The sequence below is a fragment of the Rhododendron vialii genome, chromosome 2a (assembly GCF_030253575.1).
Source record: "Rhododendron vialii isolate Sample 1 chromosome 2a, ASM3025357v1".
Lineage (NCBI taxonomy): Eukaryota > Viridiplantae > Streptophyta > Magnoliopsida > Ericales > Ericaceae > Rhododendron > Rhododendron vialii.
This window is the reverse complement of record NC_080558.1, coordinates 31,197,808-31,268,322: the sequence shown is the minus strand read 5'-3', so window position 1 is coordinate 31,268,322 and position 70,515 is coordinate 31,197,808. Positions and strand designations below refer to the sequence as shown.

General features: G+C 39.4%; 5 protein-coding genes, 2 long non-coding RNA genes and 1 other non-coding gene across 22 annotated transcripts in view; 3 read left to right on the top strand and 5 right to left on the bottom strand.

Annotated features, from left to right (window-relative positions):
* The window catches only part of LOC131315879 (uncharacterized), a 9,834-nt gene extending 6,843 nt beyond the window's left edge, over positions 1–2,991 (bottom strand). The window contains exon 1 of the long non-coding RNA XR_009196929.1: positions 2,847–2,991. This is a non-coding gene — a long non-coding RNA (uncharacterized LOC131315879). The remainder of the gene's footprint in view (positions 1–2,846) is intronic.
* A 2,923-nt stretch (positions 2,992–5,914) lies between these two features.
* Positions 5,915–11,490, bottom strand: LOC131316112 (uncharacterized). Its single transcript, XR_009197007.1, has 6 exons — positions 11,385–11,490; positions 11,095–11,174; positions 10,867–10,927; positions 10,498–10,544; positions 7,429–7,519; positions 5,915–6,688 (listed from the first exon to the last, which is right to left on the bottom strand). It is a non-coding gene; the product is annotated as an uncharacterized LOC131316112 (long non-coding RNA).
* Positions 11,491–14,786: 3,296 nt separating this feature from the next.
* LOC131316487 (large ribosomal subunit protein uL1-like) lies at positions 14,787–28,124 on the bottom strand. Of its 9 annotated transcripts, none has more exons than XR_009197139.1 (7): positions 27,266–28,124; positions 27,045–27,137; positions 26,746–26,855; positions 25,556–25,598; positions 24,226–24,289; positions 23,963–24,139; positions 22,702–23,642 (listed from the first exon to the last, which is right to left on the bottom strand). XR_009197139.1 is itself a non-coding variant. In XM_058345874.1 (4 exons), exons 2-4 carry the CDS (start codon positions 26,819–26,821, stop codon positions 16,976–16,978), a joined length of 357 nt encoding a protein of 118 aa, XP_058201857.1. In that variant the 5' UTR covers positions 26,822–26,855; positions 27,045–27,190; the 3' UTR covers positions 14,787–16,975. The 9 variants fall into 9 exon arrangements, 1 of the variants encoding a protein (XP_058201857.1); XR_009197137.1 differs by adding an exon at positions 24,809–24,885 and having other exon boundaries at positions 23,963–24,289; positions 27,045–27,115; XR_009197138.1 differs by having other exon boundaries at positions 23,963–24,289; positions 25,556–25,628.
* Positions 28,125–31,158: 3,034 nt separating this feature from the next.
* LOC131318285 (small nucleolar RNA snoR100) lies at positions 31,159–31,265 on the top strand. Its single transcript, XR_009197611.1, has one exon. It is a non-coding gene; the product is annotated as a small nucleolar RNA snoR100 (small nucleolar RNA).
* Positions 31,266–31,499: 234 nt separating this feature from the next.
* LOC131315557 (uncharacterized) lies at positions 31,500–52,434 on the bottom strand. 5 transcript variants are annotated; one of them, XM_058344682.1, is made up of 10 exons: positions 52,026–52,434; positions 49,205–49,248; positions 48,848–48,965; positions 48,632–48,758; positions 45,950–46,572; positions 38,551–38,854; positions 38,211–38,463; positions 36,760–36,924; positions 32,617–33,075; positions 31,500–32,023 (listed from the first exon to the last, which is right to left on the bottom strand). In XM_058344682.1, exons 1-10 carry the CDS (start codon positions 52,198–52,200, stop codon positions 31,727–31,729), a joined length of 2,565 nt encoding a protein of 854 aa, XP_058200665.1. In that variant the 5' UTR covers positions 52,201–52,434; the 3' UTR covers positions 31,500–31,726. The 5 variants fall into 5 exon arrangements, with proteins under 5 accessions (XP_058200665.1, XP_058200666.1, XP_058200667.1 ...); XM_058344683.1 differs by having other exon boundaries at positions 36,760–36,921; positions 52,026–52,415; XM_058344684.1 differs by having other exon boundaries at positions 45,950–46,557; positions 52,026–52,415.
* On the top strand, positions 34,541–36,715 carry LOC131315558 (serine/threonine-protein kinase ATM-like). The gene is made up of 3 exons (XM_058344687.1): positions 34,541–35,080; positions 35,455–35,521; positions 35,601–36,715. Exons 1-3 carry the CDS (start codon positions 34,929–34,931, stop codon positions 35,742–35,744), a joined length of 363 nt encoding a protein of 120 aa, XP_058200670.1. The 5' UTR covers positions 34,541–34,928; the 3' UTR covers positions 35,745–36,715.
* Positions 52,435–57,391: 4,957 nt separating the features above from the next.
* On the top strand, positions 57,392–60,416 carry LOC131316057 (uncharacterized). 3 transcript variants are annotated; one of them, XR_009196990.1, is made up of 5 exons: positions 57,392–57,602; positions 58,239–58,304; positions 58,693–58,876; positions 58,955–59,207; positions 59,423–59,844. XR_009196990.1 is itself a non-coding variant. In XM_058345327.1 (3 exons), the coding sequence occupies exons 2-3, from the start codon at positions 58,702–58,704 to the stop codon at positions 59,146–59,148; spliced, it is 369 nt and encodes a 122-aa protein (XP_058201310.1). In that variant the 5' UTR covers positions 57,393–57,602; positions 58,693–58,701; the 3' UTR covers positions 59,149–60,416. The 3 variants fall into 3 exon arrangements, 1 of the variants encoding a protein (XP_058201310.1); XR_009196989.1 differs by lacking the exon at positions 58,239–58,304 and having other exon boundaries at positions 57,394–57,602; positions 59,423–59,842; XM_058345327.1 differs by lacking the exon at positions 58,239–58,304 and having other exon boundaries at positions 57,393–57,602; positions 58,955–60,416.
* Positions 60,417–61,753: 1,337 nt separating this feature from the next.
* On the bottom strand, positions 61,754–62,281 carry LOC131317423 (uncharacterized). Its single transcript, XM_058346979.1, has one exon. The coding sequence runs from the start codon at positions 62,279–62,281 to the stop codon at positions 61,754–61,756; it is 528 nt and encodes a 175-aa protein (XP_058202962.1).
* Between the last annotated feature and the right edge of the window lie 8,234 nt (positions 62,282–70,515).

Sequence of the window (70,515 nt, the reverse complement as noted above, 5' to 3'; positions counted from 1 at the left end):
GTTATGCAGTTAAGACTTATCAAACATTACAATTAGAAATTGCTACTATGAACATTGGACAAATTTAGACATATATACTCACATCCAACACATCAAGTATGTCATTTTGATTGCCTCCGCTTGTAGTGTGTGCTGATGATGACGGATTGAAAGTTCATGCGGGAGAACGGTTCACATAGTCTTCAAACAATAAATATAGCTTCTCACGAATGCTTTTAACCCGATCAGAAAAGTTCATCAAATCTAGCTTTTTCAAGCAAAACTCAACAAATTGTAGCTTGTATCGAGGATCTAATATAATGGCCAACGATAAAACCATGCTATAGCATTCCCAATACTTGTCAAATTTCCCTTTCATCCTTCTTGCCATGGAACTTATAACACCGTCTAAATTTTCCATCTCCTCCTTAATGAAAAGTTGCATCTTCCACACCCCATGAAAGTATAAGTTCGCAGTTGGATACCGGGACCCGGAAAATAGTTTAGTAATCTCAAAAAATGGCTTTAGAAACCTAGTTATTCTTTCAACCCTTTCCCACTCCTCTTCTGATGGGCATGTCCTGAAATTTGTATCAACCAACTGTAATCGATAGTAAGCAAGACGATGAACAAGGGCACATTCAAGCATCGAATATGTTGAGTTCCATCTAGTCACAATATCTTGCCGAACCTTCTTACTACTACTTGAAGGTAATTGAGCAAGGCATTCAGCAAATTTGATTTTCCTTGCTTCTGAACCTCTAACATACTTGACACTTTCTCTAACACTATGTATCGCTTCCTCAATCACTTTCAAACCCTCTTGAACTATGAGATTCAACACATGTGCACCACAACGTATATGAAAGAATTGACCATCACACGACAAAGAGTTGCTCAACAACATATGACGCTTCAAGACGTCAACGAGACCATCATTATACTTTGCATTATCCAATGTGAGGGTGAATATTTTTTTCTCAATTCCCCAATCTTTCAACAAATGAATAACTCTTTCAGCCAAAATTGGTCCATTATGTGGAGGAGGAACATGACGAAAATTCAATATCTTTTTCTGTAGAACCCAATCCTCATCAATGTAATGTGCCGTAAGAGCTAGATATCCATCACTAGTTAGGGAAGACCATAAATCTGAAGTTAGGCATATCCTACTTGTAATGGATTCTAATGTACATTTTAATGTTACTGTATCCCTTTCAAATAGCTTCAATACATCCGCCTTTGCTGTATTTCTTGAAACAGATTTCACCGTTGGATTTAAAAAAGAATGTATGTCTCTAATTCCTTCATGTTCCACAAATGTAAAAGGGTAATTGTGCTTAATAATTGTCATGGCCATTTTCGCACGGTACATCTCTTGATCTACCTGAATAGAAGGATGAAAGTCATGAGGCTCTCTGTTAGGACATTTTTCCCTATGGCGTAATAAATTCGACGTGCCTGATTCACCAACGACATATTGTAGTCCACAGAAAATACACTTGGCCCTAATTTTTCCATCAGCACAAAGAGGTAATTTTTCAAATTCATCCCATACAGATGAAGTGGACCTCTTCGGACGTCTAGCAGCACTCGAAGAGCATTGCTCAATATTATCATCAATATTTTCTTCCATTTTTACTACTCAAAAAATACAGTAACACGATCATCTACACCCAAATTCCCACAAACCAAATTCTCTACAAATCAACGGTACTACAAAGATCTCGCAACCCATTCGGAAAATAGATTCATGAACAACTGGAAAAGTAGAAAATAGTCACCTGTAATGGTGGTCTAAGCCCGACAAAAGACAGCGGTAGAGTTCGAATTGTTGTTCTCTGATCACCGTTTCACTGATCCAACGCTAGATCTGAAGAGTAGGAAATCATAAATCGAAATCAACTTGCAGTCTCAATCAACCTGTTTGGTTGGAAAGGGAATGTGTGAACTTAAGTTGGGGTTTTGAAGTGTCTCGGTGCTGTTTGGTTAGGAATTTAGGACCGCAAAACGCCGTTTTGGAGTTAAAATCGGCGGTGTTGTCGGATTGAGATTGCAGTTTGATTTGGGGGGTTGTGATGTCGAGGAGAGCGGTTGCTATTTGGTGGAACTCGAGAGGGACGACGTCGGAGTGACCGGAGATGGTTTTGTCGGTGTGCTTGGGAGTGTCGTTGTTGCAAACACAGTTAGAGAGAGAGAGAGAGGTGAATCAGAGAAGGAGAGAGTGCGGGCTAAGAGAGAAAGAGGTATTGGGTCATTTTTAATTCTAACCCATATTGAACCCACTCTTAACTCATTTAAACCCATATAAATATGGGTTGATATGGGTTGAACCCATATCAACCCATCACACAATATGGGCGGATTGAGTTGGGTTATAAGTGGGCGGATTTGGGCGGGTTAAGTAATATGGGTTTGGATTGCCACCTCTACTCTTAAGTGAAGTACAATGCAAAGATTGTTGAGTTTTAACTTACCATGTTTCAGAAAGCATTATTTACAGTCATTTCTAGATTTCGAAAAGTGGAGAATTGAAAGCCGTAGTAGTACTCAATAATAAAACAAAGTTATACATACACATGAGAGAGAGAGAGAGAGAGAGAGAGAGATATACAAATCTATAGGAAAATCACAGTATAAAACTTTGAAAAACAAATACGGTTCCAAAAATCGTATCGTCCTAGTAAATCACAAAACCTCATCAATGGAAACCTCATGGTTCCCTTTTCCATAAACTAAAGTAGAGAGGATAGATGACCAACCATGCAAACACTTTCAAATGCAATGTTGTGAAAAAAGAACACATCCTCAAACAAATAAGATTTTATAATATGGCATGCACATGACATTAAAATAAGCTTTCTAACCTGCAAATTTACGCCCAGAAGCAAGCCTTTGACAGTGAAGCAAAAGATAATTCTCCAACTAGGAAAGCAACGTACATAGTACTTTCAAACCGTTTTCATGTACATGTCAATTTCAAAATCATATGAGATCAATAGACATGCCAATTTCAAAATCGTATGATATCAATATACATGCCAATTTCAAATATCATATTTACCACTTCCAAGAAAGGGAAAAAAGCTAAATTTTAGACTACAACCCCAAAAAAAACACGACACGACTTCTAAAAATCTAACGGAGACAACCATTAACCTAAGATTACCAACAAGTCAATGGGGAAAAAAAAACACAGCTTAAAAACATGCCATTGAAAACTCTCAAGTTTGAAGCAAGCCCTGTTCTTGGGTTTTCATCCTTTTATTTTCATTGACTTCCCTCATCCATTCTCTACAGTCTACACCATTTTTCTCGCTAAATAAGAAAGACCACAAATTAGCATCAAGTAGAACCACGACACATAATAAGACAACAAATTTCGCTCTACTCCTTTGAATCCTGTTTTTCCCTTTTTTGGTAAACTCTCCTTTGAATCGTATAATCTCTCATAACTTTAGGCCTTGAAGAACGCTTCTATGTTCAACCTTGAGGCTTATTACATCCTTTAATTCCTTTATAGCCTATAATACATGCTCGAAAGAAGATATATATGGGCGTATCCACCTCATGTGGAGAATTGAAAGCCGTAGCAGTACTCAATAACAAAACAAAGTTATACATACACATGAGAGAGAGAGAGAGAGAGAGAGAGAGAGAGAGAGATATACAAATCTGTAGTAAAATCACAGTATAAAACTTTGAAAAACTTTGAAAAACAAATACGGTTCCAAAAATCGTATTGTCCTAGTAAATCACAAAACCTCATCAATGGAAACCTCATGGTTCCCTTTTCCATAAACTAAAGTAGAGAGGATAGATGACCAACCATGTAAACACTTTCAAGTGCAATGTTGTGAAAAAAGAACACATCCTCAAACAAATAAGATTTTATAATATGGCATGCACATGACATTAAAATAAGCTTTCTAACCTGCAAATTTACGCCCAGAAGCAAGCCTTTGACAGTGAAGCAAAAGATAATTCTCCAACTAGGAAAGCAACGTACATAGTACTTTCAAACTGTTTTCATGTACATGTCAATTTCAAAATCATATGAGATCAATATACATGCCAATTTCAAAATCGTATGAGATCATTATACATGCCAATTTCAAATATCATATTTACCACTTCCAAGAAAGGGAAAAAAGCTAAATTTTAGACTACAACCCCAAAAAAAATACGACAGGACTTGTAAAAATTTAACGGAGACAACCATTAACCTAAGATTACCAACAAGTCAATGGGGAAAAAAAAAGCACAGCTAAAAAAACATGCCATTGAAAACTATCGGGTTTGAAGCAAGCCTTAAACTTGGGTTTTCTTCCTTTTATTTTCCTTGGCTGCCCTCATCCATTCTCTACAGTCTACACCATTTTTCTCGCTAAATAAGAAAGACCACAAATTAGCATCAAGTAGAACCACGACACATAATAAGACAACAAATTTCGCTCTACTCCTTTGAATCCTTGTTTTCCCTTTTTTGGTAAACTCTCCTTTGAATCGTCTAATCCCACATAACTTTAGGCCTTGAAGAATGCTTCTATGTTCAGCCTTGAGGCTTATTACATCCTTTAATTTCCTTTATAGCCTATAATACATGCTCGAAAGAAGATATATATGGGCGTATCCACCTCATGTGGAGAATTGAAAGCCATAGCAGTACTCAATAAGAAAACAAAGTTATACATACACATGAGAGAGAGAGAGAGAGAGAGATACAAATCTATAGGAAAATCACAGTATAAAACTTTGAAAAACAAATACGGTTCCAAAAATCGTATCGTCCTAGTAAATCACAAAACCTCATCAATGGAAACCTCATGGTTCCCTTTTCCATAAACTAAAGTAGAGAGGATATATGACCAACCATGCAAACACTTTCAAATGCAATGTTGTGAAAAAAGAACACATCCTCAAACAAATAAGATTTTATAATATGGCATGCACATGACATTAAAATAAGCTTTCTAACCTGCAAATTTACGCCCAGAAGCAAGCCTTTGACAGTGAAGCAAAAGATAATTCTCCAACTAGGAAAGCAATGTATATAGTACTTTCAAACTGTTTTCATGTACATGTCAATTTCAAAATCATATGAGATCAATATACATGCCAATTTCAAAATCGTATGAGATCATTATACATGCCAATTTCAAATATCATATTTACCACTTCCAAGAAAGGGAAAAAAGCTAAATTTTAGACTACAACCCCAAAAAAAAAACACGACACGACTTGTAAAATTCTAACGGAGACAACCATTAACCTAAGATTACCAACAAGTCAATGGGGAAAAAAAAAACACAGCTTAAAAACATGCCATTGAAAACTCTCAGGTTTGAAGCAAGCCCTGTACTTGGGTTTTCTTCCTTTTATTTTCCTTGGCTCCCTCATCCATTCTCTACAGTCTACACCATTTTTCTTGCTAAATAAGAAAGACCACAAATTAGCATCAAGTAGAACCACGACACATAATAAGACAACAAATTTCGCTCTACTCCTTTGAATCCTTTTTTCCCCTTTTTGGGTAAACTCTCCTTTGAATCGTCTAATCTCTCATAACTTTAGGCCCTGAAGAATGCTTCTATGTTCACCCTTGAGGCTTATTACATCCTTTAATTTCCTTTATAGCCTATAATACATGCTCAAAAGAAGATATATATGGGCGTATCCACCTCATGTGAAAAGAGCGTGAGCAGGCGGGTAACTCACAGTAAACCAAGAGTCATGACAATTAGAAACCTCAAAACCCAAGTTCCATCGAGATATTTATTAATTGAAGTTCTACCATCTTTATATTTTCCCTTCTATATTCATTTACTAGGTTCGTATAGTAAATGGGCAAGCATATTATTTAAGTGAGTTTCCCTCAATGTCAAGAGTTTCAGTTTTAACAACATTTGACCACCCCCCCCCCCCAAAAAAAAAAAAAAGCACATTGAAAAATCTTTAAGAGTAACAAATTACCTTCACAACAATAAATAGAATAGGGATACAGTTTCTTCACATCATTCAAGATAAATTAGTGAAATATCAAAAACATTAACACCACCAAGGCAGATAACCAAGCATCAAGTCGTACGAGCAATGTTTGATCTATCTACCTCATGGAGCACAAGTTGTCTTTCCAATAGTTTCACGATTACCTTTCGTTGAGCTTGTACCTCCTCAAAGTTCCTAAGCTTGTCTCTCATCTTCCTCAGCCCCTAGGCCTTATCAGATAAAGTAGGTGCAGCGTGTTTCGCCCCTCCCCCTAACTTCACTATCTCCCTCAATCTTTTGAATTGTCTTAAATCAATGCTTGCCTTGTGTTCATCAACCTACTGATTATAGAAATTGTAAACCCTCAACAAGGTTGCAACATAAATTTGTAAAATAACTAGGTTCAATTTCGTGCACAGCACAAATGCATGCCCGTTGAAGGGAACAAGTTTTGATATAGGCTAGATATGTCTTGTTTGTGATTTTAGAGCCAGAAGCAATAGAAGAGTATGGAAATAGGTAGGAAGATTGATCAAAGTAGCAAAAGTATAAGATAATTTACATATGGACCACATAGTGCATAGTCTATTTACAGACGCTGAAGGAGCATAACACCAGTAAAGCTCGCAGTAGTCATAGATAGCAGTAATCATATTAAACGCCTCCTTCCTCTCCTGCAAGCTCTTCATTTGCTCTTTGTACTGAAAAGCATTGATGCGTTCTGCAGCTCCAAAAGAATCCATTTTCATGTGCTCTATTTATGAGTAAGACAATATAATTACCAAACCTTAATATGACTTGCAAAATTAATATCTTCACCGGTCTTTACACCAAAGACTCATTAATTTATCTCCAACAACTTAGTACCATTCCTTAACTGACCCTCACAGGATTCCCAATACACCCATCTTTAAAAATCAATGCTTCCATCTATCCTTGGAGCAAGAATTAGTAATTTCATTCCAATAAGGGTCCATTCTTGGGGCCGATTTTAAAAAAAAGGGACCCCGTTTGGGAAGGGAAAAAACTGTGAGAGTACATAAGCTTATTCGGCCATAAATACGGTGTTAGGAAGCAAAAGCTCCTATTAAGCATTTCTTAGCCGGCCTATTCTCGGTATTTACTTCAAGAATCAAGATTGTAAGAGTACACTATGATTTTGGATTATTTTCCATTCCTCATTATCAGATCAACTAGGGATTTTGAAGAGGAAAAATAAATAAAAAAAGAGCTAACAATTTTAAAAGTAAGACCTCATCTGTTACCAATAAGGATAACCAACGAGAGAGTAGAGATGAATAGTTGTGACCAAAAAGCGGATAGCATGCCCTCCGGAATATGGAAATTTTATCTCCAAAAACAATCTTGTATTTGCAGAACACATTCAAAAGCTTCAATTTCAACCAATCGGATAAAAGTTAACTCAAAGCAATGCAACAAAAACTTCCATCAACCACTTACATGTCCTCGTGTTTTTCAAGTGTTGCAATTTGCTCCTTGTATTGCACTACCTTTCTAGAAATATAGGAGTCTACAAGTGTCCCAGCATCACCTCGATAGTTTCAATTATGAGAAAAATCAAGGAAAATCGAGCATTGCTAGTTCGATTATGAGGCAAACAACATAAATTAAGGGATAAAGATTTTAATGTAGGTATACAATAACACAAATTAAAAGAAAATGGCAACTCTAGAAGTGTCGGCATAAAAGAGTCTCATTCATTATTCTCCTATAAATTTAATTAATCAGGTCAATTTTCCTAGCCACAGAAGTCTTTAGCAGTTAAACTCTTACATTACCAACCCCAATTGTCATCATTGTGTCTCCCACCTTTTGTACTTCAATTTGCCAACCAAAATCTCTTAATTCTTGAAAATTCTCAACGACTTGTGATATGATCCAACAAACTGCCAAGTATCAATTTAAAACTAATAGAAACCCCAAGCCGATTATCCAAATCCCTCCAATGTTTGCTTCATTCTTACAAACCCCCATTATATAAGCTTTTTGTGGCCCTTACTTACCCACTCATAACTTTCACTAAAGAACATTATTGTTCACTTGAATTCTTAACCTAACATCACAGAACCTAAATGCAAGAAATCATCAAAATCCAACATCTTACGAACTTAACTAAGCCATCCCAATACCACAAAAGCGAAGATACAACACAAATGAAGAAGGGAAATAGATCAAAACAAATACTCTTTGATTTTCAAATGACAAAGCTGAAATGTAAGAAACCATAAAATCCCCGCATCTTACGAACAAGTACAACAAATTCCCTAGTCAACATGAATGTACCAATAAGAGGAAATTTAATAGATATAGAATGTCAACTACTACAATCAAACCAAGTTAACTCTATTGTGTGTATAGATGTGGCCCTTGAGAATAGAAACAAAGTTGGTACTTATATCATAAACTTAACCGATTTTACCATATCTGTAGCTGACTTTTTCATTTCTAAGGATAAGGAAAATGAGTACTACAAATATGGTTCCTCGTCCTTACAATCATATGGTTCTCTTTCCTTTCTTTGTTGCCAACCATGTATGTCAAATACGATATAATTGTTAATGTCAAGTATTCACTATATGTACTAAGAAGTAACTTATAATGAATGAGTTCATTGATGTACATCATGTCATCAACCATCTTTATCCTCATCCATATGACCAAACAAAGCCAGTGGTTGATAACTTCAATGAAGTCACCCTTTGTACTTTATTTTAACATTTGCCAAAGAATAATACTTTTAAGTCAAAGGAGTAAGAACTTCAAGCCAATGTAAGAGAATGAACTCCCTGAATTCCTAAAGATGAAGTACAAGAAGGAAAAATCATGAACAAATTACATTACAATCCGGAACCATGTACTAATAGAACAAACGACAAGTAGCTGAAAGTTTTACCTACTTAAGGCAATTTACCAGTATTGAAGTTAAAAAATAGTCCCAGAACATAATGATGAGATCATTTGTCGAGGTTATCAAAACTTGAGATCAATACTCCCTAATTTACTGACGGCAAAGTCCAAAACTAAGAGATCTTCCAAAACCCCAAATACTACAAACCTAGATAGTCCATAGCAATAACACAAATTGTAACATGGAACACGAACAGAAAGAGGGAAAAGTTTCAAAACTATAAACAAAAAAACCCTCAAACATACACTTTGCAAACACAGATCCAACACAGTGGAAAAGTGTTTTGTCTGACGACTTCAACACGACGACAAAATCAGAGGACACAACGTTCAACGGCGGAACACGTCAAACCGCAAGCACAGTGCGAAGTGCAAAAAAGAACGGCCAGAACAAACTACAGTTATTTGTCAAAGCGAAAAGGAGGACGATCGCAAAAACGCACAAGCACAGAGCACATGGAAAAAGTGAAAAAAGAAAAGAAAAGAACAATAGTCGCAACGGTTACCTCTCGACGGCAAGCGGTAGTGCAGAGGAACGAAAGGAACCCCCAAAACACACACACACACTCTCTCTCTCTCTCTCTCTCTCTCTCTCTCTCTCTCTCTCTCTCTCTCTCTCTCTCTCTCTCTCTCTCTCTCTCTGTTTTCTTCTGAACCCGACAAAGGGAAGGAGAGGGGGAGATGTGGCTTAACATCATTCACGTTCTTTGCCTAGGCTAAAAAGACAAAATTACCCTCGTCCTTAAAACCAATGGCAGTCCAATTGAGGGGTAACTGTGTCCCAAATTGAAAAATGGCATCCGAAAAACTCGTTCTTAATGCATAAGGGTAGGATAATGGAATCACATGACCTACACATAGTAGCAATGCTATAGATTCCCTTAAAAAGGAATGAGTTACACTTGTCTCTAAACAAGTCCATAGAGAGGCACGTAACCAACTGTTGAAGTACAGAACCTTAACACTTTCTGTAAACTATAAACTTTGAGCATTTAGACATGAAATACAAAACCTTAAAATATGCTAAAGGGTGAAGCAATTGCAACCAAACGATGCTATAATCAAGCATATGCTACAAGGTAGACAATGGGATACAAAAGAAGTTAAAGAAAATTTAAATTTTGAAGGCTCAATTTGATTTGCACAAACTTGACAAAAACTTGTTCTTTCATGAAACATTTAACCCAAAACTAACTGCCCATGTAGTTAAGAGACAAAAGCGCATCAAATTCTTACTACAAGTCTAACGAAAATTAACCCAAAGTAACAAAAAAAAATTCTCTTGAGTTCCTCTTTCCTTTGATCGAACAATAATAAAATCAAATTCTAGGAAAAGATATCACCATATCTGTTGGAATTGGTAAAATAAGTTAAAAGACTTCTGCACTGTTTACAGGATCATATACATTCAACTCTCATAGGAGAAGGCAAACAATGAATAGAATAATTTGTGCTTCCATTACTCAGCAAAACGCCACAGTCCACACAAACATGAACGATTAAAAAGATAATAAGAAAAGGAGTAAGACATCATTAGGCTCTAGCATCTAATAAAGCGAGTAGAAATCAAATAAATGCAAACTAAAATCCAAAAAATCATACCTCATCATGTCTTTTCATCACCCGCCAATCTCCCTGACTTGAGTGCCCTGTAATACATATACCATTTGTAATTAGAAACGTAAAGAATATACTCAATAGTATAGAATCATGGGAATACTAAGGAGTTGACCAAAAGGCACATGGGGTACATAATGATTAGGAATGATTAGACACAAAGAGATCATCAAAAATCATAATCAGAAGGGGAATGAAAAGATTGCTTTCGCTTGAGAAAAGTATTTAAGTTCCGCAATTTGCACCCCCTTTTTCGTTTTACCTTCTTCTTCACCTACCGACCAAAAATACACAAAACACACCCGAATCACAGCTCAAATCCACCCTAAATGGAAGAAGAACTCAAAAAATTACCTTTAGAATAAGGGAGAGAAAAAAAGAAGTCCCAGAACCCTATTTGCTCAAACCCAGATATCTGTAGCCAAAACACAAATAAGGGAGAGAAAATAGAAGTCCCAGAGACATATTAGAGCTTCTGACAGTTTCTCCAACTTGGGGCTCTCTACAGAACAAGATATATATTACCCAAAAGCATACAACTATATACAAGCATAAACAGAATTTGAATCTTTTCAGGAGTACCATGAAGTATGGTCAGCGAACTTGACTTTGTAGTCCATGGGTCGAAGATTGAAAGAGAGCGAGTTATTGATCGAAATGATCTGTCAATCGGTGATCCGTTAGAGTGAGAATGGAACCAAAAATAGATTGACATTCTAACAACAAGCCGCTCATAACAAAAAGGACAGATGCATGATGTTGGACATTGTAACGAAAAGGATGAGCCATTCTTTTTTATGTGAGAACCCAGAACAAACCACAAAATAGAACACAAATATCAGAAAAGAGGGGGAAAATTCAGTGATTTTTACGCTTCTAGATATCAAGGCCGCTTATTGGCGAGGTCGCTAGGAGCTTCTTGAGATACTGGGAGACGACGTTGGTGAGATTCCCCAAGAACTCGGCGTACTCGGTGATCACCGTCCATTTCTTCTCTGCTTTTAGAGAGAGAGAGGCCATGGGAGCCGGAAGAAAAATCGCAAGAGGGAGAAAAAGAGAGGGGGGGCGGTACGTACTATTACACAGGGGAGTAGGAGACAATCATCCTTTCAAGGGCTATGTGGCTGCGTGTGATCCACCTATAAGGCAAGGAGGCAAAATTACAATTATGGACACATAGACAACACTCTGCATCTAAAGACCAGGGGCACAATTGGAAAAATCGAACAAAAAATTGGCATCCCCCAAACCTGTTCTTATTATTTAGGAGAATTTCTGATTTTTGTTGTAGCATGTAGGGTAATCTACTTCATGTTAGGTTGTATGGGTGTACTTTATCTCTATTCTTCAAAATTTATTTCAACACAATATTTCTTGCCTGATATGTAAAGCAAATTAGTTGTTAAAGTAGTCAATTACACTAATAAATATTAAGTAGACTCAAAAGACTAATGTCACAAAAAAAAAAGAGACAAATCTCCAACAAAAAAGGCCAAAAGCGAAACACATCAAAACTTCACCAAGATAGGGTTTACATATTAAACAGGGCCGGCTAAAACCTGTAAAGCCACCACTTTATGCCACTAAATTTTGACTAATATAAAAGTGAGGCCTATCTAAAGATTAAGTTAATCTACTTAAAAAATTTAAGGTCCCAATTCAAAGTAAAACCCAAGTAAAAAGGTTCAAAGATGAGAATTCCATAGTACAGGCCCTAGAGAACCTCCGCTCGATGACGGGCAAGCAATCATTAGAGAACTTGAATTCCATGTTGGCAGAACTCCCGGGGGGGGGAGGCGGGCATCTTATTATGAACATTCAAAGACGAATGAAGGATTTATGTTTTGAATTCAAAAACTTGAGAGAAGTTTCACAAAAAGTACTAAAAAAATCAATTGAAGTGTTCAATTTGTAATTGAAGGTAACAGATGGTTGTTTTTCAAATGGATGGACTGCAAACATAGTATTATTCACTAATTTGGTTACAATTGCCTCAAGGGAAAAGGCTATGTTGAAAAACTTGATCATGCAAGTTTAAATAGTACATTCACATCAAAAAACCAAGAAGAGTAATGCATAAATGATAATTTTGAGGTATTGATTTAGGGTGTTTATGCTCTCAAAATGATTGTAATGACTTCGTTATGAAGGGGTTTTCCCCTTAATTATTTATAACTATGCAAAGTATATTGAGATTTTAGAGCCTCATTTAAAAGGTTCTAATTAGGCACCATAAATTTCAGAGCCGGCCCTGATGTCAAAGTATCACATAAGATGTTCTAGGTACATGCAGTAAATCAATGAAGATTACTTAACAAACCAGAATGAAGTAAGCCATCAATTCAAAGAAGCAGCGAATGGAAGATGTAAATCTGTAGCAGCAAAACAAAAGCAAGTTATGTACAAATATACGAAAGCCCAAGAGGAAGGAAAGAACAATTGTGTGTGACCTTCTAATTTCAAGAGAAGAGTCCAAAAACCTAGCAAGAGATCTCAATTTGTAGGGAAAATGTGATACCGAAAAGTGAAGCGATCACTCCAGGAGGAAATGAAGACAAAAGAAAACCATGAGCACTAACCTTCTCACCACCATTCAAGAGGGATACCTTCCTATCAAGCTTCAAGCATATCAACTTTGAAATTGCAACGCCCAAGGAGCCCTTTTACATCATCAATTCGCCAGTCATGCACAACTTCCGCCACAGTCTCAAGCATTGTTTTATCATAATAAAGTGCTTCAGCATGAATGAAATAATTAGTCGTATAGAGAAATAATGGACCAAACAAAGCTATAAGAACCAAGCTAATCACTGGTAGATACCTAATTCTGCTAAAAATAATTTAGGAGAACATTGTGTTCCCCAAGTAAAACTTCTCCTCCTCTGGGCTTCTATAAACCCCACATTAAGTGTTAAAGCATCCAACTCCAAACCAATTGGCAAGGAGTGAAGAGACCGCCCAGGCTAATATACTAGTTTTGGAGGAAATAATTAACTGATGTGGGACAAACTCCAACAATAAGTTTAAACAAAGTACTCTTTCTACACCCATTTGGGCCAATAATGGCTATATTCTTACCCCTTACAATCGTCACATTAGCCTTCTTAAACAAAACCTAACAAAGAAAGTATAACATGTATTATAATCAGAAACAGATAGCTGAACTTCATTAACCTTTGTCCTCTTTTCAATTCATTATGTTACTTACCTTATCCCCAAATACAAATTCAAGATTCTTGACTTCTTCTGCGCTTAGGGAATCTAATTTTCATTTGTTTTTGTATAAAAGGCTTGTCAATTTGTTCACCTTCCTGAAGCTTTTCAAGTTCTATTTTCACAAAAATGATGCAATAGTTATTAACGCCGCAAATAATAAAACATAATGTGAACGAAATCATGATCAACCTGCATAGAAAGAAACTTTGCTTTAGTACTGCATATTAGTGTCTCATGTAGCAGTTATTAAAAAAGTCCAAAGAGTCCACAACAATCAGTGAAGTTAATTTTTATTTTAACTAACAAGAACAATAAATAAAAATCACGATCCCTGTTATAGAAGCGAAGCAGCTACCATGATTGCAACCTGCAACGGGATGGGACATTAACATACTACTAAGACAGCAAATATATGCTGCAAAGAGACAAAAACAAAATAATCAAGGTGAGTATGCGTAGACTTAAATACCAATCCTCATTCTCATTATCAGGATCTCTTAGAACTTCAAAATGTTTTTCTTTCTCCAACATTTCAGTAAGTGGGAGCGAAAACCCAAAAGAAAGCGGTTTTCCTTCACATTTCGACAGTCCTTTCATTTTCCTTTTCCCCAACCCCTACGGGATCAAATTCGAGTTCTAAGCAAAGTCTACCTAATTTATATCTCAAGTTTTGAAGACTGTTGGCAATGTTAGAACTCTCAAGGGACACAATTTTGAAGACACTGTTGGCAATGTTAAAACTCTCAAGGGAAACCTTCTTAGCTCCAAACCATGATGCCTGCTTAGTGCTTAGGCAAAAGGAAAAATCATTACAGAAGCTCATAGAAGGATACCTGGAATGTCATTTACAATAATACAAGCTCGTTCAGCGCGTTTTAGGTTAACATAAGCACCCCTTCCAGCACTATACCAATTATGATCTTGAAAATTAGCAACATCTCCGCTCCTTACTAAATTAATAATATCAAATAAAACATCCAAAACCTTTCACCAATTCTTCAACCCTTAACAGTCCCAAAGAATAGTTCCTTTGCAACAACAAACATAGTAATGGATGTAATAATTGCTTGGAGCAAAAAACCCTTTAATTACTGTAGATTGCGATAAATGAGAATTAATATAGTACGAAAAGGAGTATAGAAAATAGAGCATAGGGATTTCAGAGCTCGGGGGTGAAGATCTCATGTGATATTACGGAATATTTCAAGTTAATACCATTGAAAATATGTATTACGAACACAAACTAGGTAGTGAGCTTCGTGCCATGCACAAAAAACATGATGGTTGGTTGTTTCTTGCTGAGGATTGTTCTGGATAAAATGGTATGTAATCTATATTTATGATGTAAGATGACTTGAAGGAGTTCATTCCTTATAGATGTAAGTTTTTTCCACCTATAGATTTTGAAAGGAAAATGAAAAACCTCATGTAAGTTTTTTCCACCGATAGTTTCACCGATTCCTCAACCCTTAACAATGCCGAAGAATAGTTTCCTTACAACAACAAACATAGTAATGGATGTAAGAATAGTTCACTACATATTATCTAAATTAGTTCAATAGGATAAGACTAAAAAATTGGTTAAAGACAAGATAAGTAATAGAAGGTTTAGTGCCAATGATTCTATTTTAAAACACATACTCAAAATGAGAGCAAACTAGAACCATGCCTTCATCTAGTTTCTCAATGATTCGAGTGGGAAAAAAAATAGAGTTAACATTGAATGTTTAGTTTTGATCAACCATGCGACAGTCTGTAACACTGCAGGCCTGGAAAATGAAAAGCAAATAAGATCTAACTTTTGAAGACCTACCAAAACCACCTATCAGACCAAAAATGCCTTAGAAACCAAAAAGTTGGTCAAGCTCTTCAAGTCTCCAACGAGGAAATAAAAGCAAAGAAAACGTGATTCTACATAAAAATAAAAATGATTTTGTTTTCAAACATCTGTAATTGGAAAGAAATATCCAATGCCACTTCCTAGGAGAGCCCCATACGCCAATTGTCAAATGAACAAACCTTTTATAATACTTGGAACAAGTTTGAAAGGAATATATGCCAATTGCCAAATGAACAGACCTTTATATCACTTGAAACACAAACAACTGAGCCTTTCCCAAGTAAATTTGTAACATGTACACAAGTCATACGATACAAGGGAGAAAATTGTAGAAACAAACAAAATAGAAAATACCATTGTACCTTGAGGAATCCAGTCTTCAAAATCTATGCATTGGAGACGCAACTACGAATTGTCGTTGCTTAACATCACCTTTGCAGACAAACTAAACCAAATTATTTTGGCATTCCAATGGTGACTATCAAAAGGAAAAGATAACATATGGCTGAAAGTTAAGCAGTATTATTTTAAGGTGGGGTGGACAATAAAGAAGAAAATGAAAAACATACCAAGGGGTTTGATTAGAGTGAAAATGAAAGAAAATGTAAGAAGGGGGAAAAACACACTTTTTTTGGTGTTTGATTAGCATGAAAATGGTTGAAAGTGTTAGAAAGTAAATTTTCTTGTACAACTCATTTAAGCACAATTACATATCTTTCACTTTCTTGCTAAAAACACAAGGAAATTTTATTTTCTAGTGAAAGTTGCCACCTCTAATGACATTTTACCATTATGCCTATGATTTTCTTCCTTTCCTACCCGAATCCATTGTATATTAAGGGTAAGTTAGCAACTTTTATTTTGATAGGCAGGTAATTTAGTAACTATAAACATTTTCTGACAAGATTCTTAAAAAAAAAAAATTCATTTTAATCAAACCCATAGAAGAAAATAAATTTTATATACACATTCTTTTCTTTCACTTCACTTTCCAATATAGATTTCTTCCTAATCAAACGAACCCTGAGAGAAACAAGACTTACAACTCGAGCAGCAAAAACATTACAAAGTTGGGGTGCTTGGTGAATAGAATCACCAAAGGTATAATAAGACCACACTGGTGTGACTTTTTCAGGATTATCCCTCTTTTGCTTCCAGAAGACAAAGAGGTGGGGCTCCAAAAAAAACCTTCGCTCGGCATGTATTCCAAGGATTATATTTTTTTATGGCAAAGGTTCTACCATAAATAGGAAATGACATGCAATTTTCTCGTAATTTGGGTGCCCTTTATTCAAGGGTATAAGAAATACTCATTCTTGGCAACTAAAAGCAGCAAGCAAATACAAGAAAACCAATAGAGAAAGAAAAATACTAATCCAAACTGAGCAGGATTACTTCGTCCACGTGCTAAGCATCACCAAGCATGCAAACCTTCATTTTGGGACGTGGAATATAAGACAACCTCACCGAACCACTGAAATGCTTATCCTTTTGGGGAGCATAGTTCTTCAACCCAATTTGGAGCTCAACTGTTTCATTGAATTTGCGTTTTTTCTCCCTAGCATCATTAGAAATCTGAGTGATGGCTTCCCTCAAGGCCTCACTCAGAAGCTTACTGTGAATAAAAAATATCCAGCCAGGTAAGGGAGGATGATTGGAAATCTCATAGGCATTAACAATAGAGACAGCTGCATTTTGAACACAGACATGGCATATGAATAAACGCTAGTGATCGTATTGATAAATACAATGTCCAAATTCGCTTACTTCGGGCAAATGCAGCCTATAAAATTGCAAATAGAGCCTAGCAATTAATAGATAATATTAATTTGACGACAAAATGAAGCATAGCATGAGAAAAACGCTTAAAATTGGAGAAGATATAACTAACAAACACCCAAATCGCAATTCTAAATGCTCATAAGCGGGGCAAAAAAAACAATTGGAAGGCAGTAGGGAGTTGCTATTTCCAGCTGAACCCTTTCACAGAAAAATTTATTAATAATCAAAAAGAACCATTGATCTCAACTAAGCACCTCAATAATACACAATAGGCCAAAAGTATATACAAGCCTCTATTTTATCAAGAACACAACATAAACTTATACTAATGAGATCATAAACTTATGCTAATGAGATAGAAAGCTAAATAATCATGAATTACCTCCATGGCCATCATAAACACCAAAGAAAGATGTGGAAGTGTCTAAATCATATATGATTGTAATGAGGAAGAAAAAATAGGGCGAGTACTTTTAACAAAAAGCACTCTACCTGTAGAAAACCTTACGCGTTGTAACTACAAATCACTTGGATACACTAAGACCTAGACTATTAGGAATTGTAACAAATTGACACCGAACACAGCATTCTTTGGATGTCAATGGCATGGGAAAGGAATCAGATAAACCAATTTACTACTCTCAACAAAAACTTCCACATGGGTAATCTAGGTTCCAACACATTAGATTTTGTTAGATTACGGGTCTATTTGTATCTAGTATAATTATGTGTCTTATCATGTAATTAGTTTAAGTATTTAGGACCGTAGAGCAATTATTGTACATCTTGTATATATATTTTACGTTTGAATGAAATCAACCCTAATGGGATTTCTCCTCTCCAATTACGTTACCACTAAATTTAACATGGTATCAAAGCAGCACGATACCTAGGGCTTCTTGTTTGGTCGATCACCCATAGTTGTGCCTCCAACTAGCGTCTCCCATCTCTGTTGAGTCATCGACAGACCTTTCCGACGCCGGAGTTGAAGACCCAGTAGATTACAGCCATCGTTGACCCTCGTTGGCCCTTTGTGATCGACACCCAACCTCCGACGACCCTCGCCGGAGATTCATCAGCCTCCGACGACTCTTATCCAGTTGGTAGATAGAAGTTCCGGGGTCATTCAGAACTAGATCTCTGTTTCATCCAACCTTCGGCCCTTGTTTTTTGTTTTGGACGACGTTTCCCAGCTTCACTACAACCTCCGACAGGCACTGGGCACTCGCCGGTCGCCGACGAGGTTACCTCTGCACTCGCCAGCCATCATCGGTCCACGTCTGACCTCCGGCGACCTCTGTTCGTTCCCTATTCAGACTGGGTCAACTTAATTTTTCGGTATTGGACATCACTGGTAAGGTATTGTGCATTGGGTACTGTTTGGAGTTATTGGAGACTGTGCAAGGGTTGATTGTCTTCTGTACAGTCCAACCTCTTTTTTTTAATCTACCATTAACTCTAGTTAACATGTCGGAGGATAAACAAAAGGCTTCCGTTGGTATAAATAATGAGTTGAGTCGTGTAAGGACTATGGATAACTATTCTCTGGATATTTGCCACATTAAATTGGATGGTACCAACTATTTGATTTGGTCTCGTACTTTTACTTTGGCTATTGAGGCCAAAGGAATGTCAGAATTCATTGAGGGCCCTGTTACTCCACCTGTTGAGGCAGTTGAACTAAAGAAGTTTAAATCTCAGAAATCGTTAGTCATGACTTGGTTGTTTAACTCTATGAGAGCTGATATTCGTCATACTTTCCTGCTCCTTGATACTCCACATCAGATTTGGACTACTGTAGCTCCTACTTCCACAGCAGCTCCTGCTGCATCCTATTTTGCTCATTCAGGTATTCCAGCTAGTGCATTTACTGCCTCCTCCGGTATCCCTTGGATTATTGATTCTGGTGCTTCAGATCATATGACAGGTTGTTCCTCTGTTTTTGATTCCTATTCGACTTGTTCTGGTAAGGATAAGGTGCGAATTGCCGATGGGTCATTCTCTGCTATTTCAGGGAAAGGTTCCGTTCGCTATTCTCCCTCTATCTCTCTCTCTCTCTTCAGTTCTCCATATTCCAAACTTTGCCACTAACCTTCTTTCAGTTAGCAGTTTTACTCATTCTGCAAACTATTCTGTGACATTTTTTCCTACTCACTGTGTCTTTCAGGAACTGAAAACGGGGAATGTAATTGGCAGTGGTAAAGCACATGGTGGTATCTATTATTTGGAGCATGCACTTCATCCATCTCAGCCATCTCTCTCATGTGGAAAAGCTCTACATGCAGATATGAGTTATACTCTTTCTTTGTTACATCGGTGGCACTGTAGATTGGGTCATCCTTCTTTTGGGATATTGGAGAAACTTTTTTCTACTTTAGTTAAACATTATCCTAGGGATCAGTTTTTTTGTGAGGCTTGTGAGTTTGGAAAACATAAACGCTCTTTTTATGCACCTATTAATAAACGTAGTGATACTCCATTTATGGTTATTCATTCTGATGTTTGGGGTCCTTCTCCTATTCCTTCTTTAAAGGGTTATCGATGGTTTGTTACTTTTATTGATTGTTGTTCTCGTGCCACATGGGTGTACTTACTCAAGTCAAAAAATGAGGTGTTTTCCTGTTTCAAATCTTTTCATAAGATGGTATGTACTCAATTTGATACACATATTAAAATTCTTCGGAGTGATAATGGGACTGAGTATATTGATAAGATTTTTCGAATATAACTAGCTGATAATGGTATTCTCTTTTAGACGACTTGCGTTGACACTCCACAACAAAATGGAGTTGTTGAACGCAAAAATCGTCATCTTGCTGAGGTCGCTCGATCCCTTTTGTTCACTATGAATGTTCCCAAATACTTATAGGGAGATGCTATTTTAACTGCCACGTATCTTATCAACCGTATGCCATCCAGTGTCCTCAATTTTAAAACACCCATTGAGTGTCTGCCAAGCAGTTGCCAAGTTCCGACTCTTCCACCTAGGGTGTTTGGTTGTGTGTGTTTTGTTCATGCCCCCAAACCTTTTGAGGGCAAGCTAGGACATAAATCCCATAAGTGTATTTTTGTTGGGTACTCTCCTACCCAGAAAGGCTATAAGTGTTATGACCCTTATTCTAGGAAGATGTTTGTCTATGGATGTTACTTTTTGGGAAACAGAGTTTTTTTACTCTCCCTCCAAACCATCTCTTCAGGGGGAGTATCAGCAGAAGGAAGAGATGTTTACCTTTTATAATCATAGTGAGGGGGAGAAGGAAAACACTAGAGAGGAACTAGTATTTGTTGAGGGGGAAACACATGATATTGGTGGTGACATTGAGGAACAACTACCTGCACGACTCCAGGGAGCTAACTTACAGAGGTATGCTAGACGTAGAAAGTCTTCATGTGCATTACCACCTTGTCAACCACAATCGCCCACTCCAGTCCCAAATTCCTCAGCTGATTCTTCTGGTAATGATTCTTCTCTTATTGAACCTCCTCCTATGGATCCTGACAATCTTCCTATTGCTATTCGAAAAGGTGTTAGATCTTGTACTCAACATCCTATCTCACAATTTGTTTCTTATGACCGTTTGTCTCCTTCGTATTATGCCTTTGTCTCTTCTCTTTCTTCTATATCTATTCCACAAAATTGGCAGGATGCATTCAAAGTACCTAAATGGAAAGGAGCTATGGTGGAAGAGATGACAGCTTTGGAAAAGAATGGCACCTGGGATCTAGTGTCACTTCCAGAAGGGAAGAAACCAGTGGGTTGCAAGTGGGTGTTCACTATTAAACAAAAGGCTGATGGTACAGTTGAGAGATACAAGGCAAGGCTTGTTGCCAGAGGTTTTACTCAGACTTATGGTATTGACTATGAGGAGACATTTGCTCCAGTAGCAAAGATGAATTCGGTACGAGCTCTCCTCTCGTGTGCTGCCAACTTGAATTGGCCTCTTCAACAGTTTGATGTGAAAAATGCATTCCTCCATGGTAATTTAGAGGAGGAAGTTTATATGGATATTCCACCGGGTTTCTCTTCTCCTGCAAGTAAGGAAAAAGTGTGTAGATTGAAGAAGGCACTTTATGGGCTGAAGCAGTCCCCTAGAGCCTGGTTTGGCAGGTTTTCTAAGGCTATATTGAGTTTTTGTTACAAGCAGAGCCATGCAGATCATACGATGTTCACCCGGCAAAATAATGGTAAGATTGCTGTCCTTATTGTTTATGTTGATGACATAATAATGACAGGCAATGATGTGAGTGAGATTCATAATCTAAAGTCTCGTTTAGCTCAAGAGTTCGAGATTAAGGACTTGGGATCATTGAGATATTTCCTTGGAATGGAAGTAGCGAGGTCTAATAGAGGTATCTTTATTTCCCAACGCAAGTATATACTTGATCTTTTGGAAGAAACAGGTATGTTAGGCTGTAGACCTGCAGATTCCCCTATTGAGGCGAATCATCATCTTAGTGAAGATGTGGGGGAGCGTACTGATAAGGAGAGGTATCAGCGACTTGTAGGTCAACTAATATACTTGGCCCACACCCGTCCAGATGTTACTTATGCAGTAGGTGTTGTTAGCCAGTTTATGCATGATCCTCGCACATCACATCTAGATGCAGTTTATCGTATTCTGAGGTATTTGAAATCAGCTCCAGGAAAAGGAATTTTGTTCTCTAATCATGGCCATTTACGATTTGAGGCATTTACTGATGCTGACTGGACTGGTTCTGTGGATGATAGGCGCTCTACTTCTGGTTATTGCACTTTTCTTGGGAGTAATCTGATTACTTGGCGAAGTAAGAAGCAATCGGTAGTCGCCAGGGCTAGCGCAGAAGCTGAATATAGAGCTATGGCTCATGATGTTTGCGAGCTCTTGTGGCTCCAAACTTTGTTACATGATTTGGGATTTGCTGACAGTGTTCCGATGAAACTCTATTGCGACAATAAAGCTGCCATCAATATTGCTCATAATCCCGTTCAACATGACAGAACGAAGCACATGGAGATTGATCGACACTTCATCAAGGAAAAGTTAAACGAGGGTTTGATATGTATGCCGTTTGTGAGATCTGGAGATCAGTTAGCTGATATATTCACAAAAGGACTGGGTAGCAAGAGTTTTCATTTTATTGTATTCAAGTTGGGCTTGATTGATACCTTTGCACCAACTTGAGGGGGAGTGTTAGATTACGGGTCTATTTGTATCTAGTATAATTATGTGTCTTATCATGTAATTAGTTTAAGTATTTAGGACCGTAGAGCAATTATTGTACATCTTGTATATATATTTTATGTTTGAATGAAATCAACCCTAATGGGATTTCTCCTCTCCAATTACGTTACCACTAAATTTAACAGATTTGAATGCAAATTATTGGCAACCAACTGGGGTTTTGACGTAATTATGATGATATGCATGAGTCCTATAATCAACTCAAAATTTGATTACCTCAATATAGGGCCAATATGATCTAGGTAGAGGACGTTGTTCTCATGGAGTTACTAGGGGAGGCTCCGTGCTCCCACGGAGTCTCTTGCTCATGGTTGGTGAAGTGTTTTTTTTCATCGTTTGTTTACTCATTCTCATGCTCGGTGTCTTTATTCCACTTTTTTCTTCCTCTCCTTTTGTCTCCTTTAAATCTTTCATTCCTTCTCATAAATAAAGCAACTTTAGCTCTTCGGGGACACAATCGAACTGAGTTTCTAATAACTTCTTCAAAAGATCTCCACGGATGCCATTTTGATCTAGACAATACAAGAAAGGCAATAGATTATTGAATTTTATGGTCCTTCCAAACCCAAAATTAAAAAAGAGAGAGTGATAATCAAGCCACTCATTTAAGTTAACCGAAGCCCAATACTAACAAACAAACAAAAAATGAACAATTTCAATACCCACCTAAGACTGGACCTAATTCCTTAAACTCTAACCCTTAAAACCCCAAAACTCTAATTCCCCTCCCCACTCTCAGATAATCTGTTAGACAAAGGACCTTGTTGTATTACTAGTTTGTGTTACTCACAAGCTTTGTTATGTCACATATCATTAGTCTCCACTCTTAACCTTTGACAGCCCTCCTGCTTATCTCTTTAAAAGTTCAGAAAGGAGAAGAAAAATGCAAAATAGCACCATCACCAATATCATGTCAACGAAGGCAATTAGCAACTAATCTAAGTTATTCTGGTCAACAGACAATTTGCAGGGGGAGAAAGTGTTGAACCAAACACGAACACCTATCAATCCAGCTTCGACCATTTGTAACTTCCAGGGATGGGACCATCGCTACCGGATCAAAGTTGTACCTGCCAACAAATTTCATATTAATTGCTTAGTTGTGAGGGAAAGAAAAAAAAACTGTTTTGTGTTTTTCCTATCAAGATAGCAGGAGAGTAGAGGGGCCACCATTTAAGACTTTCCCACTAAGAATAGTTTCCCCGCATAACCAATGGAAATAAGTACAATAATTTGCAGGAATCCCAATAACACATTCCCTAAAGTAATTCCTCCACGATTTAAAAACCAATGATCCAGTTCAAAAGAGTTCTACATGGTAGATATATAAACAAATGGGTCTATATCATAATCTAGAATAAAAAAAACCCAGAGATGAGGAGAAAAATACTTCTCAATAAACTACCGTTGATGCGTTTCTTTTGCACCGGTGAAGAACTCATCCACTCATTTGTGGTAGGTAAGTGCCTTGACGGCTTCAGTGGAGATGGTAGGCCTAGTAGCAGAACCTAGGGTCCTGATGCTCTCTGGATCTCTTATCGAACTGCATGGTGTACTTTCCCTAGATCTTTGTCAATGCTACAAAGAGTACAACATCTACACACAGAGAAAGAGAGAGAGAGAGAACAAAACGCAAAGCTACAATAACCCAACAGTCTCCCTTACCATGAAAACTGATACTCCTACTAACTCTTTTTTTATGGGCAAATACTCCTACCTGCAATTAACATTGATAGAGCATAAAAGTCATAGTCATTGGCAGCTTTTACTTGTTCCATATTTGATCCCACTGCCCCAATTTAATATACAGTTTCCCACATTCAATTTAAAAAACAAGAAAAGTGCCCTATAAATCATTTATAGTTATTCAAATTCAAAACATCAAAACAAAGTACAGACTTGAGCCCTGTTTGGAACTTGTGGAAAGTGAGGGAAAAGAAAAGAAAAAATGAAGGAAAATCTGAGGAAAATGAAGAGAAAATTGTACTATACTTAATACTCTCTCTCATCATTTTAGGTTGTTTTCCGTCTCAAACCAAATAACTTTCCCTTCTTTTCTTTTCTTTTCCTTTCCCTTATGTTCCAAGCAAACCCTTGATCTTTTAAGCGTATTTTAGTTCGGATACATAGAGAGAACTTTTCCGCATTACACCAGGATCAAGGAAACCGCTAAAGGATTATTTTGCATTTTTTATTATATACATTGAAGAACACAAGATCCAAATTTTTTTTGTACCTTGAGTAATTGGGGAAATCATGTGCTCGTAGATACACTACAAGTGTTTTGATTCTGTATCTTCAGAGCAACTAAAACTGCAGAAGAGAAGCTACATGACATTACAGCCCAAACCAAAGACATTCACTTTCATCTAACCACAGAAGACAATATTCACAACTGAAGCAAAGACGTGTCCCATATGTTCTAGGCCCAGACTTGAGGACATAGAATTTCACCACAGACCTATGTAAATTGGAGGTACAACTAATTTGATGGCTAAATTAATAAAAAAACTGCTATTTTTCCAAGTACATTACATTAATATGGTTAAACTATGGCTTTTTGCACACAGATATGCCCAAGATCAGGCCATGCTTGGGCAATGTGATTGCATTCCAACACACATCAGTCCATGGGTACTGTCATTTTGTTGCAAAACATGACTTCAGAATAAAGTAATCCAAAGCACTTTCTTCCATTTAAATATTAAGATTAGAATTGCAGTTCTGCTGAAATACAGAACTGTTTAAGTTGTTTTAGAAGCATTTACCCTATATTCTTTGCGGCGAAGAATGTAGCCCTGTAGCAAACCATTCTAATTCTCATTCTATAAGTCCTAAAATAAGCCCATTTTGCTTCAAATATGGTGCTAAAATTGCATGAAATGACAAAAAAATGTCCAAAAGGAATGCCGCTTGAGAGACACCACAGAAGTAATACAAAGCAATATAACCATGCAAGTAGAAACAGATTAAATAAACTTACGTCGTTGGTTGAATAGCCTCCTTAATGGCCTTATCGAAATCCTCTGCACAACAGTTTCCAAGAAAAATAAGCCCTTTTAGTAATGTACACAAACAAAACAAAGTTAAGTTCCAAGAAAAGAAGCCCTTTTAGTAATATATATAAACAAACAAAACCAAGTTAAATCCAGGAATGCACATCAAAATCTTTATGAGATACAGAAAACAGATTGCACCGAAAAACCAACCCGGAACCTCTTATGTGCAGTGTTCTACAAGGCGGCCTCCTAGGCGCTAGGTAGCGGGTTGCCACCACAATTTTCCCTAGGTGGTTTGTTTAGGCGCTCGGCGGGCCTAGGCTAGGTGGTTTGTTTAGGCACTCAGCGGGGCTAGGCGGGCGCCTAGGGTCTGGACTCAAAAAAAAAAAAACTTAATTGCAAGGCGGCCTAGGCGCTAGGTGGTGGGTAGCGCCTTTTAGAACACTGCTTATGTGCAAGAAGCCTTAGACTTACCCCCAACTGCACCAGAATAAACACGGACAGAAGTACGAAGATGGAAATGATGTGCCTAATTGGTGCTAATATCAAGACCAGAAATAGATCAATCGCAAAAGCTTTCTACCATAATGCATCTACATACATGATTCATCTATACACATCCCAAATATGTGCACCTGTGTTTTTAAGTGCTGCTCAACAGATTTAGCAAAACTGAAGCCACTGTAAAGTTCATCTTTCCAAATAGGCTACTAGTGAGCAATCTAGTATGTTTTGCACATTGAAATTACTCCTACTACAGTGCTATGCAAGGTCACTAAGAACCACATATGCTAAGTGCATCCCAATCAAGCTTCAATTCGATCCACTGGAACCGGAAGCAGCGTCAGCAGATGAGCTTCCAACTACCCTTTTTTCTCAAGATTAGTCATTTCACAATTCTTGGGCTTTGGATCCTCTGATGCAGGACAAGGAGAGAGAAGAGGAGAGAGGGAAAACACACAATGGGCCACAGCCCTAACTTCAAACAATTCGGTCAAACCAATCAAGGGCTGCGTCATCATCCTCTTTGTCTAAACTTGTGTGTACCCAAAGGTCCCAAACTATTGATGTACTACAACAACAAAAAACTGACAAAGATGGATAAAGATTGTGAATTAACTTTAGGGTCAAGCCACCAAAAAAAACATGTACTTAAGCAAATATTACATCTTACCAAATATATAACAGACAGGCCTACAGTTGTGGCAGGAGCGAGTAATCCCAGAATCGCGAAAGCCATCCATAAACATCTCTGCCTATATTGCTGCTTCAGTGCCCTTTCTTCTGTGGAGGGCAAAAGTAAGTGACCTAAACCTCATATCAACAAGAGAAATATCTAGAATCCATGATATTGTCAGCATCAAGTTCTTAGTTGCTGAGGCCAACACAAACCAAAATCTCGCGATTCAGAGAGAAGATTTTGATAATATGATATTATGCTCAAAAAAAAGTAAGAAGAATCTAGAGAATGACCTAATGAAGTTTCTCAAGAACAGGAATGGCATCAGTTTGAATGACTCTAACAACAGCTACTTCCAGTTTAGCTTCACTAGACAAAAAATCATCCTATCATTACTAACAACAAAACCTAGTGAATGCAATTCTGCATAAAAGAAGAAGACAAACGTGAATGGCATTTGAGAAAATAATAGGAGACAAGAGATTCATTGAATACACCTTGAGAAAAAACCCACCAAGATGAGAGCACATGTTATAAATCTTCTCACCAGCAATCTCATGTTGCCTTTCCCACGTAGCTTCTTAATTCTGCGAATCTTTCTCCAACCCGCCCCATTTATAGCATAAAAAACCCACCCCATCTATAGCATAAAAAACAAAAAAATTGGGCATATATCAAGATAGTATACACACACATGCACAAAAATATATATGCAATGGGAGAGGTGAAAGTGAAACTCTATGGTAACACACACACACACACACACACATATATATATATATATATATAGAGAGAGAGAGAGAGGGCTTTCCTGGGCTTTCTTCACCATCAAAATACGACGCAGTTGCCTACGTACGCCACCATGTATCTGATTACGGGTACGTTGTAATACCCATCATTCGTCTTCTGCTTCTTCGGCTTCAGGGAGCACACCTCCTCCTCTTCCGCCACCTTGTTGCGCCATTCAAGGATCGGTACGTCCTCCGAGTATAAGTCATCTCCTCCGCCGACAGAAACCAACTATCAAAACCTTAATTTCATCAACTGAACCGAAACACATGAAACCCTAATTTCACCTCCAAAGTTCGTTTCCAACAAATTCTCCACCAAGCCTTGTGATTCTGCAGAAACCGTTCCTATCTATCCTCTGTAATAATGTGTGAGAGAGAGAGAGAGAGAGAGAGAGCCAAACGCTCCAGAGAGAAAACAAAGCCGAACGCTCCTGCGCTTTCTTCGATGACACGCTACATTGAACTTGAAGTTGCTCCTTGACGCTCCACCTCCAGTGATCCATTGAAGTTTCTCCTTGACCCTCCAGTGATCCAACGGCTGATTTTTAAGAGCCGTTTATCCCACCCATTAAACGGGCTCAAATCTATCTATACACATGACCGCATAAGTCCAATACAATTAAGTACAATTATTATACAATCACATGCTCACATGTTTTGGTGAGTCCGACACACACTAAAAGATGTAGTCCCATTCCAGAATACATTTTTAAAAAATAATTACTTATTTCACATTTTTAAATTAAAAATAATTTTTTAATTTTTTTTGCACCGTATAAAAGATCTCAATGAGATCTTTCAAACAAGATCCATATTGGTATGAAAATTATTTGCGTAAGCACATAACTTTTTAGCTTAAAATTGCCTTCTTAAAAAATAAGTACTTATTTCCTTTTCCGGAACGGATAGTGTAGTGTAGTGTGTTTGGGTCCCAACGTAAATGAGTGGGCCTAATGTAAATGTGAATCGATTTGTATAAGTATTGTGGTTATAGAATGATTGAATTCAATATCATTGCCCTATTCTTCCCAAGAAAGCCAAAGGAACCGACGAGTACCCATACTGATGGGTACCGACAGCCACACGGGGCCCATTATGGGTCCCATACAGAAAATTCGAGCTGTTCAATAATTTTAACAAAAAATACATGAGTGGGGCACAGAGAAAACTCATCTGAATCCGATATGTATAGATGCGAATATTGGATCTTTGCATTCTCTAAAAATCGGCAAAAATTGAAAGATTGGATCAAGCACCTACACATATCTGATTGAGCTAATTTTCGCTTTGCCCACTCAATTTTTTTTTAATTATTGAACGGCTCGAATTTTTCGTGCGGGAGCTGTAGTTGGCCCCGCGTGGCCATTGGTACCCGGTTGATATGGTACCGTAGCAGCGTTCTTTTCTTCCAAATTCTTTGCTCTAGTATTATTTTTCTTTATTATTAACATTGCTAATTTTAATTGAATTCTACACTCCCTTTTTTGACATCTACACTCCTTTTTTTGGATTTTAGTGTTGAAAGTGTGTGTAATTTTTTTGCTAGAAGACAAAAAAAAAAGGGAGTGTAAATGTCAAAAAAGAGTGTAGAATTCAATTTAATGGATTCTAAGTTTCTGTGGTTTTGTTGTTTCAAGTACTGATGAAAGTTTTTTTTGTTAAGAATGATTCATTTGTGCATGTCCTAGTCTTGTTATGTGCATCTCCAAGTCTTGCTATTTGTTAATGATATGAAAGTGACGAGTGATTGTCACACCTCATTTCAGGTTATGAAATACTATGAATCGTCCTTCTGCAGGAAAAAAATGACTAAATATACATAAATTTTCACAAGTTTATATACAAAATTAACCCTGACATGACAAAAGCAGTAAGCAACAATCTTTGGTGAATTATTTTGATTTGCTCGGTAGTTTTCTCTTGAGCGGCCAAAAGGCGTTGGCAAATCGTTTTCATTGTTTCAGTAGTGTCTTTGATCGAATCTGGCCCCACTAACGTAGTTTTCCCTAATTCGGTCCAACACACAGGTAATCTACATGGTCTCCAATCCAAGGCCTCATACAGCGTCATCTCAATACTTGATTGATAACTATTGTTGTATGCAAACTCAAGGAGCGGTAAGTGATCTTCCCAACTACCCCGAAAGTCCATCACGCAAGTCCGAAGCATGTCTTCCAATATTTGAATCTTTCTCTCGGATTGTCCATCCATTTGAGGATGATACGCCGTGCTAAACAAAAAATTCGTGCCAAGAGCAGCCTGCAAGCTTTGCCAAAAATGAGCAATGAACCGTGGATCCCGATCGGCCACGATAGACACCGGAATACCATGCAAGCGAATAATCTCTTGAATATACAAACGACTAAGCACATCAACCGAATCGGTAACCTGAATAGGTAAGAAATGTGCGGACTTAGTCAAGCGATCAACTATCACCCAAATGAAGTCGTGCCCCCTCGGCGATCTCAGCAACCTGTAACAAAATCCATTGTCACGTTCTCTCATTTCCATTCGGCAACGGGCAAAGGTTGTAACTCTCATGCCGGTTGTTGATGCTCCGCTTTCACTTGTTGACATGTGAGACACTTCGATACAAAGGTGGTCACATCTCTCTTCATTCCTGGCCACCAAAATTGCCGACACAAGTCATGATACATTTTTGTCCTTCCCGAATGAACGGCTAACGAAAAATGATGAAATTCCCGCAAGATCTACTCTCGACACGAAATGGGTACGAACAATGTCCCTTGAAAACGTAGGCTTTGATCGGCATGGATCATCCACCCCTATTGAGCTTTCCCACTAAGAAAATTTGTACGTAACTCTTCCACTTCCTCATCATGATGTTGCTCTTCAATGACTCGGCTCAATAACGTAGATTGTACGGTTAAGTTGCATAAGGTAACACCCTCTTGAAAATGATTAAAAAGATAGAAACTACAAGGCATCGTAACGAACGAAATGCATCCCAATCAACTCAACCCTCCTGCTAATCGCATGCCACTAGCTACCCTAAAAGCTACCCACAATAAACGAAAACAACCTGTACAAACCACTGAAGGTGATAACAACAAAAAAGCCCATCTAAAATAACCCGGCCCAACCAGCACGCAACCCAAGCCCACGATGAGCCGAAATAGGCCTTAATACTACGCTTACTTTTTTTTTCATGGACGATCAACTCGGCGATGGAATCAACCACCTGAAGTGGGTTCTTCCTTTCCCTCAATAACACATCTTGTGGTGCCGAAGTATCAGTCTCCTTGATCCCACATTTTTTTCGTGTAATTACTATGCACCTGATCAAGTTGATCTCCCCGTGGTAAATTGACTGCATTCCATTCGGACATTTTCAACTTCCAATCATAAGGTTGGTTCCCAGAAAAGGTTTAAGCTAGAATGAACAACATTGGCTCTGATACCAAATTGGGCAGACACGGAGTATCATACTATATTTCTCTCTGCATATCAAGAGTCTCAAAGCATCCAAAACGACAGTGGAAATTATCTGGTCATGACTCAACCCAAGATAGGCAACACAAACTACATTTCCAACTCAACACGGCCTGTTATTTTCAAGTGGCAAGGAAAACAAACCCAAACCTTTCCTTTCAATTTATTTGGAAGTATGGTAATGTGCATATAAATTGATTTGGGTCTCTAGGCCTGCCCTTTCTGATGTCATTTGACTTTAATTTGGGGGCATGGTTCTACAATAAAACATCCCTGTAGCTCCTCGGTTCTTGGAGGTTTAAAGAGGCCACTGTTTCAGTGGTATTCTGAGAGCAGCCACTTTGTGCATATGTTGCCAAAGTTTAGGCATGTCTCCAATCATCCCCGCCCATACCCCCAATGATTGGGGACTAGATGGGTTATGTTATGTTGTTGTAGAAAAAATATAAAATTTACAGGCAACCACAAAAACACCAATGAGAGTTTTACTCAAACTCAGGCAAGGGACAGAATATAGATTCAGCCTATAATCGAAAATAAGTAAAATAACAATATTAGAAAAACGTTCAGAAATCCCCAAATTAGCACAATCGTTTCTATGTTAATAAACACGTAAAAGTACAACCTACAAGGCACAGGGCAGCAGCTGTTAAACATTAGAAGTACAAACTATTCCACCGGCTGCTTTCAAACTTACAAGACCCTGAAAAACCAAGAGGATACTAAAAAGATTAGTAGCTATTTTGCCATAACTGCTGGGACTGCTTAGAGACTTGGGCTTGAGAGCTGGCAAGGTGGACATCCCTAGGGTTTTGCTGCTGCTGATGTTCAAGCGACATCCCGGTCTGAGAGTGGTAGAAATTTGGGTACCCAAGACCTGCGTAATTCTGGGAAGGCTGCTGAGTGTGGCGGTATCCAGAAGGAGGCTGCTGTTGACTCTGTCCCTGATAGCTGTAATAGGTGCTGGATGGAACAGGCGACAATGTTCTGGAGCCGGCTCCATGGACCCACATGGGTGAGTTTTCATTCTGACCAAACCAAAGGGAAAAGAAAGACATTAAAGACTTGGTTCGAGCATATAAACAAGGGAGGAATAACTTTATTGCCTATGAAGCAAGGATAAGGACTTGAGATACAGATACATGTCCACGAGAATGAAGACAATACGGCAAGGAAATGGCAAGGAATGCAAAATTTATTCCCAGCATCTTCAAATATAATAAAAACTCCAAGTACTTTACTTCATAACAAGTTAGAGATACAAATCTCACAATACCAAGAGTGTCACATTCACATAGTAGAGAATTTACTGTGAACAGAAATAAATATTTTAGAAAAAAAAGTTGGAAGTCTTGGGATTAGAATTTGAAAGATTTAAAGTGATGGGCAAGTACGTCTCCAGACTGTCCGAATTTTGTCCAATTAGATAAAGAAAACATAACACCTTAGCTGCGTTTGTGCTTTTAGTTACCAAGACGAGCGACTACAATCCTTATCCATTAGCAATTTACTTTCAAAGGCACAGGCAGCACGCACACTAACACATTTGGGTTAAAGAAAGAATAAGAGGCACCCAGATTTTGATTCTTTGGTAGTAATTCTGTTTGTTTAATGTGGCTACCTGCTGAAGCGAGATTAAATGATTGCTGTCCTTGTACTGAGAGGCCATTAGGTCGTCATAGCTTATAGTTGTGGGACCGGAGGAAGTGGATGTGTTCATCAAGAAGTTTCCGGGAATGCTGGTTGAACTACCAAAGCCACCATACCCAGAAGCAATAGCAGCAGATTGAGGCAAGTTGCCAACAGATACATTCTTATATTGCGGGAGAACTGCTGCCAGAGATTGGTGGTATGCACTATTACCAGCAAACGCTTGCTGAAAAGCAGATGGCATATATGTATAGCTCTGAGGTAAGAAAGGGTAGCCAATCATGTTAGCAAACGGCCCCAAAGGAACTGTAGATTGAGAATATGGGTGCACAGCTAGATGCTGGGGAAGAGCAGGTCCAGTGCCAATGTTACTTCTGGTCAGGGTCTGTGCAGTTGGTTGAGTTGAAAAAATACCACTGGTCTTCAAAGCCTGCATGTGTAACAACAACAAAAAAACTAATTATATGCAAGTATCGAAACTTCGTTTCTGTGAGTTGTTTCGCTTATATAGGAAAAGATAACATCTCAGTAACAACTCGGGAAATAATAAGAAAATCAGCTGGAAACATGATGGAAAGTGATATTTCTAACAAGTGTTGAAACCACTAATGTTTTGATATGCTCCGTACCATGATACAATTCCAAGCTTCTGCTAAAGTTTATTGTTTCAGTCTCCCAGCAAATAGAAACGTTTCAGCCATTTCAATGGAAACGAAATGAAATATTGTTCCTTGCTTGAATGTAATACTAGCATAATTAGAAGAATAAGCAGTTTGAGGGAGAATATGTCACCAACATTCGCCGAGGATTTTTTGTTCTGATGTTTTATGCGAAGACATTGAGCTTCCTTTTGTCATATTTCATTTGCCACATGGTATACAAAATTCAACCTAACCGACTCATTTAGGAAACGAAGTTCCTTTTGTCATGCTTCATTTGCCACATGGCATACAAAATTCAACCAAACCGACTCATTTAGGAAACGAAGTTCAATTTTTTCATTTGGTTATGAAAAAGAAAATCTCCATGCATTCATAAGTTACAGAACATGGATTTGGGCATTTGGGGAAACTTAAAGATGAAATAACTCCACTTTCTTTCCCTATAATGTGATGGAATAGCTGCTTCAGCCTATCTGACATATGCAAGCTACCACAAAATAAAACAACTCCGTAGAAATCTCAAAGCAGAACATGGCAGAATGAATTTAGTCCTATGTTAAGCTCAACCAATATTGTTCTCCTGACAGGACCTTTTCTTATTCCACTACTTGAGGCATCTAAGCAGCTCTTAAACAGTCATGAAAAAATGAAAGTATCGTCATTCTATTACATCGAATGCCCAAGAGAAGTCGAGAGAAGTCAAGAAAATAGGCCCCTAGCTGACCATCATTATACAAACGAGGATCCATTAACTAGACTGGTGTCCATAGATAGAAAGCTGTAGTGGCATCTTGACCATCATTATGATGTTGATTCACTAGAACCCACCCAGAGGTCTGCGTTCTCGCTACTTTGCACTGATGTCACTGAGATTTTGCTTTCAGTTAGCTAGAGCCCCTTGCCTAAAGCCTAACCACTGGCAGCGACCTCCCCTACACTTAACTGCCATTTATGACAGGTAGCCATCACCTGCATAACTGATAAAAGCGACTGCCCCTTATTGCAGCGCTTAATTTATTCTGTCATTTCTACTCCATAAAGCTTGTGCTAAATTATCAAAATCTCCCAGAGTGCAGTCATAGACAGAATCCCAATATTTCACCTACTAAAGAAGACAAAATAGATTTTTCTAACAAATCTTATGCCTTGTTTGGATGATAGTTTGAAAATTTTTGAGTTTGATTTTTGGGTAATGAGTGGAAAGAAAAAATAGGTCGCAAATTGTTACCTTGAACATGAGAGAAATTGCAGCAAAGCACTGGAGTACTATGACTTGCAAGTCACATCTGAGGCAGAGATTCAAAGGGAAGGCTCTTCCAGACAAAAGTCTCATGAGCGTTTCCCTCTTTCCTTTTCGAATACAGAAGATGAGATGAGACAAAGGAAACCATACAAAGGGCTGATTAGATCTTTGCAGCAAATGGGTTGCACTCATATGTTGGACCTATACTGCCAAGGTTTGACTTCTCGTAAAGGCCAGTTTGAGCAGGACTTGGAATTCTCTGAAGCATATGAAGGATAACATGATTTACAATGTTCCTTTCGCTGTTTTTGGGTCTATGTATGTAGTTATTGTCTTTTTTAATTGCTATTTTCTGGTGCTTGTTGATCGTTATCATTGATGTTGCCACTGAGTTTCTTGATAACGTCTTTCCAGTATGAGGCTGCTTGGCGAGCCGGAAATTGGGATTTCTCTTTGCTGTCCATGGGAGATAGCCCTTCCCGTTTGAGTCAAGACCCTACAAGAGGGCATTTCCAAGAACATTTGTACAGGTATCAAGGATTAACTGATTTTGGTTTGACTTTCCGACCTCAGTTGATTGGAACAGTAAAGTTAAATAAAACATGGAAAACATATGATTCTAGATGTTGATAACTTGTTACGGCTAGCCCTTACGCCAAGTCAAACTTGTTGTAAAACTCTGTTTTGTAGTTTACTTCCATCTGATGGTTTTGTGGTTAATTGGTTCTACACATTGGCCTTAGTCTTTCTCACTCTTACACCAGGCTTGAGCAAGAATGGTATTGCAAGTGGCTTTTCATACAAATACAGAGATTGATATGTTTTCTGCCCACTTATGATATCTACACTCTACAATTTTCTCATATACACTCAAACACTATCCTCTTATCTTTTGGAACGTCAGTTGTTTGAGGGCATTGCAAGAGGGGTACTTCAGAGAATTTCACTCCACATTGAGAGATTCAAAACAGGTGATAATTGTTGCATTTTCCTTTTGTTTCGAGTAGCAGTACATGGAACTCAACTGTTCATGGATTTTTTTTCTGTCAGGAGCTTGTGTTGTCCATTACTCATGCAAGCAAGGAGAGCACTGAATACATCTATTCAATGATAATTAAGCTTCAGGTTTTAATTTCCTGTGTGTCTTCATTCTCCATTTTGCCGGACCATCACCTTTTGATCCTAGTTTTGTAATTTCTTGTTGCTTCCAGCTTGTTTAGTAAATGGCTTTATGGAGTAGCACTCTACATAATCAAGATTTTTTCTTCCTATTAACCAAAATTAGACATGTTACCTACTGGTAGTCTGATACTGAACAAAAAATGAAAGCAGTTTATGGTATAGTGTCCAACTAAAAGTCAATTGGCAATGAGTGGATAGGCCTCAGAGGCTCATATATTAGTTTGGGAGGTGATAGTTAGACCGTGGTATCTTATGCATTTCTGCAATTTGGTTTGTAGGCCTCAATGAGGATAACATAATACACCACAAATACAAATTATGATAAGTTAGATATATCTATTGATTCTATTCTAAATTCATCTTTTTATTTGAAAATAGGGGTAATGAGTTGAGAGAAATAGAGAGAGAAAGGAGAATAATGATTGGAGAGAGGAGAGAGAATGAGAGTAATGATAGGAGGTAGGGGTAATGAGTGTTTTTTTAGTTGGAATTTTTTTTTCAAAATGTCATCCAAACAAGGCATTAGTCTTAGGATCAGCAAGTCATATACGAGATAAATCATCTTAAGTTCATAGCCAATTTCAAAAAGTTTTAAACATCACTTGTGTACATATAGAATGAACAGGCAATTTATTCTACCAATCCCTCGGATGTCTAAGTAGGTTTCGGGTGCTGAGAGAGAAAGAGAGATGGTAGTGGAGTCACAACAGTGGCTGATTCCAGTGAGGTGGATGGCTTTGTAGTTGGACAAGAGAGCGCAGCAGGAAGGGGTCGTGGTGCTAGTAGACAACAGAAAGTTTGATGTGATGGAAGTGAGAGCTCTTCTTCGTTTGGATAGGGGAGAAAAAGAAAGAAAGAAATTAGAATACTAAGTGAGCATTACTTTTTAAATCTGAAGCTGGAAATCAGAAGTTAATTATAGTTCAAGAATGAGCTAAACAATGGAGTACGATACAATAATTAGCCAAACAATCTGTAACAGCTATAACTCCTAGGGGAATTCACAGAAGTTAGTACAAGTGGATACCTCTGGGATGGAAATGGTCGAACTGCTGATGGAAGACACTGCATTGCCGTACTTTGTAGGCATTGTGTGTGTTGTGGGAAAGGGTGAGTACTGAAGATCAGACTCTCTTACAGGCTGACCACTCGCTGCCAATAAAGAGCTTGGTAATGTGTTTGTATATGCCTGCTGTTAACCCAAAAAACCAATGTGAAATGAGGGGCTGACTAAGAAAATAAGTATTCTAGAGCACTCATAGAAAGCAAAGCCTCTTTCAGTGTTCCAAAGTTAGAGGGGCAAACGAATGGAAAGAAAACATAGAATCACTTCATACAAATTTATCCAAAACCATAAACCAACATTGCACATCAGAACAAAAACATTTAAACAAACTGCGATATCATAGACCCCAATTATCACTTTAGCTGTCAAGCAGCAGTTTTACTTGCTTAGTTCCGCGTCTTTTATCCTACGGTTGGAAATCCTTTCAGATACTTTCGACGCCTAAAAGCCAAAGCAAACATTAGTACAACGATAGACCATGCTTAGATGGCAAATATCAATTGGGACACCAAAAAATGTTGATCTCTTTCTCCTAAATCACAAAACTTTTGGACCGAAAAAGGATTTTTATGTCCTCACACCGTCCTAATCCAGACACAAACTTTGATCCCTTTCTCCCAAATCACAAACCTTTTGCACCAGAAAAGGCTTGAATAAAGCCAAAATTGTGAACACAATAAAACCCAAATGAATCACACTATTTCCATTACATCACATATGGAATATCCAATCTTGACAAGGCCAAGAACTAAAAACCAGTGTCGAGGAGACGAGCACCTACAAAAGATGCATAACGTCCCGAAATATTAGTTACATCTAATGCCAGAAGAGAAGCAAAGCAAAAATAGCTCAAACCAGGGACATGTACATACAGTAGCATGATGGTATCAATGTACGGACAATACAAACACTGAGGCTCCATTTGTTTCGATGTAAAATATTTTTCATGCAAATGTTTTTTCAGAAAATGAACTTTAAACTTTTATTTTCAGGTGTTTGGTTGGCACATGAAAAATATTTTCCAAAATAATGGCACATTGTAGGTTCTAAAATATTTTAATCAAGTAAGCTCTCTCTCCTCCTCCTCTCTCGTTTTGGATCTAATATGATTTGGGAGAAAAAGGGAATGGAATACACGGTTTTGGAAAATGTAGGATCATCGGGAGTGAAATGCAAAAATGACTTACGGCCAAAATTAGAGGAAAACATTTTTACCCTGTCGGTGTAAAATGTTTTACCTTCAAAATATTTTCCCCCCTTCTTTTTTCTAGCAAAACAATGGAAAATGGGTTAAAACATTTTACCCAAAAACATTCAACATCCAAACAAACGGAGCCTGAATCCACTAAACATAAAGAGGTAAAAAAATAATTTACTAAATTGCAACGAAACCAGAAACAATCATATATTACCATTACACTTGAGAAGGGAGCTAGATTCCGCATTTGAGAACTCAACTGTTGGCCATTTTCGAAGTTATAACTAGACGTAGAGGACTGGAAAGAGTATTGATTTTCATGTGGTGCCTCAGTGTTCTCTTGTTTCAACACTTCGGGCGGTGAAGAGGAAAGTGAATCAGACCTCCCAGCAGTTGCTCCAGTCCTATGAACTAAATTTCCATCTGAGGCAGCTCTGAGAGACTCGTCAATGTGGTACTCAGGATTTCTGCAGAGAAAAAGCTTTCCTGAGATAATCTGCAGATAACAACCAATGAATAAAATAATGGGACCACTAACTCTGAAAGATGGGTACCTTGTATCTGGGTGCCCAACTGATGAAGCATCTGCATCTGCAGATGACTCTTCCATGTTACTTTGCAAGGGCCTAGATGAAAATGGCCTGGAAAAAGCAGAACCACCTATACCAGATCCAAAACTTCCAAAGCTCAAGTGCGAGCAGTCTGCAGTCTGGACTTGCAAGTGACTGGGAATTATTACAGGAGGTGGAGGGGGAGGTGGAGGGTTGTCTTCTTCGGGCGGTGCGCCCCTGACCTCATGTACACTTAGTTGGTGCAAGTTCGACATCACCATTGATACTAAGGCACCAACATCTTCGGCTGAAAAGAATTCATATGGGATAAACAACTTTACGTTTTACCCCAATTCAATTGAAGCTAAAAAAAAAAAAGCTTTCCTGATCCAAAAGACAAGAAAATGCTAAGCAAACTTTTGACTTTGTTTCCGATAAGTTAGAAAATGCCATCATATGTGCTTCCATACCACCAGTGAACCGTAACACTCAAAAATAAGTTACTCTTGCAAACAATTTCTCGTACAAGGATCGAAGATTTCTTTGGACGGAATGGGGAGATAGGTGACAGAAATGTCACGTAAATATGCCAAGCCTAGGCCAGGCAACCAGCAAGGAAACCAGTAGCCCGACTGACTTGCGATGAATTTCAAAAACAACCTACCAATCATAAAGATGGGGAAAAGCTTGAGAAAACGAAACAAAAACGCGCTTCAAATAAAGGAACTACTGATCTATTTCGATTCATGTCTTTCTCTTCCAATGTAATTGCATGTGCCCAAGTTCTGACTTATAATCCTCTACCCACCAAATGGAAACAAAAGGGGGTGGAGGTGGATATGGGGAGCAGAATTCAGTTCCCGCAGTGCAACAGAAATTAGAATCCAATATCTTTCTAGACAGATAATTAAGAAATAAAATGGACGTCAAAAGCTACTATGCATATTTTACAGAATTCCCTCCACTTTTATCTCAAGATTTTCTAAGTTCCTCAACTGACCCAGATCAGTGATTAAAAAATGAATATAAGCATTTCTCTTAGATTAGAATTATTGGATTATTACAGGATAGAGGTGAGCTACCACCTCTCAGAGGAAGCAAAACATGATAGCGTAGTTCCCACTATTTTCATAATTTTGCATACCCATGTCGGAAACTTGACACTCGGGTAAGGGTATGGGATCAGCGTCCCACATTTTTAGCAACATTAACCTAGCATGTGTACTTTGTTTCGAATTGACGTGTGATGCGGTCCATCAGGAGCTATGAAGCACGAATACTCTATTTTGGCCTCCGTATCACGTACCATACCCGTATTGGACCATACGGTTTTTAAAGTATCCTGTTTTTTAAATTATTTTTTGGTATCCCGATACGTTTTGGATATGCTCGGATATGTTTCGGATACGCCGGAATACGTTTCGGATACGCGAGGGGGTAAATTTGTTATTACTTAAAGCATATGGGTTTGAACTGTAATTAGGGCTATATATCCTTTATTTTTCCTTACCGACGAGAAAGGCCAAAACGAAAAGGGAGAAGAAACAAAGCGATCGATCTCTGTCGTCTCTCATCTAGCAATCTCGACCTGTAAGCTCTCTTCTCTCTCTCGTTGTGTAGTTACTACAGTATGCATACATACATACATACATACATACGAAGTCCCCTTCTCCTAAGGACCACCTTAACTTAATAAAATAAGGACCTCCCTTTCCCGATCGAATTTCTATGATCCGAGCCGCTCAATGTGTTCAGAGCGTGATTTTAAAGGTACACGCGAGAAATCAGCAAAAAAAAAGATCGGGAAGGGCTTCATCCGAGCAGCTTTTGTTTATTTTTTATCAAACGGTTTAAATTAAAACTGCTCGGATGAAGACCTTCCCGGTCTTCTTTTTTTCCGATTCGTCGCGGATACCCTTAAAATCACGTTCTGAACACATTGAGCGGCTTGGATCATCAAAATTCAAACGGAAAATGGGAGAAATGGAGAAGTCCTTATTTTAACTAAAATAAGGACCACCTTATTTGAAAATGACTGCATATATATATATATATATATATATATATATATATATAGAGAGAGAGAGAGAGAGAGAGGGAGAGAGAGTCCTCCCCCTATAAGGACCACATTAACTTGCTAAAATGCGGAACTCTCCTTTTTTGATCAAATTTTGATGATCTGAGCCGTTCAATGTTTTCAGAACATGTTTTCAAGGGTACTCGCGAAAAATCAGCAAAAAAAAAAAATGAATGAGAAGGGCTTGATCCGTGCAATCAGTTTCTATCAGCATTTAGATACAGAGCAATAAGTCTCACTTCTCTCTCTCATCTCTCTCTTGTTGTGTAGCATATACATACATATACACACACACACACACACACACAACTTCCTATAAGGACCACCTTAACTTGCTAAAATGCGGACCTCCCCTTTTCCGAACAAATTTTGATGATCCGAGCCATTCAATGTGTTTAGAATGTGATTTTAAAGGTATCCGCGAGAAATCGGCAAAAAAATGACCAGGAAGGGCTTGATCTGAGCAGTTTTTCATTAATATTGACAGAAACTGTTTTATGAAAAACTGCATGGATCAAGCCCTTCCCGATCTTTTTTTTGCCGATTTCTAGCAGATACCCTTAAAAACACGTTCTGAACACATTGAACAGCTCGGATCGTCAAAATTTGATCGGGAAAGGGGTGATGTATGTAATAAGGGTATTTATGTCTTTTTGTATTGAGTCCATATATAGGTGTTGGAGTCCTTTCTTTTGCAACTTTTTATCATTTTGAACAAATATTATCAAGAGCTACTCTATTTTGTATCCCATTTGGGAGTCTCTCTCTACATTATCTATGGGTATCTTTGGTTGCATCATTTGGTATCAGAGCTTTTAGGCTCGATCCCCACTGTTCATCTTGTCGGAGACGTCACCGGAAACCTGAACCTCGCCGGAAAACCTTGCCGGAAACCTAAAACGGCGTCGAAAATCTCGCCGAAGCCCCCAAATCACTCCAAATCCTCAGATCTATCCAACCCAAATCAGCCATTTCGGGACTGTTCAAGCTCGATTCAGAGCATTTCGAGCAAGACCCAGCCTTGTTCGAGTTTGAATCTGTCATTTCAGAACTCAAATCAAAGTTTCAAACCCAGATCTGCCTGTTTCGGACTATGAAGCACCGACACCTCTAGACGTCGAAGAATTGCAGTGTCAGGACACGGGGACACGGCGGGACACCTCGGAGATACGTACGGGCCACGCCACGTGGCGTGTCCCATATTTTAATATTAAATTTTGAGGGGGACACGGCTGGACACCGCTGGGGACATGCCGGGGACACCGATGGGGACACGACAGGGGCCAAACTGCAATTTTTTTAAAATTTTGGGGGGCCAAACTGTAATTTTTGAAAAAACTGGGGTCAAACTGTAATTTTTAAAAAAAAAATTGGGCCAAATTATAATTTTTTTTAAATTTCTAGGTGTTAAACTATAATTATTTATTTATTTATATATATAAATAAATATACACGTGGCGTGTCCCCCGCCTTGTCCGTGTCCCCATTTTTTTAGAATTCCCGTGTCCCGGTGTCCTTGTCCATGCATCATAGGTTTCGGACCATTTTGGAGCTGCTACAGTGATTTCGGAGTCGCTACAGTGATTTCAAGCCTGCTACAGTGATTTCAAGTTAGATCTGTGGGTTTTGAGGGTTTTCGGACTGATTTCAACCCATTTTTGCTGATTTTGGACCAAATCTTTGGTGGGTAAGTGTCGAATCCTTATTTTCTTTGCTGGGTTGTTGCTAGATTGCTCCGTAGTTGTCGATTGGAGTATGATTACTGTTGATTAAGTGTTTTTGGGATTGTTCTGTTGAAATTGGTGGCTGAGTTGACTGGGTTTTCATTATTTGGGGTTGATTGACTTGTTTGAAGTTGATTGTGGTGTTATAATGGCTTATCGGGCTAGAGGTAGAAGAGGAGGTAGAGGTAGAGGCTTTGTGGTGAACAATGGTGAAGAGAATGAGTTTGGCAACCAAAACCATGAAATTCAAGAGTTGAGACAACAAGTTGCTACCCTAACGGCGATGGTGCAAGGCTTGCAAGTGTCACGTGCGGGTAGTGGAGGGTCCGAGGACTCTCAAAGTCACTTTGACAATCCTTATGGTGATCCGAATTGGCGTAGGCCACCTTCCACTCACTCTCCTTATAGGTGGGAGAAGAACATCAAGATTGAACTTCCCGAGTTCAATGGAAGTCTTAACCCGGATGAGTTTGTTGATTGGATTAATACGGTTGAAAGAGTGTTTGATTATGGAAACGTCTCCGAGGAGAAGAAGGTGAAGTTAGTGGCTATCCGCCTCAAAGGAAGAGCTTCCGCTTGGCGGGAGTAATTGCAAGGAACTAGGCTACGAAAAGGAAAGGGAAAGATTAGAGAATGGGAGAAAATGAAGAAGAAACTCAATGAACAATTCTTGCCTTTCAACTATATGCAAAATCTCTACAAGAATTTGCATAATCTCAAACAAGTTGGAAGTGTTGATGAGTACACGGAGGCTTTCCATCAACTTGTTGCTAGAGTTGGTTTGACTGAAAGTGAAGATCAAATGGTTGCAAGGTACATAAGTGGGTTGACAATCACAATCCAAGATGCCCTCGCTATGCAAACTTTGTGGACGGTTTCGGAAGCTTACAATCGGGCCTTGGTGGCCGAAAAGCAAGAAAAGAGGAAGTTTTCAAGATCCGGGCAACAATCTCAAGGCGGTTCCAAGTCCAGGCAGCCCTTTAACTCTTATGCTAGAGGTGGTTCTTTCTCTAGTGGTGGCCAAGGTGCTTCTTCCGGAGTTGGTACTCAAAACCGAGCGGATAAAGCTTCAACACCCGCTCAAAATCAGTCACAATCCGGTGCTTCGGGGGCTCGAAATCAATTCCAAAGTGGGGGTTTCAATTGCTTCAAGTGTGGGGAACCGGATCACAAGTCTTCGGATTGTCGTAAGACTTCCGGAGGTCGTAACAAGGCACTTTTCATTGAGGAGGTTACGGAACAAGGTTGTGAGGATGATATTCCCGTTTATGACGAAGAAATATGTGAAGAAATTGGAGGCGATAATGACGAAGAAGAAGGCTATGCGTTGATGATAAAAAGACATAAATACCCTTACTACATACTACATAAGGGTATTTATGTCTTTTTGTATTGAGTATATGTATAGGTGTTGGAGTCCTTTCTTTTGCAACTTTTTATCATTTTGAACAAATATTATCAAGAGCTAGTCTCTTTTGTATCCCATTTGGGAGTTTCTCTCTCTACATTATCTATGGGTATCTTTGGTTGCATCAAGGGGAGGTCTGCATTTTAGCAAGTTAAGGTCGTCCTTATAGGAAGGGGACTCATATATAACGCTATATAGATATTAGATACTATTGTTGTCTGATTTTTTTATTTTTTATAACAGTGTATAGAATCCAAATGGATTCTGCTTCTACTGGTACTAGTAGTAGCTCTGTTTGCTCATCTTCACAAACTAATGAAGGGGATACAAGTAAATCCTCTTTGGAGTTATGGTACAAAATTTGAGAAATTGAGTGATGTTGGGGGAATGGTGAACTTCTGTAATGGATAACTTTAATCGTCAATGGACTTTTATTTTTATTTACTTTTATATTCAACGTATCCCCAACGTATCGTATCTTACTTTTTGGAAAAATCACGTATCCGTATCTTATCGCATCCGTATCCGTGCTTCTTAGATAAGGGGAGCCAGAAAAAATAAGATTAAGGAAGCACTCATGTTTGGAAATTGTTTCTAGCCACGCTCATGTGGGAGCGATTGTAACAATGAATGATTATGTTTCTGGTCTTAGTAGATTTATGTCTAATTAGGATAAGTATGTTGCTGGGTCAGTTTTTTTTTAGGCGGGTATTTTGGCAATTTCGGGATTTGATGGATATGGGCTGTAGGTGTTGCCCATGGGTCGTTTTGTGGGTCAAGTTACTTATTTGGTATTTCTTTATGTCTTATCCAGGTTTAGGTTGATTTTGGAAGTCAAAAGTCTAGTAGTTTCCTTATTTAAATTAGGAAGTCTCTAGCCTAACTATAAAGATGTTATGCTTCAATAATATAGGGAGATTAATATTACAGAAAGTTCAGAGCTTTACAGCCTCTTTGATGGATTGTGTGATGCAATCAAAGTCCAGGTGTGATTCCTAGACCTATCTTTTTCTATTCTTCTTTTATTCTTGTTTTCTGTTATTATCAGCTTTGCTACTCTTCACAGATTACTATTCACAGGCCTAAACAACCTGAATTAGCACTAGAACATCCCCTAATCACAGCCCCAAAACCCAACTTCTATGTTTCCCTAAAATCCTGCAACTGTCCTACATCACCATGAACTATGCATGGAACTCCTAAAATATACAGGAATTGCCCTAAGAAACTTCAAAAAAACTATTTACCGAGAAAATAACAGAAATATAGTGCGCAACGTGACTACTTTGGCATATCCCCGTGTCCTTGAGATGGAAATTATATAAACATGACGCTTAGACACATACCCATGTCCCACACCCATAACGGAGTCCATTTAACATAGGCCAAAATTATCAACATGACCCTCACTCTGATAAGATAGAGACATTTTGTTCCTTTCAGTCAATGACATATTCAGTGGGCGGCAATGACATTCACAAGGTTCCGTTAATTAATATTGCAACGAAAGCCAAAACCAAAATAATTCACGTAATCACTCAGCTGTGATTGGAGTAGAGCCATTTAATCAAATTAGCTTCATTTAGATCCCACTGAAATATCAAAGTACAATGGACCCAAGCAAATTGGACAATTTCCTAGATTTTCCCTCTTCACTATTTCTTTCAGAACCCCAGAAACCGAACACGTGATTTGCAACTTGCCATAAAATCCTAGCTTCCTATGGCAGCACGAAAGATATGCCATAGTGAGAATTAACAAGATTGTGATTTAAATCCATGTTTCCATTTCCTCACTAATTTACAGCAGGCACGAAAATTGTCTATTAAAAAACCCAACTTAACGTCATACAGAAACATATAAAGCAAAAGCTAAAGATCGAACACAACATTCTACACAACCACCATTAATCCAGCATCACTTATACGCGTTCTCAATGAGTCCTAAATGGCTAAACCTATTTTCAAACTATGAGTTCACATGCAATGTTTATCGTGATGTCATCTTCAAATTAATGTTCGTGACTCTGTGTGACATCGGAGAAACTTTAGGACATTTAGAAATTGAAGTTATCTGCTATACACACTAATTTCCAGTGCAGTGGTCAGTTGAGTTATCTAAAAAAGGGAACTAAACCAGAAAGATTCAGAAAAATAAACCAGAGGCCAGAAACTGAAATACAAAGTAACTTACCTTCCTGGTGTTCAAAACCACTCCTATGTGTCTGGTAGGAAGCCATGTTTTCATACATGCCACTAAAAAGGAAATCACCGCTGGGATTGTCCTCCAGCATCTTGTGAGTGGCAGCAGAAGCAGAACCCGCACAGTAAGTATTAATACTTTCAATAGCTTCATCTTCCGGTTCCCGAAACTCATCTTTTGGAGATTGTGGATGCTGTTTAGTAATATCAGGGGAAAAGTTAGATGCATCTACATGCAGATCAGAAGCCACAGGTTGCTCTAAGACAGGAGGCACACGAACAGCTAGTGGCTGCTCCACTAATGGCCAGTCATCATTGGAAGAAACATGAAGGCCTGTGCCAACTACTAGCTCATGGTTCAACTCCAACACCTTAGATACATTATCCTCAGAGGATCGAGATGTCTGAACATGGTGTTGATTGACCCCGTACTGGGATGGGTTTGCTCCACTGGAGGCCTTGTAATGTGACCTACCCATCTTAACAATGTCCGCCATTGATACTTGACCAGGAACTCCAGACCAGGCAGCATGATATCCAGGAGGCTGTGAGGATGATAAAGCACCATTAACAGTGCCTATAGTTGTCGCTTTATTTTCCCTAGCGGCAGGATCACTGCATTGAGAGCCCACATATATGCAAGAGAAGAAAATAAGCATCTTGAAGACAAGAATGGCAAATACATTGATCCCATCAGTAGACAAGCATGGATTTGGAAAAGAGACAAAATACAATTTGCTGAAAAGATTATGTGCTTGTTCTGCTTAGTTTTTTGGTCGTTTTGTACTTATTCAAAAAAAATCTATCTTAATTAGTTTTGACTTTTGCGCCAAAACTTGTGGATTAATGATTCGTCTTGACGAGAGGAATCAGAAAAGTAAAAAATATTTATTCTTTTACCCAAATATTTTTTTTAAAAACCCAGTCCAGGCTTTTTTATTACAAAAAAGATTTGGGTAAAAGTCATAATTTTTTACTTTTCCGATTCGTCTCGACAAGACGAACCAATAATCCACAAAAGTTTGACACAAGACTAACAAACACAAAAAAAAAATTGAATAAAGACAACTCAAAAAACCCAAAAAGCTCCCAAAAAAGCTAAGAGAAACAACACCTATAAGAACATAAATCTGTTGAGTAAACATGATTCTTCTTGGCATCACCAACAGTTACATTCGGTGAATTCATCCACTAGAAGAAGGAAGATACTCTTAGTAATAATTGTGTGCTTAGTCATGAAGGTAAGATTATCATATTTAAACTTAAAATCACCTGATGCTTGTATGCCCTCCCCTTGTTTACACTTAAAATGACCTAATTGGGTGGCCAAAGCCATGCATGAGAAGAATTTATCCCCATCCTGGCTTGCATGCCCTCCCTCCCCTTGTTTTGGCTGGTTTATTGCCCGTGGATGCCCCTTCCATGGGGTTGTAAGCCTTTTGGGCATTTTTTCCAGTTCAAAAAAAAGACCTTCCCTTCTACATCAATTGCCCAACAGCATGTTGATTTAGATGCCAACATTAGGAACAAAATTGCTTCAAAGGAAGAAAACAGTTAACTTCCAATTAAAGTTCATCATAAGAACCTAGATTTTGGCGAAGGAGACAAACATGGTTTTGTGTTCCTTGAACCTTATTGTAAGACCTCCTTTGCAAAACCTCATGCTCAAGCTACTGGACCTTTAAATAGTCTTTGTATCATTGCACCTGATGCATACTTGATATTTGTAAGGTTGCATTACACCTAATGTATACTTACTTATCTTACCTTCAGATATCAGATTTCGTCCTGTTTTCCGTACTGGGTTTGTTTCCTTATCTAGGCACCTTTCAGCCTCCCAATTCTCAAGCAAGTTTACCAGTAGGCGTTCCTTCTACTTTATTTACAACACAAGTCCTCATCTTCTGCCATACAAGTGCAGCATAAGAGTCAAACTAATGATGTTCCAGTGAATCAGGATGTTGCTGATTCAAGTGCTCTAGGAGATATCTTGTGCGTCGCAAAACTGTTCAGACCCTATTGAGTAAACATTTATTAGTTAGGACTTAGTCACTTAAAGGGCATAATTGCTGCTTTGAGTCATGTAATCACTGCCTTTACTCTTTAGGTGAGAGTTCTTCTCAACAGGGAGAATGATGAAGAGTGAAGACGGTAAAGCAACAACTAAAAGTCTAATCCAATTCAAGAATTTCAATTTACACCAGACCTTTATCTAATAGTGTCTCTTCATGGGATTTGGTTTCGTATCTATCTATGACGGGACTATAGGTAAATATGTACGGATTATTGTACGGAATCATCAGAGAATCTGGCACACCACATTAATTCTCAGCCCCTCCCACCTTCTCTATGTTCTTCTATTCTTTCTTCTTCTTCTTTTCTTACCCTTTTCACTTCTCTTCTTCTCCTTCTCTAGTTCTTCTTTACCCATCTTCCTCTCCTCTTACAAATGGTTAAGCATACAAACTTTTCTTTCTTCAAAACCCCCTTACAATTGGTTATGAGTACTTTTAGAAGAAGGATAAAGGTGCAATGTTGGATATCCCTTCCAATCTAAACTTGAGTGCGTTAATGCATGTACCCTCTACGTGGGAAGGAGAGAGTCATACTGCTGCAACAATGGTTTTATGTACTGAGAAAAGAACCAATCATTATAGATTCTAACACAACTAACCTTTGGGCTGGAGGTCGCTGATTCAAATTATGTCCTGTCATTCCAAATGATACAGACAAAGGGGTACTGTAATTGTGTGTTCCATTTTCCTTCTTGTATGCAAGTTTACCATGTAAAGCACCAGACTCTGACACAAGAATGTCAATTCCAAGGTCAAACGAAAAGTTCCATGAAACTAAAAAAACTTTCCTAAAATTGCATTTAACCCCCACATACCAGATGAGCTGAACTGCGCAGAGCCACCACGTCCAGTATAGCGGTCACTGCTGCCCCTACCGACACGATTCGAACTGTTACTAACGCCACGAGGCCAGGATTCTGTTGTATCCTTATTCTGAAACAATAATAGTAGATAACTAAAAAATGGATAGCAAGGTGAATTTTTAACAGATATTCAAAAAAAAAGGTGATTTCTCACACCACATCTGAAGCTTAATAGAGCTTCAATAGTCTTTTGCAGTTTCATAGCGGGGGCAATCCATAAGTTGGAAAATGATGAAGAAATGTTTTGGAAAGGGAGACTCAACTACCAAACAATAGAAATCAGATATTATGCACTTTCCACATCCACACCTCTTTTTTCTTTTCTCTTTTGCTCTTCACCTCGTGGAAAGGATCTAGACAATAGAAAACATCAAAACAGAATTGAGCTTAAATATCAACAAACCAAACAAGGACAAAACAAAAACCTGCATTCAATCTCAGAGTAGAATCGTCAAGAATGTGAAAATTTAAAACATGACATTGCATGTTATGGAAACGAAAATGTTAGAACAACCTAATAAACACGAACACGCCTATCTGATCACATGAGAGCACCAAAGAATACAAAGCAAATCTCGATTGCCTTGGGTAGTTGGTTAGGAAAATGCATCCTGAGTAACCAGACTTCAAGAATGACGACCCTGAAGAGGAATTGCTGTTGAGGTTTGAGAGGGCTACGAAGGTGGAGTCCGATAATTCGTTGAGAAACATGGAGCGCATAGAGATAGGTTTGGTGTAGGGGAGACACTCCGACAAGTGCCCTGTTTGACACAATAAGCTCCCTAGTGTTGGTGTAATAGTCCTTCATGCCCACAAGATTTATAAGAAACTTTTCACGGTTGGTGGTAGTCTTTTGCGCTTTCTGTGTTCACAAGAGCAACACCAAATGGTGTCGAATGCAAGAAATAGAGGTGTATTCATCTTTAGAATTTTATCATTCTATGTTGTAGTTAGGACTTAAGAGCAGTGTTATGGTTATGGTAGCACTAAGGGGAGAGTAAACCAAAATTGACTTAAAGGTGCTGGTCAAAAAAACACCTAGGTTTCTTGGATCTCGTGGAGCGTGAAGCCCTCAATAGAACTCAATGGAGACATTAGATTCATGTAGCTGACCCCAATTGATTGGACCTTGAGGCTCAATTTGATTTGGTTGGTTTGGAAAATGGGTAAACGCCTGCCCTAAGTGCAGCCACCAAGGTTGTCACCCCATGAAAGAAAATCTTCAGTGAGTATAACCTCAAGTTTTTCTAAAACATGTTCTATGCATGAAGTTTCCTTTATTGTATCGTACCCGGGTGTGCATTCATAGATGGTACCTTACATTCAAAATACAAATTGGTTAGTCGCTGTCACTCGTAAAGGAGAGGGACTGATTAGTTGATTGGAGAGAGAGAGAGAGAGAGAGAGAGAGAGAGAGAGAGAGAGAGAGAGAAAGAATTAGGCAGTAAGGGGAAGAATTAGGTGGATGTTTTATGGTTTCCTTTTTGTAATTCAGATTCGTGTAAGTCGAATTTTCAATTCTATTTTCCTCCTTTTCCAAAATAAGAATTAGCCCTTCATTGAAGTCTACCAGAGCCCTCTTAATAGCTCCATTTTAATAGCTTATCCAGAGCCATCAGATTGAAAAGTCTACCAACAAGATCGTTGAAATTGTTCTGACAACAAGTTGCCAAGAAGTCAAGCATAAAAATCACTAAGTCTCGTATTGTCTTACATTCAAGCAATGTGAAGGAGATCCATTCATACTTCTAAAGTTATGGATTATAGAAACAAGAATTATCGCTCAGGACGCCTCTTATCTGATGCAGCACATGAATGAAGATTTTCATTTTATCCTTTTTTTGGTACATAAACCAAATTTTAGCATTCCCCAAAAAATTAATTTCCGAGGATAATCAAGATGTGAACTTTACAAACATGTACTCCGAGTTTTGGCAAACAGATACGTTGTAGTTGAAACAAGAGGGGAAAAAAAAAAATTTGTTTTCTTTCCTAAAACCAAAATGGCATCGAGCCATAGTTGTAAAAGGTGCGCCTCCAGGTGCATCAAGGCACAGGGTTCTTGCCTTGACTGAGCCAGGGGAGGCGACTTGAATGAAGCGCAACATAGGCGAGAAAGCCGACAAGGCAAAAATAGGGGCGCGTCTTTCATTTTAGATAACAAGCGTAGGATGCTAGGTTAAGCGTGTCACCCTTCATAGTTTAGCCGATGTTATCCTCTCTCTCTCTCTCTCTCTCTCTCTCTCTCTCTCTCTCTCTCTCTCTCTCTCTCTCTCTCCCTCCTTCCTCCTCCTCTTTCTCCTCTCGGAAGCGTCAACATAAGCTGCTATTCTCTTTTTTTATTCACTAAGAAAATAATTTAATTTATTTATCCAAAAGCAATTTAACTAAATAATCTATTTTTACAATAAGTTAATGGCTAATTAGTAAATTCTCTGCATGATGAATCGGTTGCCAAGTAGGATACTTTAATTTTTATTCAAATGTTGTATACTTGTCTACTGTTGATTTTGACGTTTTAATTTTTCAATATGCAAGAATTTTCAATTTTTAGACATTCCGTGGATGTTTTATGAATGCTTTTGATGGTAGGATTTCTAAAATTCATTGGCTTAGTGTTTACTATTTGAAGTATTGGAGTGTGCTATTTTCCCTATTTTTTCCCCTAGGTGTGCCTAGCTTCAAAAAGGCCCGTGCCTCGCCTATGACCGAGTGCCTATTGCCTAGGCCGGAACAGAAATTTGTGCCTCGGTGCGCCTCTCACCCTTAACAAACATGAATAGAAGAGAGCATTAATTCTTTATCAGAAACTGCATCAAGTTTCGGATAAATTGTAGTAATCAAACGAGAAGAAAAAAAATTCAAAGAAAAACAAAAAAAGACAACCTTTTTTTTCATTTTGTCGAAACCAATACTGCATAGACCACATGAATATCCAAAACATCAGTTTTTAATGTAAACACTACAGACGTTTACACAAATATCAGCAAGTTTTCTCAACAACCAGAGTTCATAACATAAAATATAAAACATAATCAGCTATCAAAATCGCATCCAGATAAAACAACACGAAAAAGGCATATAGTGTATATTCATAGAGAGAGAGAGAGAGAGAGAGGCCTTGGGAGACCTTGAGAGAGAAGCCTGTTAACGGCCTCGTTGGGGTCCATATTACATTCTTTGAGCATAGCGTAGATCTCAGATTCAGGACAGTTAACAATCTCCTTCAAACTCTGGACCATCTTGCTTGACGCCGCTGGTATTGATTGCTCCCCGCCGCCGCCATTGCCGCTTCTGCTACTCATTCTCTCACTTCCCCTCTCTCTCTGCAACTCAAGATCTATCACACTCCCGACTCCCACGCTTCTCTCTCTCTCTCTCTCTCTCTCTCTCTCTCTAGGCTCGCTTCCTATAGAATCCCCGCGCCGGGAAGAATCCGAAGCGCCCTCTCTCCACTTTCGGCACCGAAAGCCCTCACCTCTCCCCCCCTCCCTCCCTCTCTCTCTCTGTCTCTCTCTTTCTCTCTAAAGTATCTGTCCATGTAGATTTTCTAATTTATTGGGATGTATAGAATCAATTAATAAAAAAAAATTTGAGTCTTTTAATATGTGAAAATATAAAATTGTCTTTAATGTGAGAAAGATTTTGTTTGGCTAATACATAAAAATATTTTTTTCATTTAAATTGTTTTAAATAAGACAAGCATCTTGTTTGGTTAACACAAAATATGTCTTTTTCGTGTTTTTTGGTTTTGTTGCACTTTCGTAGGGTATCCTAAGGTTTTAGGTACTTTCATAGGGTACTCTAGGGTGTTAGGCACTTTTCATAAGATTTTAGAATGCACTTTCATATTATAGAATTTTAGCGGTTTAGACACTTTCATAAGGTACCCTAGGGTTTTAGGCACTTTTATATATAGGGTACCCTAAGGTTTTAGACACTTTCATAGGGTACCCTAGGATTTTAGTCACTTTCAATGCCGTTCAAACTTGGTCAACGATGGTCAACCTTGGAAGGGGTTTTTTGTAAATCATAGGCAGAATATCCTTTAAACTTTACGGAAAAATATTTATGTCCTTATTATAACAAAAACCCTTATAATATGTCCTCATACTCAATTTGCCCTTCATTCTAAGAGATTTTTATCAAAGTAATTTTTTTTTAGAACTATTGGCCAGAATACTCTCATTTTCAAACTATTTTTAAAACTACTCGGTATAGCCACTTCAACAAGCGCTACCCGAGTAGCGCCATTACAATTGGCGCTATTTGCCATGTGGCGTTCTGCCATGTGGCGTTCTGCCATGTGCTACATTGGCTGTATGACGTGGACTAGCGCCACTTGAAGTAGCTCTACCTAATAAGGTAACGCCATCTCAAGTGGCTCTACTTAATCAGGTAGCATCATTTCAACTGGCTCTACCTTATAAAATAACATCCCATCAATCTCATTAATTTGATCTTGTGAGAAATATGGGTATGAAACGTGACTAAAAACAACGAAAGTAAAATCGTTTAAAAAAATTGTGAACCACATTTGTAGTGTAAAATATTTGGCTGTTACAACGTAAATAACGGAAACTATTGTATTATGTTTAAGAAAAGATAGATTGACAATAACTACTTTGCTTAAAATTGAAAAAAAAATGATTGTCCAAAATATGACTAATATATATAGAAAAATGTTGATGCACTTTAGGAATACCTTAGGGTTTTATTAACTTCACTGGAAAAAATTGTATTTATAATACATACAACCATTTTCAGTTTTATTAAATTCGTTCATACTTTTTCACCTTTACTCAATTACTTGAGCCTGTTTTAGCCTTATTCAATTACTGCAGCCTTTTTCACCCTTAATCAAATTCTTCAGCTTTTTTAGCCATGTTCAATGCATTCAGCCTTAATCAATTCCTACAGTTTTTTTTAGCCTTATTCAAATCGTTGAGCTTTTTTCAGTTTCATTCAATGGGTTTAGTCTTTTCAGTTGCAGACTTTTCGATTCTTTCAGCTTTTTCAGCCATCATCAATTCATACAACCTTTTTCAGCATTAAAAAATTTGTACAAACTTTTTTAACCATCTTTGTTTTATTTGTCATTTTATACAGCTTTATCCATGTAGACTGTATTAAGCTTTTATACAGCCTTATTAATATATAACTTTTTATGGTCCCCTACTGGCTCTTGTCTTATTGGATCCTATTGAGAGTATGATCTAGGTATTGGCCAAAGCATTTGACTATAAATTATTTTTCAACTTCTACATTTCTATGTAATAATCCTCACTCGTGAGATAGTTCTATCATATGGCAAACAGAGGAGCAAGTTCCAGGGTCTGAATACTTCCCAAGTTCAAGGATCCATATTAGAAAGAAAATAAAAACCAGCCCAAAAGATTATTATGTTGGTCTTCGACAAGAATGGAAATTTAGGGTTGAAGAGCAGGAGGGATTGGTTAATGATTTACATAACATGGGAGTCAGAATTCCACATCGTCGATCTCTAGAGATGCCAACAACAAATAAGTGAGAATATGAAGCAGCCGTGTCCCTAATCAAAGAGGAGAATAATAGAATGCTGATGCGCAGGAGTAGATATTTCATGCTTCAGTTAGCAACAGAGATGGCTGAGGCAAATCAGCGAGAACTAACGGAAAATGAACGTAACATCACTTTGAATAATGAGAAATATCTATCTAACTATACTATGTCTAATGAGGACATGTAGATCTCTCATTATTAGTTCTGTGTTAGGTATTGGAAGTTATGTATTGGATATGCATTAAGTATGTTAAGTAATTTGTCCTTTTTATGTTAAGTATGAACTATTGATGTATTAGTTTATGTCAAGTATATTAATGTTGTTGTAATTCCATCAATGCAGATAATAAATATCACTTAAATTCAGTTATTTTTGTATCGTCATGGAAAAATATAATTTACTAATCACTCTCAATGGCTTGATAAGAAAAAACATGAATTGAAAAGTAGTTGCAATAGTTACATCAAGATGATACTACAACAAAATAAAAGCTCCAATTATGACACTAAGATACAATACGAAATGGATGACAGAATTAAAGAAGCTTAGAGTTACAATGGTTGTTGATCTTCTAATGATCCCACATTCATGGTTCTTGATCTTCGTCTGACATCTCGATGTCGGATTGAACATTTTCGTTCGTACTAGCCTCCATATAAAAACGAGCTTCACCCATTAATCCTTCATGTCTTCGTTCATTTGCTAAGAATCGATAGTGATGTTGTTGCAAATGCATTTGCATGCCGTTCACTCCTTCACGAAAACGATGCAAGGCTCTTTGCAACAACTGAGGAGTATCAATTGGCATGTCAACTACTTGACAACGTGGAATTGGAATGTTGAAAGTCCGGCAGTCGAATTTTAGAACTTCATATTGTTCAAGTCGGCATTGATACTCACGTTGCATTTCTCTAAAGACAATGGGTGTGTATCGCATGTTTAGGTTCAAAGGGTATTCAAAATCGTCATCAAGGTGCCAATGACGACCCATTGCTTGAAATATATCACGCACTATGTACCTCATAGCTAGCTATATGCCATACAATGAAAAGATGAAGTTGCAAGACTGGTTCTTGTATCTCCTTTTTATACACATAAAATTGAAATAAATTTTGTCCATATTTGTTGGGAAATTATTGGAATCCAATACTCCTGCAATAGATGCCAAGATGTAGACCACACAATGACATTAATTTCTGACCAATCAATGCAAACCCGTGATTAGCTTCACATTTCTGCAATACACTGTTCAATGGTCTGTTTTCACAGTTGAAATGCATTATTTCAATTACATTATTTATTGTCTTTTTGTCACATTTGAAATGTATTGTTCAAAATATTAACCTTTCACTCCACATTGTAATGATTTTGCTACGCATCGTGTATGTTTGTTTTGCTACTGAAAAATTCTAATTATCACTTGTTAAATATAGTTAACTTTCACTACAAGAAATCATGCTTTTTGCGAGGAAATTTTTAGCGAGGACATCAATTTCCTCGCTAAAGGAAGGGTATTGGCGAGGAAATTACTGTTTCCTCACTAACGGTCACTGGCGGTGCATCAGTGGTGTTTTATTGCGAGGAAGACATATTTTCCTCGCTATTTCCTTGTAGCCAAAGAGTATTTGCAACAAATTTTCAAAATTCCTCGCTGTTGCCACCGAAAACACAGTGGGAATTTCTTATCCAGGCGGGAAAAATGAATTTGCGAGGAAAAACAAAAAATTGTCGCCAAAAGGCTGTAGTGATTTTTTTTGTCAAACTTATTTAGACGCTAAAGTTGTAAACATTTTGCGAGGAATTAAGTTTCACGCAAAAATGTTGGTTATTTGCGAGGAAATAATGAATTGGTCGCTAAAAGCCTCTACTTACTTTTTGTGAGGAATTGTGTTCCTCGCAAAAAAATGTTGATTATTTGCGAGGAAATTGTAAATTTCTCGCTATAAGCCTATACTTCCTTTTTTTTGGCTATTTTAGTATGCCCAAACAGTTAAAAGCATTTTGCGAGGAATCGTCGTTGCTGCAAAAAGAAATTAATGCGTCCAAGAAAATTAAAGTCCTATAGTGCACCACATGAGGCCTTTTATTACAATCAGAATCGTCTATTTTTTACGTAATATGGACAAAATCACTTTTGTACCAAGAATGAAGTTGAGCGCGTATCGTTAGACACTTGATCGGACATAAAAATTTCATTTTATTGATGAATTTGCATACCGATGAAGGGGTTTTCTAAACCCGATCGAGCCAAAAATTCACGTTAATGATTTAATCGACAAGCTGAAGGAAATCAACGGTATCGATTGTCATGGTTGTGTTGTAGTTGTGTGGCTACTGTACATTCACCTACAGCAAATGACTTAGTTTACTATTAAGTAAGTTGAACATATAGATTCTAAAGGTCATTGATGAGTCTATTCTTATAATGGGCGATCTAAATCGTTAGAATGTCATATTTTACCATGTCAATCAGTGTCACCTAAATCGGAGATCATCAGATATCAACAACTACTTGATCGGAAGACATTTAATGTGTTCGGAGGTATTAAAGTCTCATAATGTACCACCCGAAAACCACTTGAGGTGTTTATTCATGATCAAAACCGTCTATCTGTTGTACCTTGTAGAGTAGATCATTCCTATCGAAAATGACGTTTAACGAACACCCGTAACCACCTCATTGGAATAGTTTAGTCATGCCAATTAGACTCATCTAATTTTTTTTATTATATAAAAGTATTTCGATGAGGTAGTTGGTAACGTCCGATCAATTTGAACTTTCGCGTGGAGATTCAATTTGACGTGTCTTGCAAGATGAATGGTTCGGATAATCGAGTAGAAATCCAGACGCGACACACTAACTGCACCGTTCCTGATAAAAAAAAAAACTAATTGCACCGTTTAGAGAACCGGCACCGTTTCATGTGTTAGTATTTCCTTTCCCCTCTTTGCTTCCACTGCGGTGAATTAATTGCAAATAGAATATGACACCGTTTAATAAAGACCCACTATTTCCCCTTCCACAACACACTTCAATCTCCCGCTACCTAGGGCTGGAAAATTTTCAAGCCTGGCGCTAGAAAATTTTCCCCTCCCTTCCCATCTCCCGCCATACCTACCTAGGGCTTATCGATCTGCTGCCTTTCTAGGGACCTGGAACATAGTGTAAGCCACCTCTCTCTCTCTCTCTCTCTCTCTCTCTCTCTCTCTCTCTCTCTCTCTCGATATACCCCTTATTTCATTGTTTGCATCTCTGTGTTTTACAATATATACTCACCCATTAGCTGAATTGTTTTGTTTCTTTTTCTTAAAATACGTTTTCTACAAATTAACGAAATCTAGTAAATTAATACTTCATCGTCTTGGTTTTTGTTAGTTGATAGCAAAGAAAAGGCAAAAATACATGACTGGTAACACACTCTCTCTCTCTCTAGATCTCCCCGTCATTTAGTTCATAGTAGGCCCTAATTAGAGTCCTCATTATAATCTTGCTTTAGGTATTCAATTTAATTTTGGGCTTTTGACACCTGTTACCCATTAATTTATAGCTCTAATTGGCAATTGGTTCTGTAAAATAAAAGGAAACATGCTAGTAGGACAAAAATCCTAGTAGTTCATAGCAGTTTGGTTGGGTTTTCGTGAGCTTTTGGTTATGAATTTGGTTCTTTTTTTGGCTAGTAGGTTGCTGTGGTTGACTATCTTTTTGGTGGTTTTGTTTACCATTCTTGCTGCCTTTGTTTTTTTTATGCCTATCTCGTACTGCTGTATTTATTTTGGGGTGTTGCTAGTTTGCTGGATTAGGTGTGGTGTTTCGGCGCTAGCAGGTTGAAGTTTTTTTGTGGCATTTGTTGTTCCAACTACTTTGAGGTTGTTGTCTTTTTTCTCTGATATTTAGGTGCCGCTGCTCATGATTTATAGTTCTTCTCAGGAATCAGTCACTTGGTTGGTGTCATGATTTATAGTTCTTCTCATGATTTATAGCTCTTCAAGAGTTAGCCACCCATTGGATAAGCATGTTGTTTAGTCTCACTTAAAATATTCAAATGTATTTCAACCTTTTTTTACTTCCTTTTATGCTACACTTCTTGTCAGGTTGTTTTAACAAGCTATATTAATCAGAGTGCGAGGTTTTTTTTTTCCTTCCCATTTTTTTAATGAAGTTAATGTTTGTTCAATTCATGCTTAAATGAAGTTAATGCTCGTTCAATTCATGCTTGATGATTGGTATTTGCTAATTTATTTTGTTGTCCTATAGATAAGAAAAATGTCTGCTAGAGGTCGAGGACGAGGAGGTCGTGGAATGACACCTCACAGAGTGACTGCTAGAGCAGTGCTTACTCCTACCGTGTCATCCATGCCAAGTAATGATCTAGCCCAAAACTCATCTCTTGCTCCACACATATCTGAGTTTGCGCAACCAAATGTATCATTGACACCTGGTACATGTTTTAACACCACCACTATGATTGCAAGGATTTTTAGCTGAGTTTCTGAGAATCTATGTTCCATTTTTTCAGCAGATGCATCTGTAACAAAGAATGTACATGGAAAAACTAAAAGTTTAGCGCTAGCCAAGATTCGAGGGCATGGAGAGAAGGTGAAATTGGGCTTTTCTAGAATACTTGGACAACCATCCAGTGAAAACGATAATGACTTGACTAGGTTCACCACAGAGATAGGTGTTATTGTTCTGCAATTTGCTCCTTTATAGGCAAAAGTTGGGAGAAGGTGTCCCGAGATGCAATGGATATCTGTATTGTGCACATTTGAGTAAGTATTAGTAACATGACCTTGTTATTTGTCGGAGTAGTATGTTATAACATTTGTTGGGAGTTTTGTTGGCCTTTTCATATGAAATTGAGAATAATTGGATACTAGTTGAGTGAGTATGTAATAATATTCTGATGCAGTTTTGAGTCTAAGTTGACATCTAAGTTGCTATCTTCATGTATGCAATTGACTGGATGAATTTGTGAGATATGTAGGAAAATTTTGATCTTCCTGAAGCAACTTATGTAGACAAAGCTATATTGCGAGCTATGGGTAAGTGGTATTGTGACATGCGATCCCGTCTCAAGAAGAAATTTGAGAATGGAGACGTCAATTGCCCTACAGATATAGAGGAGGTAGATTGGGCATATTTGTCTTACTTATGGAAAGACTCCGATTATGAGGTATGTGGTAAATTGGTAGTTGGAATGATTCTCTATAGTTAGGTACTGGTAATATCTTCCTGCCTCAAACTCTTGTTACAAATTCTAATATGTAGCATGACTTTCTTTATCATATAGACGTTGTGATACTCCTAATTGGTTAGTGAAAATGCAGGAAAAGTGTAGCAAGTATAAGGATAATTGAAAAAAACCTAGGATTCACCACGTCGCTGGAATGATTCTCTATCATTTCAGCAATTATAGAGGTGTTTTTCTGCCTTGATAGAACATTTCCAGCAACTAGTTTATGCTTTAAATATGCAGAAACTAAGACACAATTGTTAAACTTACGTTCTTGAATACTGAAATTGAATTTTAGTTGCAAAGAATATGGTATAAATGCTGAAAGTGTGAAAGTTAGAATTTTTTTGGGTGGGCAAAGTTGCACTTTTTATGGCTTTAGCTCTTCCTTGTTGAGCAATTGAGGTCGCTCAATCAGTCTTTACAACTTTTTCGCAAAAAGAATTTGGGTGTTGGGAAATCGAAGGTATATGGCTGGAGATACACTTATGCATTGGTTAAATGGTTTTCACTTGTTGAGTGGTAGCACAACATTACTTTCCATATCTCAACTTGTTTCACTGAATCACTCCTTGATCCCTATGAAGTGGTTTAGTCAACCACCGTCAGTTTAAAGCAATTGTACCAGTGAAAACTAATATCTGAAACTCAGTGTGCTTGTGTTCCTTTGCGTGTATTTCCTAGCTCATCAAGTAATTTAAGCCTTAAATATGCTAAATCTCAAACTTAGTTGTTAAACTTATGTTTCTGGACTGTTGTTAATAGACGGGTTTTAGAGATAGTTAGTGTTATCCATTTAAGGACTCTATTGCTGCTTGATTTCTCTTGGTTAAGTCATAATCTATGCGCTAAGCTACTTGGGATATTCATGTTTAGTAGTGATGACATATTGGTTTGTAAAGCTTTTTATTGTGTTACATGCCGATTGCTCAACAATCGATGGTGATCATTTGATGGATGAAAATACAATATAGTTGTAGATATGAGATGAATGATGTTTTGGAAGACAAAACTGCCTTTTGTCTTATTTTCAGGTACTTCTATATGGAAGAAGGATGTCTTTAGTTTTTGGAAGAAGGATTGTCGTTTTTGCCTTTGATACTTGATGTTATGTTCGGGGGTTTTGGCTTTTGTTTTGGTTATTGAAGAAGATTAAGGTTAAGATACCATAGTTTGACTTATGTGAACTAGTTTTAAGTTAATGTTATGCTATTGCCTCAGTTTGATGAACTATACCTTTGAAATCATGACGGGAAGCAAAAAGAAAACATCAAGCAACTGCTATTTTTGTGAGATGATTTAGTTTGCAGTAAAAAGAAATTTTTTTGCCAAAAAAATTCCTCGCTATAAGAAATTTCATTTTTGCGAGGGGTAAGTTTCCTTGCAAAAAGCATTCACTAGTTTGTCAATAGAAATCGTCTTTGGCGAGGTATTTCTTCCTCGCTAAAAGAAATCACTTTTTGCGACGAAAAGTTTCCTTGCAAAAATCCAACCCTATTTTGGCAAAAGAAATAGTCTTTTGCGAGGAACCTATTCCTCGCCAAAAGATTTTTTGTTCTAGCGAGAAAATACTTTGTCACCAATGAGAGATTTTTTGCAAGGAACGGTATACCTTTGGCGACTAATTTGTTTAATATTAGCGTCCAATTATTTTCCTTGCTAAACGGTGTACTCAATTGCAACAAAGCTAAGTTCTCGCAAAAGACACTTTTTTGCGAGGGGAAAAAATTTCCTCGCAAAAGGCTTTTGGCGAGGAATAAAACGGATTTTGCAAGGAATTATAGTCCTCGCAAAAAGCCTGATTTCTTGTAGTGTTTCTCTAATTTATTTCGAAAACCTCATTACAATGTTAACTTCCTTCCATGATGTGGTACTGATTTTGTTATTTTATATGGCAATTTAACAATTGAACACTTAAGCGCTACAAAAACTAATAACCATCATAACTTCGCATTACATAGCTCTAACAACAATACTTATCCTCAACTTCCATGAAAGAAAATAAAAACTGAACATTACAAGTTACAGATCCATTTTAGCAATTGAAAAGTCAAACAGATGCATAGTTTTAAACATTACAAGTTACATATTTGCTACTGAAGATGATGCTTCTCTCCTCTTTGAACATTTTCGCTTGTTATGCCCATCTCCACCAGACAAGGTACAAGACTGTTTGTGTAATGGTTGCGCCTCAAGCCAGTCGTCCATCATATCCATCTCATTTCGAAATCGATTTACTTGTGGACATCCTCGACCCCTAAGACGTTCTTCATCAGGATGAATTATTGGCCCATCGTAGGAAGGCCAATACGGTTTGTCACGCAATAGTATGAACTTTTCAGAGCTATATATGGCTATGTTTGAGTCACGCCTCCAAACATTGCCTATGAATCGTGTAGGGTCCATGGCCATTCTGTTACACACTGCAATCACATGTGAGCACGGCATCCTCCATTGTTGCATCTTGTTGCAAGTACATGTCTGGTCATTGAAGTGTACTGTGTGCCTGTGATTTCCTTTATATGGGCTAGTTGGATTCATTGGAGTTCGCACCTCATAGATTCCCGTCTCTCTGTCAAACTCAATCACTCCATGCCTTCTTGCTCTCATCCTCCATTCATCGTACTTTTTCGTTGCGAATTTGCTAAATGTTTGTTTTACTTGATTCGATCCCCTCCCTTGCTTTGACGGCATAGTCGTTGAAATACGTAACACACTTATAGAATGTAGTCCTAATTGTGGCCACTATGAAGAGTTGTCTGGCTTCCTTAAGGACCCCATTAAAGCTCTTAGATAGATTTGTAGTACGTGATCCGTATCGCCTACCCCCATCGTGTGCATAGGACCACTTACGCAGGGGTAGCTCCTCAAGATCCTTATTTACTGCACCGTCGGAAAACCTTTAAAGTTTTTGTAGCTCAATCTCAAACTTCCGAATCACAGGCTGCTAATTTGACTTGGTCGCCCACAATTTTATTTTACCTCTGTATGTAGTTTACCCCCAAGTGGCGGGTGCAGTATCTATGGTACGCCGCAAGGGTCTCCATTGTGGAGCACCTTTGAGATATGAAAGAAGGCCTGAGTGCCTGTCTGAAATGAGACACAAGCCTTGACATTGAGTAACATAAAACCTTATGCAATCGAGGAACCACCCCCAATTTTCCTTGTTCTGCTTCTTGACGACGGCGAATGCAATAGGGAAGATTAGATTCTCAGCATTGTGGGCAGCGTGCCCTTTGGAATTTCCGGATTCCAAAATGCAACGGGCCCAGATCGAGGGAGCGCGAGCGAGGAAGCAAGCGCTCGCAAAATACAGAGTCGCCACTCGGGTTTGAAGGTCCGACACCCAAGGAACCGTATTTCGAAGCACTTGCCGCGCTGATTGATTTGAAAAAATTTAAGGAACCAGTCCGTCATAACCATATCTGGGTTCGGGAGCTAGGTTACGAGAGGGGAAGGGTTTTATGGCACCCCTCTCGCCCAATCCGGAGATCGGTCTCTACTTAGGCACTTGCGAAAAAGAGTTTGTTTGCGATTCTGTTTCATTAATCAATTTTTAGCCAAGTAGGGCGGGGGAACAGTTTATCGAGGTTTTTAATACTGTAACACGTTTTGCAGGATGTGATAGATATGCCGTGGATGAGCGAGATAACAAGTAATAAATGGAATGAAGTTCAAAACATCGATCAAACATCAGGACAGTGCTGTGTATGACTTTGGCACGAACAAACGGCCAGCTTGCATGCGAGAATCCATCTGCATGCAAGCACACCGTCGCGCGACAATTCCATACACTCGCGCGAGTGTTGATGTCCCACCAATAGTTTGAATTTTACCCCCTTCTGGGCTCTGGAAGGACCAGTGCTCACCCAGGTGCAAGCCAAGCAGTTTATATGAACTTGAAAGTAAATAATATTACAACAGATGGAAATATTTTAGAAACACAACCCCTAAACAGTGGGGGCGACTAAACTGAGGCCAAGGCCAAGCTGCTCATGCAAGGGCAGTCCCTGGAAATTAGAGAACCATCGCGCGAGGGAGTGAGACACGCGTGCGATTGTTCTGACTGGACTTCCAGGAATTGCTTCGCATGCTTAGGGCTCTGAGACATGTTCAAGAGCATCCCAAGAGCATTCTGAACCAAGTGAAGTTGTAAACTAAGCTAAACTATGATTTTTAACATGCAAAGCAGTGAGCTAATACTTCAAGAAAAATGATTTGAAAGTGACTATGAACGTGACAATAAACTTAAAGACCAGCATCCCTTCCCCACGTGGTCCAATCTCGTGCAGACAGAACTGTCGCGCGAGTGAGCGGGACCATCGCGCGAGGGAGTGCTGGGCAACGGCTCTTGAAACCTTGCTAGCTTTAGGGCCAGAATTGGTATTAATTACCAGCCTTGACCCTGCCAGCTCCCCTCAGGGGTTCGAACAATAAGCAGAAAGGTATTATACCTTTGCTTGAGTGTCTTGGAGATGGCTTGAATGAAGTGGTGAGGCTTGGATAGTGATTATGTGGGAGTGAGTGCAATATGGGGTGCTTGTGTTTAAACTTTTTCCTTCTTCTTTCTTGAGGAAATATTGGTAACCTTTTAAAATGAAGCATGGGGGGGGGGGTGGTACTTATAGAAGGAGAAGTTGGTTGGTGGCTAGGCAAGGCCATGCAACCAGCCAACAAGACTGGTCACAATTGCTTGGTGGAGAAGTGGGGTGGCAAAGGTGATGGGAGAATGGGGTAGAGGTGGTGCAAGGGGAGCCCCCCAGAACGCTGTTCAGTCGATGCAACGGGGTCACATAGGCCTGTAGCCCTCTGATCACCACGCAATCCGGGTGAAAATGACAGGTGTTGACCATCGCGCGAGACAGTGAGACAATCGCGCGAGTGTCAAGCTAAACCCCGCAAGGGTCAATAGTCAAAACCTTGACTTTGACCACCACCTGGCAAGCAAAGCATCGCGCGAGGGTTCCAGTGCATCGCGCGACTGTAAAACCTGAGGCCCAGGTTTGGATTCAAGGGTTTTCAGGCTAAGGATGGGTTCCACACACGCCAAACTCAAGCCATTCCATGTTCTCAAGACTGTTTTTGACCTGATTCATCATCGAGGAAACAAAAAACCGAAAAACGAAGTAAAACGATCGGGAAATCAGATTGGGGTGTCTATAGTAGTCCCTCTTTGACGGCACGCGGAGCACCATTGGCTGGTACGGGTAACGTCAAAGATTTCTAGACACCCATCCAATTCACCCAAAAGCCGATTCGAACGAGAAATGCAAGTAAGTATATACAAATACCATGCACCAATGGATCGGTGAGCAGATTGATTTGCTGATCCGAATTTGGACGGATAGATTGTCACTGATCCGAAATTGGACGGATAGATTGTCACTGATCCGAAATTGGACGGATGGATCGTCGCTGATTGAAAATCGAATGGATGGATCGTCGCTGATTGAAATCGGACGGATGGATCGTCGCTGATTGATAATCGGACGGACGGATTGTCGCTGATTGATAATCGGACGGATGGATCGTCGCTGATTGAAATTGGACGGATGGATCGTCGCTGATTGATAATCGGACGGATGGATCGTCGCTGATTGAAATGGGACGGATGGATCGTCGCTGATTGATAATCGGACGGAAGGATCGTCGCTGATTGAAAATCGGACGGATGGATCGTCGCTGATTGAAATTGGATGGAAGGATCATCGCTGATTGATAATCGGACGGACGGATCGTCGCTGATTGATAATCTGACGGATGGATCGTCGCTGATTGAAATGGGACGGATGGATCGTCGCTGATTGATAATCGGACGGATGGATCGTCGCTGATTGATAATCGGACGGATGGATCGTCGCTGATTGAAATGGGACGGATGGATCGTCGCTGATTGAAATGGGACGGATGGATCGTCGCTGATTGATAATCGGACGGATGGATCGTTGCTGATTGAAATCAGACGGATGGATCGTTGCTGATTGATAATCGGACGAATGGATCGTCGCTGATTGAAAATCGGACGGATGGTTCGTCGCTAATTGAAATGGGACGGATGGATTGTCGCTGATTGATAATCCGACGGATGGATCGTCGCTGATTGAAATGGGACGGATGGATCGTCGCTGATTGATAATCGGACGGATGGATCGTCGCTGATTGAAATGGGACGGATGGATCGTCGCTGATTGAAAATCAGACGGATGGATCGTCGCTGATTGATAATCGGACGGATGGATCGTCGCTGATTGAAATGGGACGGATGGATCGTCGCTGATTGATAATCGGACGGATGGATCGTCGCTGATTGATAATCGGACGGATGGATCGTCGCTGATTGAAATGGGACGGATGGATCGTCGCTGATTGATAATCGGACGGATGGATCGTCGCTGATGGATAAATCGGACGGATGGATCGTCGCTGATTGATAAATCGAACGGATGGATCGTCGCTGATTGAAATAAAGGACATCTCGAAACGATCCTAAAATCAATTGCAAGGCTCAAGCAAAACTTCCTGGGCCATCATTAAAGCAATACACATGATCGGGCCTGAACCAGAGGCTAAACTTTAATGAGCGGTCTAGTTGGACAATCGCGCGACGAAGCCATACCATCGCGCGATGGTTTGCTGTTAGGGCTTGGGTCTGAAACCAGCCCAGACCCGACCCATGGCTGCCTTCTCCCTTTTAAATGACGGGGACATTCTGAAACCGCCCATAGCAATTTCGAACTCCCCCTAACACCATTCTCTCTCAAACTTCTCCTCTCTAAACCCTTGATTTCGTCCAAAAACCAAGTAAACCCACACGCGTACCATCATCCATGGCTGACCACGGCATTAATCGGGGTAGCGGGGAAGTAGTTGATCGTTCGGAGAACGAGGGAAGACCAATGGTGGTCGAAACAGAGGATCGGTCGCCAGCGGGGGCTGTTGTTGATACCAGTACAGAGGTAACGAGCGGCGGCGATGGCGAACAGGGCCGCATGCAGGAGACTGGTAGCGAAGGCGATCATCGCGCAACGCAGTCAGACCGTCGCGCGACAGATGAGGCCGGGGCCGTGAGGGCTGGAGTCGTGCAACTGGACCCGAGCGAGGCCGTGAGTGGCTCGGTAGTAGTTGGTGGCAGTTCCGAGGGTGTAGGCAGTGGAGGCACCGAGGATGGTGGTGCCGGGCCAAGCAAGACTCCGTTGAGGGACCCGGCAAAAGGCAAGGGTGTGGCGAGCGAGGAAGAGGACACCGCAGAAGTTCCGGAGGAAGAGGTACTGTTTCGGCCAGGAGCGACGTCATCGGGCCACAGACCCATCACAAGACAGGATCTCGCAGAGTTCTTGAGCTAGGAGAGACTGGCCAGGCTCCTCGAGGAGGATACCATGATTGGGGCCGCTGTTTTGGAGGCTCGAGAGGAGCGAGAGCGGGTGATAGCAGCCTCAAAGGCCGCAGCGAGGGCCGAGAGGGCAAGAGCCGCCGAGGAGGAGGTACTGAGGGACGCAGAGACTGAGGAGAGGATTGGGGCCAGGGCACATGGGCCCAGGGTGACAGCGGTGTCTGAGGCGGAGGGTTTGACTCGCGCTCCGTTTTCAGTAGAAGGATACAGGCCACCGATTCCACACTTGTTTGTACCATCGGGTCTTGCGGCTTACAGGCCACGGCAGGCGGAGTACGACCCCGAGCTCGTTCTTAGAGACCCTGATACCCACATTTCGAGCAGCTGGGCTGAGGTAAATTTCTAAGAATCCCTCATTTCCTTTTGTGATTGCAAATTTAATACGATGCATGTGCTTAAATACCGAGAAACGTGGTGTAATCCTTTGAAGTAGATTCGAATAGTGATACTATAGTTTCACGTTGAATGCCATGTGAGAGACATAATAACTTGAACCAACCATCTACTGTCAGGTTACATTGATTACCTAGAACTTGAGAATGAAAGCTATACATGCTGATATATCTTTTGTTGCTTATTTCCATGTCTAACGCAGGAGAGAGCAAGACAGAGAGACATTCGAGGTTTTGGGGGTGCCTGCAGCTCCTTGGCGTTGTACCAGGGTTTGCCCGAGAGGGTGAGGCAGTTGGTGGATGAGGCAGGCTTCGGGGAGTTCATATAGACTCTTACCTCGGCCAGAAATGACCATGCGGTCTTGGTTGCACTTGCAGAGAGGTGGAGGGATACCACCAACACCTTCCACCTACCGCTTGGGGAGATGACGGTGACGCCTACTGACTTTGCGGCGATCACCGGTTTGAGGGTTGGAGGTGACCCTATCCCGTTTGATTCGGGCATTCAGGAGGACGAGGCGGCCCTGGAATGGTTCTTGGGAGAGGTGCCTAAGGTCGAGGAAGGGATGGCAAGATACGGACAGTTCACCCGGTACCTCGCGAAGGAGGTAACAACCGAGCAGGAGGCGGAGCAGATGGCCCGGGCGTACTTGTTGTACCTCTTTGGTACTACCTTGTACCCGAATAGGCGTAGCAAGGTTCACCTATCGTACTTGCCTGCACTGAGAGACCTGAGGATAGCCTCACGTTTTAACTGGGGAGGAGCCGCACTTGTCGCAGCTTATGGCTTTATGGGGGACTCATCGAGGACTGAGAAAATACTGGCGGATTTGGGAGGTATGATCATAATAGAGCAAAGCACATTTCCAATATAGACTTATCTATTTGAATACATAAGCTGCTCAAAAATATTCCTGCATTGCACTAACGATTTGAACTTTGATAACTGTGCAGCTCTGGGCCTATGAGGTTTTGAACATCTGCCGTCCAGTGACGAAGAGCCTAGACTTGGGGATCCTCCCGCGTGCTCATATCTGGAGCAAGAAGAACATGGGAGAGAAAAGAGGGAGAGGTGACTTGAACGGCTTCAGGATATGCCTAGACGAGCTCCGTCCCTCACAGGTATGACATGACTTTATTAAATAGAAATATGCATCCCTTTTATTGCTTTAATGCTGTCGCTGACCGACGCTTGCATTGCTTGCTTGTGCAGGTAGAGTGGGATCCTTGGAGAGTGGCAGAGCCAGAGCCTGAATACCTTGCCAGGAGCAGGGTTGTGACAGCGAGCAGAGTGCTGCTCGAGTCGGCCTTTGGTTGGCAGTGGTACTTGGGTGACCGAGTGACACGCCAATCACTTGGCCATGCAGGGTTCCAGGTGCCCGGACCGCTTCCACCACGGGCCTCACACATAGGGGAGTACACGTTGGCCGAGCTAGAGATCTTCACGCGGCCTGACACCGACTTGACACGCTACCTGCGTCCCGGCATGGACTATGCAGTTTACCAGAGAGAGCGCTTGGCGGGGCCGCTGAGAGTGCGAGAGTTCAGGGAGGTCCGGAGTCAGGCACGCGGAGCTGCTGAGGAGAGGAGAGCCATCACTGTGAGGCAGAGTAGCAGTGAGAGTCGTGCGAGACGGGGTCCGAGCGGACCTGTGAAAGGTGGGCCACCAGAGTTGACATGGCATATAGCAGTGGTGGACTCTCAGGGCAATCCAGCTGAGCTACACCTAGTTCCTGCCAGAGTTGAGCCAGCGCCCGTCACCGTGCCGATAAGATATTGTAGCCTTCATTATTGTACTTCCATAAAATCTTGAAACATTGCTCCATTGCTTATATTCAAATTATTCTTGCAGGTGCCCAATGAGTGGGCGAAAGAGGCCGTTCGGCGTATGCTTGCACTGGAGAACGTGATAAGGCGGGCGGCAAGTGGCTTGCCTTTGGACTTGCGCTACCCACCACCGGCAGCTCAGAGATCTCAGGTATATCCTTCAAAGAAACGATACATTCCTGCATTCGATACTTGACATGCGCATGTTTTGCTCGATACATAGTATACTTCAGTTGCCGTCAGTTTTGAAATTGATTGCACCTGCCTGCAAACATATAAAACATAGGATGCATACTAACTGTGCAAAAATTTACAATGCAGACGCAGGGATGGGCGGCTCCTAGGAGAAAAAGTGCCAGAGAACCTCCATGATAGAAGCTAGCGACTAGGACACTTGCTCCTCCACCCACTACCAGACCACAGACGCGGGGCATACAGCCACCCACTGGGAGTGAGGAGGCGGCCCGGGAGGCCGTGGCGCGTGCTGAGGAGAGGTACCAACTGAAGATGCGCCAAAGGCCCTCGCAAGACGAGCCGGTCCGCAAGAAGCGGCTGATCCTGCCCGAGGATTCTGAGGAAGAGGAGGGAGAAGAAGAAGAAGAAGACAAGGAGGCGCCTGACAGCAGCGGCTCTGACGACTCAGCGGACGACCCTGGTTTTAGACAGGATCCGAGAGAGAGAGACGACGGGGATGGTGAATGGTTCGGAGAAGACTCAGGCCTACTAAGAAGCCTCATTTCACTTTCCGCACTCTCGATTTTTGCTTTTGGGCCTGCGCGCCTGCGTAGATAGATTGAAGGCTGGGGTGCCTTAGTTGATACTTGATACATGTTTTTGAGGCCTGTGTGCCTTTTTGACTTGATGGGCGAGTGTGCCCGAGTTGACATGATGACTTTGAATGGCCGAGGCGCCGCACGCACAATACTCCTCTTTACTTTGACATAGATAGATTATGGCTTAGCTACAAAATTTGCATTTTCGGTTTATTTTACTCTTGTATTGAATTAGGGTAAATAAGCGTTCGCCACTAATACCATGCTTGCATTGATAACGTACTGAGACTGTTCACAAACGCACGCATACGCACAGACAGAACTAACTCAGAGAAAAAAGAAAAACGAAAATGTACCTTAGGATACGGTCAAGATACGAGGATATGAGGGAATGAAATATTGGACATTTATAAGCCAAAACCCAAAATATTCTAACTTGGATAAAAAGGACACTTCCGTGAG

Coding starts and splice junctions, on each gene's coding strand:
- LOC131316487 (XM_058345874.1), bottom strand. CDS start 26,821: ATGTTTATGGATGGCTTTCGCGATTCTGGGATTACTCGCTCCTGCCAC. Junction 25,629..26,745: donor GCCTGTCTGTTATATATTTG/GTAAGATGTAAT, acceptor CATTACTAAAAG/GGCTTATTTTTCTTGGAAAC. Junction 17,184..25,555: donor GAGGCTATTCAACCAACGAC/GTAAGTTTATTT, acceptor TTTTATTCACAG/TAAGCTTCTGAGTGAGGCCT.
- LOC131315557 (XM_058344682.1), bottom strand. CDS start 52,200: ATGAGTAGCAGAAGCGGCAATGGCGGCGGCGGGGAGCAATCAATACCA. Junction 49,249..52,025: donor TAACAGGCTTCTCTCTCAAG/GTCTCCCAAGGC, acceptor TCTATTGTCTAG/ATCCTTTCCACGAGGTGAAG. Junction 48,966..49,204: donor AAAGAGAAAAGAAAAAAGAG/GTGTGGATGTGG, acceptor TTATTGTTTCAG/AATAAGGATACAACAGAATC.
- LOC131315558 (XM_058344687.1), top strand. CDS start 34,929: ATGTTGCCACTGAGTTTCTTGATAACGTCTTTCCAGTATGAGGCTGCT. Junction 35,081..35,454: donor TTCCAAGAACATTTGTACAG/GTATCAAGGATT, acceptor TTGGAACGTCAG/TTGTTTGAGGGCATTGCAAG. Junction 35,522..35,600: donor CATTGAGAGATTCAAAACAG/GTGATAATTGTT, acceptor TTTTTCTGTCAG/GAGCTTGTGTTGTCCATTAC.
- LOC131316057 (XM_058345327.1), top strand. CDS start 58,702: ATGTCTGCTAGAGGTCGAGGACGAGGAGGTCGTGGAATGACACCTCAC. Junction 58,877..58,954: donor AAATGTATCATTGACACCTG/GTACATGTTTTA, acceptor CCATTTTTTCAG/CAGATGCATCTGTAACAAAG.
- LOC131317423 (XM_058346979.1), bottom strand. CDS start 62,281: ATGAGAGCAAGAAGGCATGGAGTGATTGAGTTTGACAGAGAGACGGGA.